General features: G+C 36.5%; 4 protein-coding genes, 2 long non-coding RNA genes and 1 pseudogene across 6 annotated transcripts; all 7 read right to left on the bottom strand.

Moving 5' to 3' along the window:
• Positions 1-13814: 13814 nt before the first annotated feature.
• On the bottom strand, positions 13815-17364 carry LOC146930648 (uncharacterized). Its single transcript, XM_085707583.1, has 2 exons — positions 17314-17364; positions 13815-14162 (listed from the first exon to the last, which is right to left on the bottom strand). Exons 1-2 carry the CDS (start codon positions 17362-17364, stop codon positions 13815-13817), a joined length of 399 nt encoding a protein of 132 aa, XP_085563709.1.
• On the bottom strand, positions 17314-19905 carry LOC146930647 (uncharacterized; annotated as a pseudogene).
• Positions 19906-38481: 18576 nt separating this feature from the next.
• On the bottom strand, positions 38482-40050 carry LOC146930646 (uncharacterized). The gene is made up of 2 exons (XR_015008352.1): positions 39833-40050; positions 38482-38758 (listed from the first exon to the last, which is right to left on the bottom strand). It is a non-coding gene; the product is annotated as an uncharacterized LOC146930646 (long non-coding RNA).
• Positions 40051-40184: 134 nt separating this feature from the next.
• On the bottom strand, positions 40185-41096 carry LOC146930645 (uncharacterized). The gene has a single exon (XM_085708312.1). The coding sequence runs from the start codon at positions 40845-40847 to the stop codon at positions 40206-40208; it is 642 nt and encodes a 213-aa protein (XP_085564438.1). The 5' UTR covers positions 40848-41096; the 3' UTR covers positions 40185-40205.
• A 2692-nt stretch (positions 41097-43788) lies between these two features.
• LOC146930644 (uncharacterized) lies at positions 43789-44343 on the bottom strand. Its single transcript, XM_085707582.1, has 2 exons — positions 44203-44343; positions 43789-44025 (listed from the first exon to the last, which is right to left on the bottom strand). Exons 1-2 carry the CDS (start codon positions 44341-44343, stop codon positions 43789-43791), a joined length of 378 nt encoding a protein of 125 aa, XP_085563708.1.
• A 504-nt stretch (positions 44344-44847) lies between these two features.
• LOC146930643 (uncharacterized) lies at positions 44848-46429 on the bottom strand. The gene is made up of 2 exons (XR_015008351.1): positions 46199-46429; positions 44848-45124 (listed from the first exon to the last, which is right to left on the bottom strand). It is a non-coding gene; the product is annotated as an uncharacterized LOC146930643 (long non-coding RNA).
• A 17762-nt stretch (positions 46430-64191) lies between these two features.
• Positions 64192-67989, bottom strand: LOC146930642 (putative E3 ubiquitin-protein ligase XBAT31). The gene is made up of 8 exons (XM_085702115.1): positions 67625-67989; positions 67345-67404; positions 67136-67207; positions 66916-67037; positions 66663-66803; positions 66452-66559; positions 65644-65896; positions 64192-64936 (listed from the first exon to the last, which is right to left on the bottom strand). Exons 1-8 carry the CDS (start codon positions 67805-67807, stop codon positions 64532-64534), a joined length of 1344 nt encoding a protein of 447 aa, XP_085558241.1. The 5' UTR covers positions 67808-67989; the 3' UTR covers positions 64192-64531.
• Between the last annotated feature and the right edge of the window lie 4100 nt (positions 67990-72089).

Below are 72089 nucleotides of genomic sequence, written 5' to 3'. Positions count from 1 at the left end.
ACATTTATCAGAATTCCCCAACAACCCTTCACCCTTTTTTTTTACAACCTAACATAATTTCCTTTACACAACCCCAACTCTGTGCTTTCATTTTCACAGCTCCAACATTTCATTAGCCAAAACCCAAAATTGAGAAGTAAAACTTAAAACGTATAAGAAAATAAGATTGAGAAAGTCGAATGAAGAGTGTCATGGCCATTATATTTCAATGTCTCCAAATAAGATTGGCTTTGTCGAAATTATATGAATTTTGTGATAATCATGCAAAGACAGAGAGTGGAGCGGAGAGTTTGATTAATGTATTAGAAATTTAAAAGTTGAGTTTTTGCTTAATATGGTTTTTTGGTATGATATTTTTCTTGCTGTTAATATGGTTAGAAAAAAGCTACAATCTAAAGCTATGTGCATTACTGCTACCATAAAAAGAAATTAGAATATATGTTTTCATATTTTGAAAACTATTGAAAGATAGGTTTTACAACAAAGCACATGCGATTAGAAAAAATATTTTGGAGAACAATGAGGAACATGAAAACTAGTCACCAGGAAATTTTTTTTTTTATAATGTTTTATGTAAGGGGATCATTTTCTTAAACCTGGCATAATGCACATAAAATGCTAGGAATGGGGCTACAAGGCAAAACTTGTTTACTATTTAAATTTATTTTAGAATGAATTAGTATGAAGATATAACATTGTTGGAACAAAATGTGTTTAACAATGAACCTTAAAGGGTTTTGATGATAACAAGGTATTAAAAATTGTAAATTGGACTAGCTAATATTTGTTCAAGTGTACAGGACCATAATTATAAAGTTACATCATCATTGGTTCTGAATGAGCAAATAAAGAGCTATGGAAACAACAAAAATTTGAAGCTTGGACGCTCCTGAAGGCAACTTGCTACTGAAGAGAAAAAGCGCTCCTGAAGTCAAGCTGCTCCTGAAGAAATAGCGCTCCTGAAGTAAGCTGCTCCTGAAGAATAGTGCTTCTGAAGACAAGAGGTCCAGAAGCCACATCATCAGAAGCTGCGTCATCAGAAGCTGCAGAAGTCATATCATCAGAAGCTGCATCATCAGAAGCTGCCTCATCAGAAGCCATTTCACCAGAAGCTGAATATCAACTGGATTTGCAAAGAATCAAGAATTGAAGAATTATCAATGCAAAAGCTGTCTATTGGATTCGAAAACACAAACAAAGGATTAGTGGAGTTTGCAACGGTCATTTCAAAGGTGTTTGAAGGCGTGTGTTTGCAATTTGGACGAAAGCGTTGACATTGTACTTTGTACGAATTGTACAACCACGTTCTCCACTACTCTGTTTTGTGTCCGCGCTACAGGACAAGAAAACAGCTCCAGAATACGGTTTCGCCTGCATAGATGTTCCTTTGGATAAGGAATGGATTTCAAATTTGTTCTTCATAGGACAACAGCCAAATCAGGCAAAAGATTATTGGTGAAAGATCAAGCTTCAACAACGACTCTTTGGTGTGCTGGCAATTTCACAACGTCTCTCTCACACCTCTATATAAAGGAGTGAAGACCTAGAGAATTGGTAATGCAAGAACGCTGAACGAAAGACTCACAAGATTTTCACAAGTACCAAACCTCTGCTGAAATTGTTCTGCATTCACTTAGAATTTCTGTGTCTCAAAGTCATATCTTAGAAATTCTTAAGTCCATTGAGTCTGTATCTGATTTGTATTGTGAGCACCTCTGATTGTATATCAAGTGTTCAACCTTAAACAATTTTCTGTGTAATTTTGTTTAGTTAGGAAGTCTCTTGATTGTGTTCTTGAGCAAAGGAAGTCTCTTGATTGTGTTCTTGAGCAAAGGAAGTCTCTTGCTTGTGTGCTTGAGCATTGGAAGTCTCTTGCTTGTGTGCTTGAGCATTTGTAATCAGATATTACTCATAGTGAAATCTCCTTGGAAGTGCAAGGGGGACTGGACTACTTCCGGATTGTGGAAGGAACCAGTATAATTGCTTTGTGTCGTTCTTCTTCTCTCTCTCTCTGTTTTATTCCGCTGCATTTAGATTTTGATTATCACTTCAGAAGCTGTCTCGCTTAGCTTCTGATCAGTGTGTTCAGTTTTTAGGAGAAACGAAGAATTTTTTTAAAACACAATTCAACCCCCCTTCTTGTGTTTTTCTCACCTTCAATTGGTATCTAGAGCCTTGGTCTGTTGTGTAACACTTAACCGTGCAACAATCAAAGATCTGAGAAAAACATGTCTACTCCTACTCCTACTGGTCCTGGTGATACTAGCTATAAACATGTCTCACATGATTATAGTGATAGTAAGAAAACCAGTATTGGAAAAGTTCCAAAGTTCAATGGAGATGCTGAAGAGTTCTCTTGGTGGAAGACCAACTTTTACAGTTACATCATGAGCCTAGATGAAGAATTATGGGATATTCTGGAAGATGGTGTTGGTGATTTAGTCCTTGATGAAGAAGGAGCTGCTGTGGATAGAAAGAAACATACTCCAGAACTGAGGAAACTTTACAAGAAGCATCATATTATCAGAGGAGCTCTTGTCACTGCCATACCCAAAGCAGAATACATGAAGATGAGTGACAAATCCACTGCTAAAGCTATGTTTGCTTCTCTCTGTTCAAATTATGAAGGGAGCAAGAAGGTCAAAGAAGCAAAGGCTCTCCTGCTTGTACATCAGTATGAGTTATTCAAAATGAAGGATGATGAAACTATTGAGGAGATGTACTCAAGGTTTCAAACCTTAGTTTCTGGTCTACAGATTCTAAAGAAGAGCTATGTTGCTTCTGATCATGTAAGCAAGATACTCAGAAGCTTACCTGCCAGATGGAGACCAAAAGTGACTGCCATTGAGGAAGCTAAAGATTTAAACACTTTAAGTGTCGAAGATCTTGTTAGTTCTCTCAAAGTTCATGAGTTAAGTCTTAATGAACATGAGTCTACTAAGAAGAGTAAATCAATAGCTCTTCCATCCAAAGGCAAGTCATCAAAAGCTCTCAAAGTGGTTGAATCTGAAGAGGAAGAACAGTCAAGTTCAGACTCTGAACCAGATGCTGCAGAAATGGCCATGCTCTCAAACAGACTTCAATATCTGGCCAAGAAGAACAGAAAGTTTCTCTCCAGAAGGGGTAACTCCAGAAGCTCAAGGAAAGAAGATCAGAAGGGATGCTTCAACTGTAAGAAGCCAGGTCACTTCATTGCTGAATGCCCTGATCTTCAAAGAGAAAAGTCAAAGGACAAGTCAAAGAGGTCTACATTCAAACCAAGCAAATTCAAGAAGCAGATTAAGCAAAGTTTAATGGCAACCTGGGATGATTTGGGTAGTGAATCTGGATCTGATAAAGAGGAAGCTGATGAAGATGCAAAGGCAGTTGTTGGGTTGGTAGCAACAGCAACTTCAGAAGCTGGGTCAGATTCAGACTCAGAAGATGAAAACGAGGTATATTCCAAAATTCCCAGAGATGAACTTGTTGAGTCACTTAAAGAACTTCTTACACATTTTGAAGTAAGAACCAATGAGTTGAAGGATTTAAAAGAAAAATATGCTGATTTGGTACAACAGCAAAAATCAACTTTATTGGATCTGAAAGCTTCTGAACAATGACTTAGGGGCTTTGACTTCATGTGTAAAACATATGAAGATCAGCTCAGGTTCTTATGTCAGAAGCTACAAGAAAAGTGTAATGAAAAACCTTTAAGTAACCATGAAATTGCTCTTGAAGATTTTATTATATCTGGCATTGACAGAAGCAGAGTGGCTTCTATGATTTATAGCATTTACAAGAACAATGGCAGAGGAATTGGTTTTCCAGAAGTGAAACTGGAGAAAACCAATCTAAAGTCTTGTTGTGAATGCATCAAGGAAGGTCTGAAAACATTCTTTGTACCAGAAGGGGCTGAGTTGGAAACTGTTGTTCAATCAGAACCTGAAGCTTCTAGTTCTAAGGCTAAGATTACTTCAAAGCCAAAGAACTCTAAGTCAAAGGCTATGATCAAATCTGATTCCAAAACTTCAAAGGTTAGGATCCTGAAAAGATCAGAACCTATTCCTCAGAGTCTGGTGAAACCAAAATCTGGGGTTCTGAAGTCTAAGTTTCAGAAGAAGACAGTTACTGCTTCTGAAGTACCAAAACCTAAGGTGATGGTTAATCAGAAGCAACCCAACTCACAGCACAAGGTACAAGAAGTGAAGAGTAAAGCCTTAAGTACTAACCTTCCAGGACCCATAGAACAATGGGTACCTAAATCTAAAAATGTCAATGATGCAGGTATGTCTAAGAGCAGTGCCAAAGCAAAGATCATGGTACCTAGACAGTGGTTGCTCAAGACACATGACAGGAGACAAGTCCATGTTCCTCAGCCTAACAATGAAAGAGGGAGGAAATGTGAAATTTGGAGGCAACCAGTCAGGCAAGATCATAGGTACAGGAACTATTGGTAACTCCTCTACCTCAATTAATAATGTATGGTTGGTAGATGGTCTTGAACATAACCTTTTGAGCATTAGTCAATTTTGTGATAATGGTTATGATGTGCTTTTTGAAAAACCCAACTGTACAGTAATCAACAAGGAAGACAAATCCATTGTGTTCAAAGGAAAGAGAGTTGACAATGTCTATAAAATCAATTTTTCTGAACTGGCTGATCAGAAGGTGATGTGCCTACTATCAGTGAATGATAAGAAATGGATGTGGCACAGAAGGTTGGGACATGCTAACTGGAGGTTAATCTCTAAGCTTAGTAAGTTACAACTTGTGAAAGGGCTACCAGACATTGACTATTATTCAGATGCACTCTGTGGTGCATGTCAGAGAGGGAAAATTGTGAAATCATCTTTTAAAACAAAAGATATTGTTTCAACCTCAAGACCTTTAGAATTACTCCATATTGATTTATTTGGACCAGTAAGTACTGCATCCTTATATGGAAGTAGATATGGATTAGTCATTGTTGATGATTACAGCAGATGGACTTGGGTGAAATTCATAAAGAGTAAAGATGTTGCGTGTGATGTATTCAGTAGCTTCTGCACTCAAATTCAATCTGAAAAAGAATCAAAAATTTTGAAAGTCAGAAGTGATCATGGTGGAGAATTTGAAAATGAGCCATTTGAAGCTTTTTGTGAAAAACATGGAATTTTCCATGAATTCTCTTCTCCTAGAACACCACAACAAAATGGGGTTGTAGAGAGAAAGAATAGAACTTTACAAGAAATGGCCAGAACCATGATTCATGAAAACAATTTACCAAAACATTTTTGGGCAGAAGCAGTGAATACAGCATGCTATGTTCAAAACAGGATCTATATTAGACCTATTTTGGAGAAAACAGCATATGAACTCTTTAAAGGAAGAAAACCCAATATCTCTTACTTTCATCAATTTGGATGTACATGTTACATTCTGAACAACAAGCTCTACCTAAAGAAATTTGATGCCAAGGCCCAAAGAGGAATCTTTTTAGGTTACTCTGAAAGGTCAAAGGCATACAGGGTGTATAATTCAGAAACACTCTGTGTTGAAGAATCTATGCACGTTAAATTTGATGACAAAGAGCTTGAAGATAAAACTTCAAAGCAAGGTGAAAGTTTTGCAGAGATACAGGTTCCTGAAGCTACTCCAGAACCTGATCAGATAGCTGAGTCTGAAGATAGTCCAGAAGCTGAACCCACATCAGAAGCACAAGATGAAGCTGCTTCTGATGAAGCACAAGATGACTCACATCAAGAAGATCCTCCCAGAAACACATTCAAACACAAGTCTTCACATCCTGAAGAGCTAATCATTGGAAACAAAGATAGTCCAAGAAGAACAAGATTACATTTCAGACAAGAAGAGTCAATGATTGGACTAATCTCAATGATTGAACCTACAACAGTTGATGAAGCACTTTCAGATGATGGATGGATCCTAGCTATGCAAGAAGAGTTGAATCAATTTCAAAGAAATGATGTGTGGGATCTGGTACCCAAACCTCAGCACAAGAACATTATTGGAACAAAATGGGTATTCAGAAACAAGCTGAATGAGCAAGGTGAAGTAACAAGAAACAAAGCCAGACTTGTTGCACAAGGGTATAGTCAACAAGAAGGTATTGATTACACTGAAACGTTTGCTCCAGTTGCAAGATTGGAAGCAATCAGGTTACTTCTTTCCTATGCAGTTAATCATGGCATAATATTATATCAGATGGATGTCAAGAGTGCATTTCTCAATGGTGTCATAGAAGAAGAAGTGTATGTTAAGCAACCTCCTGGATTTGAGGATATTAAATATCCTGACCATGTTTTTAAATTGAAGAAATCACTATATGGCTTGAAACAAGCTCCCAGAGCTTGGTATGATAGACTAAGTAATTTCTTAATCAAAAATGATTTTAAGAGAGGACAGGTTGACACTACACTCTTTCAGAAGGACCCTTGGGAAAGATACTCTTGTTGTGCAAATATATGTTGATGATATAATATTTGGTTCTACTAATGCATCTCTTTGCAAGGAATTTTCTGAGTTAATGCAGGATGAATTTGAAATGAGCATGATGGGAGAGCTGAAGTTCTTCCTTGGCATTCAAATCAATCAATGCAAAGATGGAGTCTATGTTCATCAATCAAAGTACACAAAGGAGCTTCTGAAGAAGTTCAAACTTGAAGATTGTAAAGTGATGAACACTCCAATGCATCCTACGTGCAACCTGAGCAAAGAAGATGAAGGAACTAAAGTAGATCAGAAGCTGTATAGAGGTATGATTGGTTCTTTGTTATACCTCACTGCATCTAGGCCAGATATTTTATTCAGTGTATGCTTGTGTGCAAGATTCCAATCAGATCCTAGAGAATCTCATATGACTGCTGTCAAGAGAATCTTCAGGTATTTGAAAGGAACAACCAATCTTGGACTCCTTTATAGGAAATCCTTAGATTATAAGCTAATTGGATTCTGTGATGCTGATTATGCTGGTGATAGGATTGAAAGAAAGTCAACCAGTGGCAATTGTCAATTTCTGGGTGATAATCTTATATCCTGGGCTAGCAAAAGACAAACAACTATTGCTATGTCTACAGCAGAAGCAGAATACATTTCAGCTGCAAGTTGTTGTACACAACTACTTTGGATGAAACATCAGTTGGAAGATTATCAGATAACTGCTAACAGTATTCCCATTTATTGTGATAATACTGCTGCTATTTGTTTGTCTAAAAATCCAATTTTGCATTCAAGAGCGAAGCACATTGAAATCAAACACCATTTTATCAGAGATTATGTTCAAAAAGGAATTTTAGATATACAATTCATTGATACTGAAAATCAATGGGCTGATATATTTACTAAGCCTTTAACTGTTGAAAGATTTGATTTTATAAAGAAAAATTTGAACATGCACTTTGTATCTGATTAAATGCTTGCTTGCTCCTGAATAGGATTTTAGGTTCTGAAGTTAGTTCAGAAGCAGCAGTCCATCAGAAGCTCTTTATTGAGGTTCTGAGGAAAACTCGCTTCTGATGATGACGTCAGCATCTGAAGTCCAGAAGCTGGATTTATTGCTTCTGAATAGTTGAATTAGTGGAAACGTTGGAAGTTACCTTTTAAAAAGTAACTTTTGGCCCACTAACTTGGTAGTTACTCTGTGAACTTCTTACGTGGCCTGTATGTGTTGGTGTATAACTAAAAGGGCAATGATGATTTAAAAGCTTTGAAAGTACTTTTCACGCGCCCCCAATTTTGTCATTAATGTTATGTTTGTTTGTCTCTTTTGAATTGCAATCGTTTTACTTTTAACACTTTGTCAATTCACACACTACTCACTCACAACAAACACATTTGCTCTCAAACCTCTTGCGAAGTAAGCGCATTCTCTCAACCTTAGAACCCTAAAATCTTCATCTTCTTCAAATCTTCGTAAATCATCAAATGGCATCATCAAGCTCAAAAGTTTCAGAATCTACATCAAACAAGCAAAGCGTATCAGAATCTGGGTCCATCTACAAAAAGAAGACTATGGATATTCCATGGGAATCCTTAATAGTTCAAGTAGAGTCACCGGTGGATTTTGCTTCACTCAAGAAGTATGAAGTAAACATGGAAGGTTTGATAGAAACTCAGATGATGTCTGAGTATTTCAAGATGCTAAATGGGCCAACATATGTGAACTTGGTCAAGGACTTTTGGTTAAAAGCTGAAGTGTACAATGAAAAGCCTGCAAAAGTCGTAAGCAAACAAGCGGGGTCAAAGAAAGGGAAAATGGTCATGGATATGAATCCTACATCATTTGATAGCTTAGAAATAAGGTCTGAAGTGATGGGCATTCCTATAACCATCACTGAGGACGTTATAGCTAAAGCTTGTAGGATGCATGCAGAGGGAAGATTCCAAGAAATAGTCAGGAAGGAAGATGTCCTGCTAAAAGGTTACTACAACTCTCTTCTGGGTGGGAAGAAAGATGCCAAGCCTTCAGAGATGGAGATTCACAACAGAATGTTGGTGAAATTCAGTAATGATTGCTTCTTTCAAAGAGCAGGAGGGTCTGACCAACCCAACAACCAACAGAAGCTAGCAATTTATTTCATGACCAATCTTGAAAAGATAAACTTCCCCAGATATGTAATGGATCATCTCTGCTGGGCCATAAACGAAAGCACTACAAGAGGAAGAAAACAAGTACCCTATGGAAGATTGCTTTCTGAAATCTTTCATCAAGGAAGGGTGCTGGAGTTCTTAAAAAGGACAAGGAGTGCTTCTGATAAATGTTTCGAAGTCTCTACTGCTGAAAGGACTATCAGTAGCAGGAGCTTATGCTCTATGAAGTTCATCAAAGAAGCCCCTAAAGATGAAAAGTGGTTAGAGATGACAACTGCTGAAACTGAGATAATCAGGGACTTTCCTCCCATCTTTAAGGAAAGTGACTCTGATTTCCTAGTTCAATCAGTAGCTGAGTACGTCTTGGAGGAAGATGCAAGGTCTCAGGAGGAAGCTGCTCTTGCTAAAGGGAAAGGCAAGAAGGCCAAGGCAGTTGCTGTGTCAGAAGCTGCTGTTTCTGAGGCACCTGAAGGGAAAAGGGCCAGAACTAGTTCTGAATCAGAAGCTGCTCCTACTAAAGGAAAGAAGGCCAGAACTAGTACTGAGTCAGAAGCTGCTAAACCTGTTTTTATCAAGGAAAAAGGAAAGATGCAGAAGGTTGGTGCTGCTTCTATTCCACAGAAGAGGAGAAAAGGTAAGGCAGACTTGGTAATCACTCAAGAGCAGCTGGATGAAGCTCTTGAAGAAATAGAGAAAGAGGAGGCTGATCCCAAGCTGAAGAAGAAGAAGGCTCCCCTTCAACTTGTGAGTCCTATGGTTGAGATGACTCGAATAAGGAAAAGGATGGCAGATGAACGTGCTGCTGATCTTATATCAGAAAGAAAGGATCAAAAAGCTCAATACATTCATCAAAGAGATGAAAAGCTCAAGGCTTTGGGATTGGAGGACTGTGATAGGTTCTACAAAGATAAACTGGCTGAAGTAAGAGCCATTGCTGGTAAACCTACTGAAGACAATGAGAAAGACGATATGATGCTCGTCTTTGAAAATGCTCCAGAAGAGGGAACTTCAGAAGCAGTTTCTCAATCTGCTGATCCACAGAAGATCACTTCTGAAGCTGACCCTGCAGATCAGGTAATCCAGATTCCAGTCACCTCTATCCCCACTTCACCCTCTTCACCATCAGCACCTGAACAAATAGAAGACACTTCTGTCTTAGACAATCTTGCTCTCCACTACTCAGGTGAATTACCCATAGACAAAACTTCAGAAAAGGCCTCTGAAGCAACTCCAGAAGCAGCTGCTTCTGAAAATGTTGTTTCAGAAAACCCCCATCAACAAACACCTGAACCACAAAAACCCACAACACCCCCACAATCACCAATAGCCATCATTGACCCCCAACTCAACAATCAAACAACAACTTCACTACAACAACCACCAACTGAAACTGAATTTCAACCTTTACCTGAACACTCTCCAGAACCAACTCCCATGGATGTTGACATCTCTCAAGTCAATGTTCAAGACTCAACCTCCACCACACACATTGATTCTGACCAGCCTTCGTCTTCAAACACACAAACACACCTTACCTTTCCAATTCCTAACCCCATTCAAGATTTAGAAATCAGTGATTCTGATCTTGAAACCCTTGATCATCCACCCACAAACATCCTGGAATCTGGATATATTAATTCTGAGCTTCTCACAATCTTGAGTCAGATGCATAATCTGGTGGATCAAAGAAGGACAATTGATCTCACAGGTGCATATGAAGACTCCTGGGCATCTCTTCAAAACCGGGCAGCTGGGGTTATTGAAGAAATCAAGGCCAAATGCATCAGAGTCAAGCAAGCTTCAGTCAGAAGGCTAATGGAGCAAGTGAATCAGAGTCTTAGAGTAAGAAGTTCTACACTGCTCCTGGCAAACCAGCCTTTCTTCTTTGAAACGGATTACTTGACCAGAGAAGCAAGGCTGTGTAAGCTTCTGAAGAAACAGATGGCACAGCAGCAGCAAGAAGCTAGAGAAAGGGAACAAGCTCTTCTTCAGAGGCAACAACAACTTGAAGAACTGTTGAAGAAGAAGATTGAAGAAATGGAAGAGATGAAGAAACAACAACAAACCAACCCTTAGTTGCACACCCTTGTGTTTTTCTTTGTTTGTTGTCTGTTTTAAAATTTCTTAGTCCTTGCTTCTGAAACCATCTTGTCTTATTTCTCTTGCTTCTGAATGCTTACTGATTCTGACTGTTTAGCTGCTTCTGACAATTGATATACATGTTCATATATTTTGCTCTGACTTATTTAGTTCACTTTCTTTTATACTCTCTCCTGTTTGAGTTTTTCTCATATCTTTTTGTCTTTTATGCTTAAATTTATTTTAATTTTTTTTTGATAATGACAAAAGGGGGAGTATATGTGACAAGTATTTAAAGGCTCTGAGCCCCATTAATGGCATTTGAAATTTTTGAAAACCTTCTATCATTTTTTTTACCTTATTGGTATAAGCTATGAACGAACGAAGGAGTATCAAAATTCAAGTAAAATTAATTGAACCATTCTTCTTATCTATAAGTTAATTCTTTCAATGATTCAATTTTGTATTTAAGCTCTGATAATATTATTGCGCGAAAAATGAATTTAATTAACCTGGATAGAACTTAGGGGGAGCTTACAAACCTCACCTTAAAGACTATCAGACTCAGGGGGAGTTTGAGCTTACAAACCTCAGATTCTGAGCTTACAAACCTCAGAACCCCAAAGTCAACTTGTTTGTCATCATCAAAAAGGGGGAGATTGTTGGAACAAAATGTGTTTAACAATGAACCTTAAAGGGTTTTGATGATAACAAGGTATTAAAAATTGTAAATTGGACTAGCTAATATTTGTTCAAGTGTACAGGACCATAATTATAAAGTTACATCATCATTGGTTCTGAATGAGCAAATAAAGAGCTATGGAAACAACAAAAATTTGAAGCTTGGACGCTCCTGAAGGCAACTTGCTACTGAAGAGAAAAAGCGCTCCTGAAGTCAAGCTGCTCCTGAAGAAATAGCGCTCCTGAAGTAAGCTGCTCCTGAAGAATAGTGCTTCTGAAGACAAGAGGTCCAGAAGCCACATCATCAGAAGCTGCGTCATCAGAAGCTGCAGAAGTCATATCATCAGAAGCTGCATCATCAGAAGCTGCCTCATCAGAAGCCATTTCACCAGAAGCTGAATATCAACTGGATTTGCAAAGAATCAAGAATTGAAGAATTATCAATGCAAAAGCTGTCTATTGGATTCGAAAACACAAACAAAGGATTAGTGGAGTTTGCAACGGTCATTTCAAAGGTGTTTGAAGGCGTGTGTTTGCAATTTGGACGAAAGCGTTGACATTGTACTTTGTACGAATTGTACAACCACGTTCTCCACTACTCTGTTTTGTGTCCGCGCTACAGGACAAGAAAACAGCTCCAGAATACGGTTTCGCCTGCATAGATGTTCCTTTGGATAAGGAATGGATTTCAAATTTGTTCTTCATAGGACAACAGCCAAATCAGGCAAAAGATTATTGGTGAAAGATCAGGCTTCAACAACGACTCTTTGGTGTGCTGGCAATTTCACAATGTCTCTCTCACACCTCTATATAAAGGAGTGAAGACCTAGAGAATTGGTAATGCAAGAACGCTGAACGAAAGACTCACAAGATTTTCACAAGTACCAAACCTCTGCTGAAATTGTTCTGCATTCACTTAGAATTTCTGTGTCTCAAAGTCATATCTTAGAAATTCTTAAGTCCATTGAGTCTGTATCTGATTTGTATTGTGAGCACCTCTGATTGTATATCAAGTGTTCAACCTTAAACAATTTTCTGTGTAATTTTGTTTAGTTAGGAAGTCTCTTGATTGTGTTCTTGAGCAAAGGAAGTCTCTTGATTGTGTTCTTGAGCAAAGGAAGTCTCTTGCTTGTGTGCTTGAGCATTGGAAGTCTCTTGCTTGTGTGCTTGAGCATTTGTAATCAGATATTACTCATAGTGAAATCTCCTTGGAAGTGCAAGGGGGACTGGACTACTTCCGGATTGTGGAAGGAACCAGTATAATTGCTTTGTGTCGTTCTTCTTCTCTCTCTCTCTGTTTTATTCCGCTGCATTTAGATTCTGATTATCACTTCAGAAGCTGTCTCGCTTAGCTTCTGATCAGTGTGTTCAGTTTTTAGGAGAAACGAAGAATTTTTCTAAAACACAATTCAACCCCCCTTCTTGTGTTTTTCTCACCTTCAAACATGACATTGATTGATTGGATGAAGTGTACATACTCAACCAAACTATATGGATACGATTATATTTACCTAAGTGAATATGCCAAATCATGAAAAATGACCTAAAAATTATGGAACAAATAACGGTTTTTAAAATAGAAGGACCCAAACGGCCAAACCGTTTTTTAACAATGCTTTTAAGCCAAATAAGCTTTATCATTTATGCTTTTGTTTTAACTCTAACTTGTCACTGCCAATGGTCATGGGCCACTCCGATCAACGTCAACCACCACTTCAACCACCATTGACCACAACTATGACCACCTCTGATCTGCAATTTAACCACCTCTAAGTACAATTATGAGCACCACTTTGACCATCACTCATCGTCACTCTGTCCACCTTTGAACACTAATATGACCACCATCGACTAGTGACTACCATTGTGACCACCACCAATTACCGCTCCGACCAAAACTATAGCCACATATTGATCACCGCCGACCACCATTTCAACCACAGTTGATCACCACTAGCAAGGGAGGAGCCACAACAGGGGGCAATGTAGGCCGCGGTCCCCTCAAAATTTCCAATTTTTTTTATACCATGCTTGCTGATACGGAGTAACACTTTAACATGATGATTAGTTTCCAAATATTTCATTGTTTTGCATTTATTAGGTATATTAAGTTTTGTCTAATATAAACAAGGCAGTGCGATGAACATCTACTTTTGTATGAGCACGATTTTGTTATGCATTTATCAATATTCAATCATAAATGTCATGTTCCTTCAAAACAAATCATAAATGTCATGGGTTTTTATATAATTATTTTTTTTTTTTTTTTTTTTGATAAACTAGGAGAAAGGGCAAGCATCAAGAGGCCTCGTCGACATCCCAACTAGGTTGGCACCCCGAGAGACCTCCATCCTATACCGCCTAACTCAAAATATTATTAAAAAAAGGGGGAAAATACAAAAGGAGGGGGGACCAAACCAAAACCCTCCAAGGAAAAAAATATATACAATCAACAGAAAAAAAAACAGCCAAACTACAAAAACCAACTAGGGGAATCTATAATTTGGTAAGCCACATCTATCTCGAAAGAAGTCATATTTGAGATCAGCAGGAAGTGCATCTAACCAAATCTCTCCTACCATGGAATGTCCCATATTAGCTAGCTTGTCAGCACAACAGTTCCCTTCACGGAATATGTGAGATGAAATAACCTGAATCCCCAACTGTCTAGCGTTGTGCCATCTGTTACGTAACTTAATCGGCACCAAAAGAGGATTCGAAAAAATCAAAATAGCACTAGATGAGTCACTTTCAACCCATATATGCCTCCATCCCTTGCTGGCCGCAAATTCAATGGCAATAATAATGGCAAGGACCTCCGCATAAAACACAGACTGAGGAAATTATTTTTATTTAGAAATGTTATAAAAAATTGTATATACTCATAGTTTATTTTTTTCATCAAAATAAAAGTTATTAGCTTCTTTTAAAGTTATGTAAACAAGGTGGATTCTTCCTTTTTCAATCAGATTTTTTTTTCATACACAGGACACACACATATAATTTTATCCGTAGAAACATTGAACTTTTATTATAACAATTTCAATATTGGCGGTGTTGCAAGCGACACTACATAGCATTTTAATATGAAAAGTGATATTTATACAACTATTTTTTAACAATTTTTTGGAGAACCCTCGTCCATTTTTTTGCATGTCTTATCCAAAAAAATAATTGTTCAACTCTCAATATCTAATGATGCACGTAATGGAAAAGATGTTTTATATTAGAGATGGGTTTCTTCTATTAGCAAAAAGAATAGAAGAGATGAACTTCTTCAGCTTACTAAAACAACCAACCAAAGTGTGATTAGTTTGCAATAGAATCTAACTGTGGTTCTAGATTAGTTTTACTTCCCATTAAAAGTATATCCTACAAGTTAACATCATTTCTATAAAAATTTAAAAAAAGATCCAACAAATTTTGGTGCTGAATATTTGAAGAAAAATAAATATAATTAACAAAAAATGTTACTAAATTTAAAAATAATTTAAATAAATTTACTTGCAATAAAAGTTTAAACTCTATTCTATATAACTTCAAATGTTTGGATAATATAATATGGATATATATGGTCAGCGACACCCTCTATCTAACTTATGTAATGTACTGTAGTGTACAAGAAAATTACCCTTTTTACCGCAGCGCAGAGCACAAAACGAAGAGAAAATGACGACTCCTGGAATAGAATCTGACATCAAAGGTACCCTATTCTGGTGAAAATATTGAAAAGCAAATATATGACTCAACAGGTCAGGTACACTTTTGACTAACCATAATTCACTTCTAGAATTTTCACCTCAAGTCATACAATTACTAATTATTATTCATAAATTTTCCTCTCTGATTTTCAAATGGTGGGTCTGTTTTTTTCTTATAATTGTTATGATTGTGGGGTTGCAATTTCATCGTCATATCGTTTTCTCTGATGATCATATGTATATTTTATTATTTAACTTCTTCATGTTCGATTGATTTTATCTTGGTTGAATACTGGCCTGCCCACTGGGTTGACAGCCACTGAATGCAAGGATTGAGATGGCAACAAAAATGAAACCTACTCACTCTGTCTCATGTTAAATTGTGATGTGATGATATTTACTTGAGATGAGATAAAGGAATGATATTTTCTGGATTAATCAAGTAAAATGGTAAATATAAATATTTAGAATTTTGTTTTTTAATCCTTATAAAATAAAATAACATTTTTTATTTATTTTTGTGACATTTTTCTTTAGCATTTTAGGGATGGAAATTTTTTACATGAACTAAAAATACTGATAGAAAATTCTACATAAACTAAAAAATGTAGACGGAAAATTTTACTCGAATTAAAAGTACGATTTTATTTTGTCAAAAAAAAGTACGATTTTATTTTGTAGGGGTTAAAAATAAAATTCTGAATATTTATAGGGATCATTTACTTAATTAAACCATATTTTTTAAACATGTTTTTACCAAGTTTTCAACATCATTTAACAACAATTTGTTGGAGAATCCATAGGTCACATGAGAAAGGTATATGTATTACATTTCTAATATACACAACATTTTACTCATTCTCCTTAAAAACTAAAAAAAAACACTTTACTCATTCTCAAGTAATATGAGACTTAACCACTTACATTTGACACTCAACAACCTTTTAAGTGTTCAAGTGACATGAAACTTCTACCTTTTAAGTGCAAGTCACCTACCTCACTAGTTTGATATACACTCACACTTAAAATCCAACGATCTTCTACCGAGTTTAACAAAGTCTCTGGTACCACTTGTTAAAAAATATAAGGGGACCCGAGAAATAACAGACACATTAAAACTTACAATGTAAAAACTTTCTACATATAATTATTAAAAAGCAACTTTATTTATAGTAAAATGTAAATATCTTCAAACCACATATTCGTCATCGTATTTAGACACACAGGCCAGTAAAAAGTAACATAGCCTTTTCGCTTTTTTAATGATTTATTTTGGGTTCAGTTCTGAACTTCTGATATATATTTCTGCAGCCACCAACGAGCATGTTTCCGCCTCCGTAGCAGTTTCTGAGAGAGTCATGTGAATTACTGATACAATTGAAAAAGAATATACTGTACATCTATTTTCGTCTATTTGAGTTTGTCTTTTATTGCATAAGAACAATGCATTATGCATAGTAGCTGCTATTTTTTCTTGAAAATTTATATATGACATTGACACATCCATGCACCTCCTTGTGAAAATTTGTGATATAATAGATTTTATTTTTGGTTACAAATGATATAATAGATATGATACGTTGATGATAATTAAAAAATAAAGATAAGCAAATAAATAAGATTTCCAATAAATTCCTTCAAAAAAGATGTCCAATAAATGTATAGAAATAAAGGTGTTGAAATATATTTTTTATTCTAATAAATTTAGAGTGAGTGATGATGTCTTCGCACAAAGTAGATAAGACTTTGCTTGAACAATGTTTTAAAAAACAGTTTAAATGCTTTTTAGCTATTAAAGAAGTTTTCTGGATGAGTCGTATATTAAGTCCCAAAAACTTTTAAACTTAAAAAACACTGCTACCCCGTCCCTAAATATATGACCCTTTTAGGGAAAAACATGGAAATTAAGAAAATTGGGTATTGTATTAATTTTGTTGACAATTACTATTGTTTTATAAGTTTACCCTTTAGGAGCATGTAACATAGATAATTAATGCACTTTAAAATTTGAAAGAGGTCTTATAAAAAGAGACAAAGAAGAAATGAAAAAATGTCTTATAATTAAAACGAAGATTGTATAATCTATTGAAATTTACCTTATTTCAAGAATACTAGCAAGACTTGAATTCAGGGCTTCTGATTTCAAGACCTGTACATTGCTCTAAAGAAAATTTTACCCTATACTCCTACATTTATACTCACACTCATACATTTTCCATAAACTACCTATTTTACCCTTTATACAATTAAAACATTTCAGTTGTTTTTTCATTTGTCACCTAACCTTTCCAAGTTTTCCGGTTTCCTCGGCCTTTTGACGAGAATCATCGTCCATAAAATAGACTCGAAGTTTTCAGGTTTCTTGGGATTTCATCAAGTTCCTCACGTTCATCGCGATCGGAATTCGAGTATCGTTTGTTGTTTGCAATTATTGTAATCAGAACTCTTGTTTACGATTATCGTTTGTTGGTTACATCCATGGTTGTCAAAATCAATATTCCACTAAAGATCGTTAGGGTATAGAAAGAGTGTAGATCGTAGGATCGTAAGATCCCACCAAATAGACAAAATTATAAAAGAAACTAAGAAAAATAAACTTTCATAAAAAAAAAATCATTAATCATCATTCTCTTTGTCTTAAACATCACAACTTTGATCAAAAAAGAAAGCATCATCCTAAAACTTCAATCTCTTAAACATCATGAAAAAAAACCTAATTCAACAAGTCATTCAAAACATTCTGATCAAGCGCAATATCTTTCATAACATCTTCATCTCTAAGTCCTTCAAATTCTTCATCAAGATTGTGGATCTCCAAGTCATTTTCAACAGTGGCAGCTCCATTATCTCCTTCATATTGGGTTCCTCCCTCCAAATCTTCACCTTCTATTGTAAGATCCCAAATTTCATTTCGAAGTGAACATTCTTCATTGTTCACAATCCACTCATCATCGGAATCAATGTCATCAAGGCTATATTCAACAACCTTTCTATCTTTCTTCTTCTTTGCCAATTTAGAATTAGTCATCACAAACACAACATCATTCATGGTCTTTTGTTTTAGCCTATTTCTTCTCTTTGTATGCACCTAATAACATCTAAATACATTAGTATATAGCAATTTGATATATTATTATAACAATTTAAATTTGAAAGAAACTTGCCATCTCAAAAGCATTCCAATTTCTTTCACATCCGGATGAGCTACAAGTCAAGCTTTGCACACAAATTGCAAATTTTTCAAGTTTCGGATGCCCACCATTGTGCCGAAGTTTTTGTTTTAAGAGCAGCCATTGCTATTGGACTACCAAATTATTTTGCCTTCCTCATAATATCTTCAAGTTTATCTTACTAATTTCTTGAACATCTTCAACCATCATTTCCAAACAATCGTATAGTCAACGTTTCACTTCAAAATCAGCTTTAAAATCAACATTGTAATCTAACTGAGGATTCAGGTAATAACCAACATCATGCAAAGGCCTATGCAACTGTCTATCCCACCTCTCATCAATGATATCCCATAGAGGCTTTTAACTAAAAAATGAAGAGAAAAAAATTAGAAGTGTAGAATTATAGAGGTGCATAATTGCAGAATTATAGAGTTGTAGAGTTACAAAATTATAGAGTTGCAGAATTACAGTTGTAGAGTAGATTTACCTTCTTTGGACCCCATTGAAGTTGGTTTGAATTTTCTCTTCCATTGCTTCATAAATCCATCCCATTGCTGGTTGTTCATCCGAATCCACTAACGGAGACTTTAATTAGTGGAAAAGCACCTTTACAACAAGTACCAATGTCTTTCCAAAACTCTATCCATCACCACTTCTTCAATTTGCTTTCCTTCCTTCCTCTGTTTTTGCAAATTTAAAAGATATCCATTCATTAGAGGTGAACATCCTAACCAACGCCCCTTTGTTTTCATTTAAACACCCTAAAGTTAAATACGATGTTGCAAATCGAGTAACCGCTGGTCTCACTAAATCTTTTCCCTTGGTGAAATGTTGTAATAAAGAAATTAGGGAAGATTTAGAGTAAATATATTGAGTGAGCTTTTTACCCTTGGAAATGGTATCACGATGAATTGTTTTTGTTTTTTTCAAGATCATCAAACATCAAATCGATATAGTGCGCTGCACATGGTGTTCAATAGAGTTTCTTTCTTTTTTTCATTAACATTTCCCCAACAACTATATAATTTTCTGCATTGTCGGTTACAACCCGAACTACGTTTTCTTCTCCTACTTCCTCTACTATTTGATAAAGCATGATAAAAAAAATTATCAGCAGTTTTTGTAATGTGTGAAGCATCTATGGACTTTAAAAATACAGTACCTTTGGGGCTATTCACTAAGAAGTTCAATATTGTCCTTCTTCTAATGTCGGTCCACCCATCACTCATGATAGTGCATCTTGTCTTCTTCCAAATAATCTTGTGTTCTTCCATGGCATTTAATGTCTCCTCCTTTTTTTGTTTTAGATACTTTGTTGGAATTTCATGATAGGACAGTGGTTTGAATCCTAGACCATGTCTGGAAACCTTTTCCAACATTCTGCTGAACTCTTCACTCTTCGCTTCGTTAAATGCAATGACATTATTGTAGAAAAAGGAAGCAATTTCTAAACAAGCTTCTTCCCTCAAACTCTTTTTGAAGATGATGTTGATGGTGGCCTGACTGCTCACTCTTGTCTTCTTGAAAAGATTTGCAGCTGTAGCATTCCTATCATCGTCCAATGGCCTTTTTCCTCTTACGTTTTCACCATTTGTATCATCTACTTCTAATTTTTTTAGTAGATTGGTTTGCAAGGTTTTTACAATCTCCCACATTTGTACTTTCACTTCATCAGGTACAGAAGGAAAATCGAAAGATATCATACACAACGGAAGAAGAAGAAGAAGAAGAAGAAGAAGAAGAAGAAGAAGAATTTCGATTTTCTTTCCTTGGATCATTACGAAATTCAAACATGAATCAGTGATTCGATTGTTACCTCGAAGTTTGGAATCTGAACGTTGGAAACTGGAAACTGGAATCTCGATCACAGCCAAGCAAGCAGTAAGCAGGAAAGCCTCTAGCAAGTCCACACGAACAGTGCTCCTCCAAAACTCGGTGCTAGCCAATGAATGGGAAGTGCAGAGAATAAGGGTTGCTCCAAAAACGTGTAACCAAAAACTTCAGCACTAGAGTTCTATTTATAGAACTTCTAGTGTGCTCTGCAAGTCAGAAGTCATTATTGGGCTTCCGTAAGCCCAACAACAAGTTTAGTAATTTTGCTAACTAATTAGTGTTATTTACTAAACGCACCCCTTATATAAGTCATACTTATATATTTCTCTTTTGACTGTTCTTTGTGTGTGACCCTTTAGATTCTAGTCACGTTGGCAATAATATTAAATCTAACATTTAATATTATAAACAATGAGCGGTATCTAGCAACACATCATTGCTACCCAAGTGACAAGAATGTCAAGTGATCTGACGAAACCTTTCCATGATAATACTCATGTGTACAATTACTCCTTTGTCTCGATATCTTTATTGATCCCAAGGCATATATATTGTCACCCTTGTATAGATCAATATTTATATTTCTTGATTCCGAAATATACTGAATAACGAACAAGTCCAATATCTTATATTGACTTAGTTCGGCATGGCCATGCAGTTTTACAGTCATATTTCATCAAGAGGCCTAAAGATATATCTCCCGTTTATGAGGAGGGACAAATCCCATCTAGGACACTCATGTCCCTCAGCATGCTTCATCAAGTACCCATCAACCAACGTTATGGTTATCCTTTTATAGACATCTAGGATCCTGAAATGCTCACATCTTTTTGGGGAAGGAGACTATGTGCTTCAGTTGGTGGATATGGTTAAGTTTACCTCTTCAAAATGGTTTTTATGAAAACGTTATGGTCATACTTGTTCCTTTTATGAGTTGGATCATGAACCCATTATGTGTTGGCATCGTTAGTGTCATATGGTAGATTTGTCTAGGGTTGGTTGATTGAGAGGTTATGTTCCTAGTCTTCCTCTTGTTCGGTTGTGGTTGGGTGTTTATGTAAGGATTTTAGATGGTTGTGATTAAAAAATAACACATGTACATCCCCTTATTCTATTATTTGATGTCTTCTCTCTCTTCATCATGTCTCAGCTGCCTCACCATCGTCGCCGTTTAACTTACCCATGTCGTCATCTCTCTCAAGCTTGTACCTCGCCGTCTCTCTAGATGTATGTCGTCTCTCTCACTCTCGCATCTCTCTAACACCCGAGATTTGGTGACCGCAACAACAACGACGATGCTAAAGGAACAACAAGAAGTTGCGGTGAAACTAGATCTTCGATCTCATTTTATTCGTTTGAAGGTGCGGTGGCCAGAACATAAGAGAGTAGGCGGCGAGGCGGTGACATCATATCACAGTTTCACGTTCTTCGTCCGCTTTGTTTTAGTTTTGTTTTATTAGATTTTTGTTTTTTCTGAATAAAATTGCGTTAAAATAAAATAAAATAAAAACAAGAGAGTGACGGTCTTTCAAATTGGCAGATGAAAATAAATGGGTTACAGAAATTGGTAGAGCTAGATGAAAACAAAACAACCAATAAAGCTATATGAAAATTGCAGATGACAGTTTTGTTACATAGTGTGGATCCACATGGCAGATGACAGTTTAGAAAGATGGGTTAGAGAAAAATAATAGAATAAGGGGATCCACGTGTTTTGTTTTTTAATCATAACCATCTAAAGTTAATCTAAGGGTTAATAATTATTCTCATCATTCTCAGATACATAATGCATTCTCATATATATATATATATATATATATATATATATATATATATATATATATATATATATATATATATAATATTTGCCACTCAAAAAAAAACTTCATCCATTTCATATTGACTTGAGTTATTTGAAATTGGTGTTTAATATATTAAAAACCTAAAATAAAAAATAACATGTAAGTACAACAAGTAAAATGTTTCATACTAAATTAAAATATTTTCCATCCAAAAAGCAAGTTTAAAATGAAAATATGCTTTAAAAAGTATAATAAATTTTATTGGTTTCTTGACCAATAAATTTTTTTATTGTCTTAAATGCACTTTTGATCATCTTATTTTCAAAAATAAATTAAAGTTTTGGACCCTTTAATTAAAAAAAACTTGATTTATTTATCCCGATATTTAATATTTTTTCTAAATTTGTGTCCATCATCTCATTATTAGGTCATTTTTTATTCAGTTATGTTATTTGCACATATTTTTTTAGACAAAAATACGACACAACCGTATTTATACAATTTTTTCCCTTTCATTTCCTTCTTCCATGTGAATCTTCCCCCTCTCTTTTTCTATCTCCGCCTCCGCCGACCACCACCTCTACTCTCTCTCTCTCTTTCTCGGCCATCGTCTGTCCCTCTCTCTCGCCGACGTTTCTCTCTACTTACCGTACCCTCCCTCATCTGCCAACAACACTGTACTCCTCAATCACAGGCCAACACCACCATTGTCCTCATCCTTTCTCCACCACATTGTCCTCACCATAACACTACCATCATCACTCACCACCACCACCCTTCCAAATCTGAAAAGCAACCCCACCACATATGCTTCTTCTCTGATCCAACCCACCACATCACCACCATAGAAAAGATTAGGTAGTGGTGATGGACGATTCGTATCCACTTGAATCTTCTTCTCCGTTCACACACGACAATGACCACACACCACCACCTCAACCTTCTCCGTTAAGAGCACCATTGCCATCCTTGTCCTTCGCCGGTGTGTGTACGTGTGTGTGTGTGTGTGTGTGTGTGTGTGTGAGAGAGTGTGTCACGATGACAGAAGAGGGAAGATGGCGATGTTAAAAGATTTATAGCTAAAAAGACAACTTTATCCTTGCATTTTAGTTGTTAGTACGAATTCGCCATCGTGTTGTATTTGTGTCAAAAAATTTGTGTTTGTTTAACATTTCTTTTTTTTATTATGTGTCGATGACGTATCTATTTATCATATGGAAGCATTTATTAGGACACGCTGAATCTCATGCTAACAAAAATTTGTCTAATATGCATTGTCACCCATAAATGAATATGTCAAATTATAAAAAATAAAAAAATGAAACAAAAATGAGATGAGAGACTAAAATTTTGAAAAAAAAAGGGTTAAATATGAGGAACAAAAACCTGATTTTTAAAATAGGATGACCAAAATTTCATTTTTTTTTGAAATAAGGGGACCGAAAAAGTGTATTTAAGCTTATTATTATTATTATTATTATTATTATTATTATTAATATTATTATTATTATTATTATTATTATTATTATTATTATTATTATTATTATTATTATTATTATTATTATTATTATTATTATTATTATTATTATTAAAAGGCCTCTAGTTTTTTTGGTTAATGATTTTTTAAACTCTGTTTTATGTTTGAAAGTGTTGGCATGGGATCTTGGTTACAGGTCTATCATCATGGAATCTGACTCTCAGACAGCTTTGGATCGTATTGTTGATACTAAACAAAGGGATTTTCATCCTCATGCAACTTTGCTTTCTCTCATTAGGAAGCTTTCTTCTCTTCCATGGGTGGTCTCATTTAGTCATACTTTGAGAGAAGGGAACGAATATGCTGACTGGTTGGCTAAATTTGGTGCAACTAATTGATAGGCGTTTGGCAAGTGCACCAAATACTATCGAAGTAGTAAAATATCGATCCCACGAGGACTGTTTTTAATCTCAATAATTCAACTACGTTGTATTTTAGGATGTGTAAAAGTTGTTTTAATTTGCCACTAGGCAGTAGATTGGTTTGATTGCATAAAAGTAATTGCTGAAAATAAAATTGGTTTTTAAGAATAAAAGAGAGGTGAGTTTAGGTCTTTCGAATCATCGATGTTCCCCTAATTGTTATGTTGCACCTATTCGTATGAATGATCTTCTAATCTCACGATAGTTAACAAAATAGTCCTAATCAATCCCTTGAGTTAGAACCCTCTTCTCAAACTACAGCCCCCAATCCCTTAGGTGGTCTAATAATCTTTGAAGGTTTAAAGCACGTTAACCTAATATCACTAATAAACGATTATCCATTCCTAGACTAACCATGTTTATTAGAACAATTCAATAGGTCTAAGTTGAAAGCTATGGTCAGTAGTCATTCGTTCTCACAAAATCATATTTATATTTGATCAGGATATAAAAAGCATTAAGAACACTTGAATTGAATAAAAACTAGAATATCATTCACAATAAATAGAGTTTCACAACATAATATCTCAATTAGGGTTACAACGAATCATCTCAGACCTAACCTCTAATGGATTTAGCTACTCATAATAGTGTTTACAAATAACATAATCATTAGAGGTAATAAAACATACACAAAGTGGTTGAAGGATGAAGAAATCGTCCTCCGGGTCTTCCTTGCAGTTGCAAAATCGCACTTTGCTCTCTAGAATTCGTAACCCTTGTTTTTGGAATAAACTTCAGCATAAATAGGCACAGAATATCGCCCAAATCGTGTCACGTTTTAAGTAAATCGTGACATGTTTTCACCTTGTAGAGCAAGAAAACAAATTAGGGTTTCTCCAAATCGTGCCACGTTTTCAAATGTCGAACCAAACCTTTCTGAAGCTTCTCAAATCGTGTCACGTTGCATCCAAATCGTGACACGTTTTCATTCTTTGCTTTTTCTTCAGTTTTTCTGCTCTTTTGCTGCATAAGTCTCCTTGTGAACTCCATTTTTGTGCTAAAATACATCTAAAATTACGTAATGACAAGATGTCATCACAACCCCAAACTTAAACCATTCCTTGTCCTCAAGGAATTTACTTGCAAAGCTGACAATCGACAGTAAAATAACAATTACCTGATCAAGCAGTAGTACCCAAAAGTTCAACACCTTACTAGCTAAAGATGAGCTAGTTTGACTTGTACGGATCCACCAATTCACAACTCCACGCAACTAATTGAAAAGGGTTCATACACAGTCGACATGCAATCTACATATTACCATACGCTTGAAAAGTTTATAAACGTCAATCAAAATCAATGTCAATGCACGCTTTGAGGTCTTTAAGGGTTATAACGGGGCTTAGGTGAAGGTGGGATAATATTTGGATAAGTAGGCTACACAAAATTTGAGTTAGGCACTCATACGTAAATTAAAGCACAAAATTCAATCCTTCATTCATTCACCTTATAGAACAACAATTAATGCAAAGGTACTAGAGAATATTTATAACATTAGGGACAATCGAGTTTGAAGTTACTCGGATATTCAAAGTTTGGTCCCTTTTTCATCATTCATTTTCATTCATTTTTTTTTCTTTTTTTTTTTCATACACCAATTTTTGAGTATATTTTTGCATTTTGCATGACAATTCTTTTTCTTTTTGTTCTCTTATTCTCTAGTTCTCTTATTCTCTAGTACCCCCACCCCAAACTTAATTGGTTGCAAATTCCAATAGCAACCCCAAACTTAATTATTAGCAACATTCTACAATGCCTAACTCAGAAAAGCAATAAGGGACAAGTCCTAAAAGTCTCTAAGTTTTTAATGTAGTTTGTCACCGAACAACAAGTTCTAATCCTACCGGCTCAAAGTGGCTAAGAAGAGGATAAAACATAACAATTATAATCAGGGTAGGCTTCAAAAGGCTCACAGGACCAAGCACTTTTGCCTCAGTGTGCTAATGACAAAGATCAATCAACAGTAGAGAAACAATGCAAGTTCTAGAAATGTAAATGCATGGAATATTCTAATATATATGTAAATTGAAAAACAAAATTTGGCAATGAACCTTATGGCTGAGATTTCTGGGAGTTGTGACTACCTATCTTTACTGCCGTACACTTCGCCTTTGAAAACCAAGTCACTCCTCCTTTTGAACTTTTGGAATACCACTTGAACAAACATTTGTTACTAAAGTGGAAAAAGTCAAGTAAACAAGCAAATTCATCAATAATAAACAAGTGCAGGAATAATTACATAAACGGGGGGTGAAACCGAGTTAAACTTAACCAAAAGCAAATAAAATTGTTCGAACATAATAGTTAAAGTTACAAAACCAAAGTGCTGAAATAAAAACAGAAAAATAATAAAAGGTGGGCCATCAGTAGCCCACTCAATCCTGCATCTGGTCCTCAGGAATCCAAGTGTTGGGGTTCTCCTCCTCATAGGTGTCTTCCCCAAAGTGATATTTAGACTGGGAGCCATCAGCAGCAAATTCAGCTCTGATCTCCTGCTCTCTAGCCTGAGCTCGACCTCTGGTGACATCAAAGTAATGGTCCATAGCCTCCTCGGACCCATCAAAACTCTCAAAAGAGCCTGTCATCTTCCTTCTGTTGAGGCAGACCGCCTCAGTGAACTCCTGACCAAACCTCGGACGGTTACAGTACTCCTGATCTGACACCTCATTCATCCAGTTGGCATGGCCGAACATGTAGTGCAGCATCATATAGGATGAATGGGTGCATAGGTACCCAGCTGACTGCTCCCTTCTCCATGAACAAACTGAGGTGGAGGTGGCTGTGCCTGGGGCTGTGGCTGTGGTTGTGGCTGTGGCTGCCCTTCTGCTGCCATAAGATCCTGCATGCGCTCCTGGTAGTCCTTCATAAACCCCTCCATGTATGTGTCGGTAATAGGCTTCATCATTGGAGCATCCAAATCATTGGCAAAAAGATCACAGTCGGCTTCCTCACAAAGCCAGCAAATAAGGCTTAGATGAGGCAAAGCCTTCTTGTTACCTGTAGCAATATCAGCAATATTATTGGCGATCAACTCACCAACATTAATAGGAGCACCATCCTTAATAGCCGCGATCGTGTGGACTCGCACCAATAGATTTTCAGAAGAACATGAGGTGCCCTCTAGTGTTTGCACCACAAATGATGCCCAAGCTTTAGAGACCGGCTTGAAGTCAGACTTCAACAGCATCCGCTTCCCTCCTTTCCAAGTAGCCCCCTCTACACACATCTGCAATAGCAATTCTTCCCAAGCTTCATCATTCCAATTACCACAAGTTTCCCTTCTCCTCTTCACATCACATTGCTCCGGTGGAACAATCTTCAGAAAGTTATTGATTGCCTCAGGTGAGAAGTCAATGTCTTTCCCACATACATAAGACCCATACCTTCTCCCGGAGAACCGAGCATTAGCATAAAACTCGAGGGCCAATGTCTTGTTAGCTTGCTCGAAAATCATCCCATTTAAACCATGCCAATCCCAAGCAGTTAGGGCTTGCTCAAACTCAGGATTCTTCAACAATTTTGGGAGCAAGAAGGCCCTTTCTAGAATCACTCTGTAATGCTTGATATCTTTGAAGCGGTCACGGGCTTGTGAGTTTAAAAAGCGGTGGTTCACGGATGGTGGTGGTGGTTCATTGGTAGACTTAGGTTTGACCGGTTTCTTTCTAGGGTTGTCGGTTTTGGATTTCTTGGTGGCTTTTTGGGTGGATGCTTGGCCCTTGTTGCGTGTCTCGACCATGGTTATGGTTAGGGTTTGGATTGAAGGTTAGGTTTGTGGAAAGTGAATATTATGGTTAGGGTTAGGGTGGAGATGATGGAGATGATGGATTTGGGTTGTTTGTGGTTGATGATGAAGGTTTATGGTGATGGTTTGGTGGTTGGAAGATGAAAAGATCAAGATTTGTGGTAGAAAAGGGTTAGAAATTTGTAGGTTAGGGTTCTGGGAAAATTTTGGCAAAGTTTGGCTACTTTTGGAAGTGAATGGAATGAAAATCGTGTTGGTTATATTTATAGGCTGGGAAAATCGTGTCACGTTTGGCCAAAAACGTGTCACGATTGGGTTTTGTAACGGTCAGAATTTGAAAACCACCAAAATCGTGTCACGTTTGGGTAAAACGTGTCACGATTGCCCATTTTTGAAAAATTTCTTGCCCAGAAATCGTGTCACGTTTTGGCCAACGTGTCAAGATTTCCAATTGTCGAAATGCACCACTTTTGAGACTTAGAAAAAATTTTGGGTGGTAAAATCGTGTCACGATTTCAGTATCGTGTCACGTTTTAAGCAATGTCGAATGACACCCAATTTTAACTTAGAAAAATTCTGAAGAGCTTCAGAGGGCAGGCAAATCGTGTCACGTTTTGCCCAAAACGTGTCACGATTTGCACAGTACTGGTCATGAAATTTTTTTTCTTCATCTGTCTGTTTCAGCTAAAATCTTTTTGTATTTTTGAATATTTGAAAACAATAAAAAGAAATAAGAAATACTACCTGAAATCTAAATGTGGGTTGCCTCCCACCAAGCGCTTCTTTACCGTCACTAGCTTGACTTCTGATGACCCCTAAGGATCATTCAATATAAGTCCTACCCTTGCTTTCGGTAGGTCGCTCTTGTTTTTTACCATGCTTCCTCAGCTCCATTGCTTCATCAGTAGAAGTGTTCCTTACCAACCTCTTATCATAATACCTTCTAGCTCTCTCTATTGTGTCTGAGAAGATGGAAAGCATACACCATTGATAGGTCGCAGGCCCATTATGCATTCCAAAGGGCATTTTTCTGTAAGCAAATATACCAAATTGACCATTGGAAGTAGACTTTTCTTTTCCTTTATTCAAAGTTCCCGATCCCCCATACTTGTCATCCAGTATTTCTTCAGGTGGTGGTGGTTGCATCTGTTCTTTACTTGCTTCAAATGGCTTGACACAATCATTCACCTCAAGATCTTCATCAGGCTCACAACTCTCTATAGAATTTACAATTGCTCTTTCAAGAGGTTGTGGTGGTTGAGGTTCATGAGAGTTGTCTTCTACTATTTCTTCAACAACATCAATTCGGTAACACTTGGGATTTTCCTCTTGGTGTTTCATTGCTTCAAAGATATTGAACACTGCTTGCTCGTTATGGAACCTCAACATTAGCTCTCCCATCTCAACATCAATTAAGGCACGACCCGTTGCAAGGAAGGGTCTTCCTAAAATTAGTGGCATATCTTCATCTTTAGCCATATCCAAGATCACAAAGTCTGCTGGAAATACAAGATCATTCACCTTCACTAACACATCTTCAAGCACACCAAAAGGATAAGAGATTGACCGATCAGCTAAAGTAATGGTCATTCTTGTTGGCTTTGGCTCTTCACATCCAAGCTTCTTCATCATTGAAAGGGGCATCAAGTTGATACTTGCCCCTAAATCACATAAAGCTCTTCCGACGTTTACCGGTCCAATAGAACAAGGGATAGTAAAAGCACCAGGATCTTTTAGTTTAGGTGGTAGCTTCTTTTGGAGAATGGCGCTACAATTCTCGGAAAGAGAAATGTTTTCATCGTCTTTAGGCTTTCTTCTTCCTGTTAGCAAGTCTTTCATGAACTTGGCATACAAAGGCATTTGATCAAGAGCTTCACCAGGGGCGACAGCACCCCCCAGCTAGCCTGGGCTAGTGCCCGGGCTCTGCTTCTACCTTGTTTGCAGTTTCATAGTTATGGTACAAGGTTATGGTTTAACTGCTGGCTATAGAAAGGGCAAAGTGTAAGTATCTTTCAAGGTTATGGTATAGAAAGGGCAAAGTGTAAGTATCTTTCAAGGTTATGGTTTAACTGAATCCTCTGGAATTGGAGCTTCTACTGAGTATTTGGAAGAGAGTCGTAAGTATGGTACGGCGGGGTTAGTGTCTGCTTCCACGGAGGCTATGATTGTTTACATCGTGTATGTTTCTTTAAACTCTCTTTTTACTCATATTAATTATTTATTTAATTTTTAAACTTTTTTTATCTTTCTTAATCTCTAATCTGTGCTGTTCTTATTGTTATTGCTGATTTTTTGTACTGTGATTTTTTATTCATGCTGATCAAGATTGGATTCTGTTTACTGGGTTTTGTTTAATTCTCAAATGGGTTATTAAATTTCAAACCTTTTTGGATTTTTCTTTGATCTAATGTATTTTTGTTTTAGACTGTGATTTTTTTCTATAGGAAGAGTATTGGTTTTCTTTGATCTTTTGGTAGAAAATGTTTCTGTTTTTTCAAGAATGGTTCTGAATTGTTGATGAGTGATGGCATAGAATCCCTTTTGGTGTGTTTGGCTTGTTTTGCATTTTGTTTGGTTCTAATTGGAACCATCCTCTGCCACAAAAAACACACTTCCAAATTTGTTTCCCTTTATTTGATTTTTATATTTGATTTGGATTAATATTGGTGAGAAAAATAAGTCAATTGAAATTATGCCATTTAAGGACTCTTTGTGTACTTACTGTGTTTACATTTAGATTTCTCACAAAGATCACATATTTGGGAATGTGCTGATTTTTAATTGTTAAAGTATTGATGATTCGCAATTTTACACTAAATCATCAAGAAAGTGTGAATATTGGCTGCTATAGTTATCATTGTACACTCGATGAAGAATAGCAATGAGCTGGGGAACCGATTTAGAGAAGATCAATCCAATCTAACTGTGTTAGCTTTTGGACCTTCTTACCAGGTATTATTTAGTTTTGTTGTCTTAAATGAAATAATTAGAGAGGAAGTTGAAAACTAACTGGTTTGGAAAAGATAATAGAGTCTCGTCGTAGATGAATATGATTTGTGTGGACTGTGGAGAACATGTATAGAAGTAGCATAAGGTGGTTAGACCGAATGGAATATAGTCCAATAATCCGAGGTAAAATTTGTGATAAAATTTTCGCCCAGGCTCTATATAAATCCTGGCTTCGCCACTGAGCTTCACTGAAAGGAATATTCACCTGAAGTTGTGAGATAAGTTGCATGAACTTCTTGAATTGTCCTTCCTCCTTCTTTTTCTTCTTCTCTAGATGAGGGTAGGGAAGCTTCACATATGATGGAATAATTTGTGGCTTATCTCTATGTTTTAAGATTTGGCTCTTTGACTTCCTCAAGATTGAGTCTTCATCTATCAATTTCTCACTTTTATCTCCCTCTATTTTTTTCTTCTTTTCATTTTCAACTACTCCTTGATCATTCTCTTTTTCAACTACACCATTTTCAATTTCTTTTTTCAACTTCGTCATCTTCTTCCACCTCTACTACTACTTCATCAACTTTCTTTGGAGCTTTTGGAACTAAAGGTGTCAAAACCTTTTTGCTCCTCAATTCTATAGCATTACAAGACTCGTTCTTAGGATTTTCTTTAGTATTACCTGAGAATCCGCCTTTGTTCTGATCAGCCAATTGCTTAGCTAATTGCCCAAGTTGAGTTTCAAGCATCTTCCTGGAGGCTTCGTTGTTCTTTCTTTCAGCCTCTTGACTCTTCTTCATCTCCTCAAAGTTGCCTTGAGTCATCTTCATAAAGTTCATCATAGTTTCCTCAAGAGCTGAAGGCTTTCTTTGTTGTTGTGGAGGAGTAAGCATTTGAGAGTTCAAAGCATTGTTATTTGAGTAGCTCAAGTTGGGATGCTTGTTGATGCCCGGAGTGTAGTATTGATTTTGCCTTTGATAGCCTCCCATGTAGTTGGCCTCCTCACTAGATCCTTCGGGAACACATTCACCATTAGGATGTTCTTCACCACATAAGTCGCACTTGATTGCAGCCACTTGTTGTTGCTTATGAGCCAAAGTAAACCCTTGAAACTCCTTAGTTAGAGCTTCGATTTGCTTGTTCATGGCTGCTTGATTAGCTAGAATTGTTGTTTGTTCACTCACCCCAAACACTCCTCTTTCTTTTTCGCTTCAGCCCGATACTCATTTCCAGCCATGTTTTCTATTAGAGATTGGACTTCATGATCGGTTTTGCTCTTCAGACTACCTCCCGCGGAAGCATCTAAGAACATTCTAGTGTTTGGTGTCACCCCCTCAGTGAAAATTTGGAGGTATTGTTTCTCGGTGAACTCGTGGTTTGGACATCTTTTAAGAAGCAAGTTGAATCGCTCCCAAGTTTCATATAGTGATTCATTCTCCCCTTGCTTGAAGTTAGAGATCTCCATCTTCTTTTCCCAATACTTAGACATAGGGAAATATTTCTCGAGGAACTTAAGCTCTAGCTCCTCCCAAGTTTGAACAGTCCCATTGGGTATTGTTAACAACCAATCCTTCGCTCTTCCCGTCAAGGTGAAAGGAAACAGCCTTAGTTTCTTTTGTGCATCGGTCACAGTGGTTGGTTGTACACAAAACTCACATGTTTCAGCAAAGCAGCTTAAGTGTTCATGTGGGCTCATGGTTTCGGTGCCATCGAATTGTCTGTCTCTCAAACCGTTGAGAACAGTAGTCTTGATGTCAAAAGCAACTGGGTTAGCTGGTTGAAAAGTGTGGGTCAGTTGACCACGATGAGTGGCTAACCCATAGTCTCCTAGCTTTGGTCTTGGTGCAGGTTCTCCCATGATAGCAGATCTAGGAGAAGAGATTGTTTCAGATTCAGTAAAGATTGGCTCCGGTATCTATTCTCGAACACCCGGTGGAACGGAATGAGACAACCTTTGCAACCGGACAGCTTTCCGAAGTGCTCTAGCAGTTCTTTCAATTTCCGGATCGTACTCTAAGTCGTCAGAGCTCTGTTTACCTCGCATAAACAGCAAAATACCTTAGTAGCGCTGCACGATAAAGAGTAATCAAATGAATACTGAAACAGAAAATTTTAAAATAAAAACAGAAATTTAAATTGCAGAAATCCTAAATTATAACGTAATTGCCTTGTTGAAATAAATCAACAGTCCCCGGCAACGGCGCGAAAAACTTGATAGGCGTTTGGAAAGTGCACCAAATACTATCGAAGTAGTAAAATATCGATCCCACGAGGACTGTTTTTAATCTCAATAATTCAACTACGTTGTATTTTAGGATGTGTAAAAGTTGTTTTAATTTGCCACTAGACACTAGATTGGTTTGATTGCATAAAAGTAATTGCTGAAAATAAAATTGGTTTTTAAGAATAAAAGAGAGGTGAGTTTAGGTCTTTCGAATCATCGATGTTCCCCTAATTGTTATGTTGCACCTATTCGTATGAATGAGCTTCTAATCTCACGATAGTTAACAAAATAGTCCTAATCAATCCCTTGAGTTGGAACCCTCTTCTCAAACTACAGCCCCTAATCCCTTAGGTGGTCTAATAATCTTTGAAGGTTTAAAGCACGTTAACCTAATATCACTAATAAACGATTATCCATTCCTAGACTAACCATGTTTATTAGAACAATTCAATAGGTCTAAGTCGAAAGCTATGGTTAGTAGTCATTCGTTCTCACAAAATTATATTTATATTTGATCAGGATATAAAAAGCATTAAGAACACTTGAATTGAATAAAAACTAGAATATCATTCACAATAAATAGAGTTTCACAACATAATATCTCAATTAGGGTTACAACGAATCATCTCAGACCTAACCTCTAATGGATTTAGCTACTCATAATAGTGTTTACAAATAACATAATCATTAGAGGTAATAAAACATACACAAAGTGGTTGAAGGATGAAGAAATCGTCCTCCGGGTCTTCCTTGCAGTTGCAAAATCGCACTTTGCTCTCTAGAATTCGTAACCCTTGTTTTTGGAATAGACTTCAGCATAAATAGGCACAGAATATCGCCCAAATCGTGTCACGTTTTAAGTAAATCGTGATACGTTTTCACCTTGTAGAGCAAGAAAACAAATTAGGGTTTCTCCAAATCGTGGCACGTTTTACCAATCGTGCCACGTTTTCAAATGTCGAACCAAACCTTTCTGAAGCTTCTCAAATCGTGTCACGTTGCATCCAAATCGTGACACGTTTTCATTCTTTGCTTTTTCTTCAGTTTTTCTGCTCTTTTGCTGCATAAGTCTCCTTGTGAACTCCATTTTTGTGCTAAAATACATCTAAAATTACGTAATGACAAGATGTCATCACTAATACCGACTCCTTAAAGATGTGGACTTCTCCTCCTCCTCAATTGGACATCATCATGCTTACGGATACCTCTGGGGTATTTAGGCAGCGGATTGGCTAGTTTGTTTTTCTTGTCTTTTAATTTCCTCTTCATCAAAAAAAAAATGTTTGAAAGTGTTGGACCGACCCGTATTTTTTTAAGGATATCATATATGTTTATATATATCTCGTTCTTACTTGTTATCTTCTATAACCTATACACATTTGAAACACTAGTGCATAAAAGGGATTTAACATCAATATTTTTGGACCATGAACATTAGTATTTTGATGTCAAAATACCATTTATCTTTATATTGGCGATCACATTAAAAATATTTCGTATTTTGTATAATTTTAGAATAAATAATTTGTTTATTTCATTTTAAAATGTATTATTTATTTTTATTTATGTAATTTCAACAATATTATTTTGCCGGCCTACTATTTTTAGAATAAATATTATTAAATTATGCGAACATATTATTTGCGATGAAAGTTAGTATATAGATAAACATTTTTTAAAAATATATGCATTACCTTAAAAATGTTTTTTACACTGAAGTATCATTTCCTTAAAAAAAAAATGAAGTATCATTTTTCATGTTAATAGTTCGGATTCGAGACCCTTTAAAAAAAATTGGATTAGAGACAAAAAGCTACAAATGAAAATGTAGGATTCTTTCTTTATTTTTTATTTTGTAAGAAGAATAAAACCATAGCCTCCCTTATTATTTGTTATAATTGTGTAATGTAATATTTGAAAATTTGTTTTCTATGTCTTGGAATTACAACACACTCGGAATATAACTTGGTATCTCAAGTTTACAACGGTCATTTAATACATGTGCATCAATCATTTGTGTTAAACTCGATGGTTTCAAAATCTGACTGCTCCAAAATGGCTAGAGAATGACATGAGAAAATCTAACATTTTTTTTGCTTGCTATTGGCAACACATGACATTCTCGTCATTTGGTAACAAACCAAATGACGTGTTGTTAGATATCACTCACTGTTTATAATACTAAATAAGTGATTTAATATTATTCTTAACGTTATGAGAATCTACATGGTCACACATATAAGAACAAATATACGGGAGAATAAATAAATGGATGAGATTCATTTATAATTTGGTCAATTGTAAGGTACACACAGTGTGTGTAAGTGAATCACAATGCGGTACGACTTACGTAACTGAAATCTAGTGGATTGTAAGGTATTATGTGTGCAAGTGGTTCTATAAACGAAACACTTGGCTAAATTGTTTTAATGCACTTCTAAAACAAAGTTACTAAACCCTTGCCGCACTAGGATTCTTGAACCCACATTCTCTCTCCTTTCGATCAATTAGCAACTAGCATTGTTGATGGAAGAGTTAGGTTCATGTGGACTGAATAGATGAATTGTCAATCATGGAGTGCTCTTGCTCATTTCCTACGAAGGTTCTGCACTTCAAGAGGTAATATATCAATCCCTGGTCATAATTATTCGTAACGATACGTAGAAAGAAAAAATCTTAATTTTTATCCGATATGGTTAATCCGTTTTGAATGATACTTCCCAGTTTGGTGGGAAAGATGTATACCATGTAAAAGGTTTTCCTGTCAAAGATGAATGAACCAGTGGAGTTTGCGGAAATCATTATTATTTCACTCATAAGACTACATAGTGAGTCTTATGATCGATTTTCCATCTTCCAGAAAAAAAAGGTAGCAAAATCATGACCTTTATAAGATCTGGTCAAGGACACTATTCTATGCACCCACTCAGAATAAGACTTCTTATACACATGCTTATTCATGAGTTTCAACGGTATCCAAAAATACTTCTTGATAGCATCGTATGTCTATGAGGTTGAGATCCGCGCGATAACCGCTTCCATGAGATCTTTCCTCGGTTTTAGTAGGTTGACGTCACACATTTTCTAGGGATTTTTGAAAATCTTGTTGGTTCTAAACTTGAGGTGAAGAGTTCCCCCTGTTTCTTTCTTGGTTTATTTCAACAATGTTTTTCATATGAGTCCTAGTACCATCAAAACATTATACTGGCAAGGTGGATTCATAATCATGTTTGCTCGACGACATAATCACTAGTTGTTCTTGGTAAATATGAACCCACTCAGGATAGAACAAGTACATCCGAACCTAACAAGATTGTTGTTGGATTAGTCAATCCAAGTGGGAAATATCCTCATTGTTATTGATTCAAGTAACCAACAACTGGTATATGCGATCATGCTACCAGTATACCAATTTGTCTCAGTGCTTCAAATCGCCTCCTTGTCGTATGTACTTATCCAAATTGAAGATTAACCCGATTAAATGCATCATTCACCATTGGTTTTCCTTAGGGTTACCCTTGGCAAAAGAATTAGTCATGGAATTCAAAGGAATGGATAATGCTTATTGTTTTTTTATTTATTAAAAAAACTCAGTATTCGGCCCAAGAACCGACTAATTTGAGAGGTCCTATCCAACCGTCCATTTATGGAGGGTTAGTTTAAAGATAGAGCATAGCTCTATAAGGACTTAACCCACCATAATTGACACCAGGGGAATGTAGTATGAGACCTTCAGATGAGCACACTCCAAGTTCCCAATCCAACACCGCTAGGCCAACCCCAAGAGGGTTGGTTCCTATTGTATATGACTCGATTGAACCTAACATTGCCACGATCGACTGAATTTGGATCGCAACACTTGACTGACATTGGTTCCCTTGTATTCCATGAATAATGGATGTGACAAATTCGTCACCGGAATGGGATCGTTTGGCCTCCAATTCCCTGAAATGTTAAACCTTAATTTGAACTAGGTGTTTAACGATGTTAGCAAGTTGTCTCGTATCCCCATATCAATATGTTGCCATATAAATTATTTTAGTAATAACCACTGGTTGTTTATCTGGATCAACCTAAGCATTTCCAGAATGAATAGGAAGAGCCACTGATTTTGGCATTCACAGATTTGTAGTGAAACATTATGTTTATGTTGAAGATGGTCGTTGATCCATGTTCAGGGGCGATGCTATGTATGAGTATGTGGTAGCTTTGGCTACCCCAAAGTATATTTTTTATTTGAATAAGTTAGTACATTTGATAATTAGTGTTGTTTTTGGATTCCCAAACTCTTGTATTTCGGTTTTCCAAATTCTATTTTCTACCGAAGTTGTTACAAGGTTGAGTCACGACCAGGTCGCTCTCTTTAAGACGTTTCGTGGCACTGCCCAAAATTGTGCAAGACAGACTATCAACCATGCCGCCTCCAGGATAAAACAAGTCCAGCTACAACTGTGCGGTTAACTACTGCACTGTAGAAAACCGTTCGATAATTACACCTTCGATATGTGATAAGTGTTTAAAAGTGATATATTTCATATAGGAGTTTAGGCATTTTAGTGACTTGTTTTGCAAGATTCTCTATGGAAAACTCCAATTATTGTGTAAATATGTCATTTATGCTTTTGAGCCTTATTCTACCCTTTTTGTGCAGGAAAATACAAGCAAGGAGCAAGAAACGTCAAAGTTCAATGTCCTACGCTATTAGCGTGTCCTACGCTATTAGCGTGAGAAGAAATGGCCAAGGTCAGAGAGATACGCCATTAGCGTACCTGGGGCGTAGGTTTTGGAGAACTCTTGAAGAGTACGCTAATAGCGTATTCTGAGCTATTAGCGTACAAGCTCCAGAGAGCTACGCTATTGGCGCACCTGGAGCGTAGCTAGTCAAGAAGAACTACGCTATTGGCGTAATATACGCTATTAGCGTAAATACTCTAGAGAGCTACGCTATTGGCGTGGCTGGAGCGTAGCAGCAGGGCAAGGCCAACGTGGCACTCTCCTATTGGCCAGAAAATAGGCCGCCTTACCACGCTATTAGCGTGAGTTGCGCTATTAGCGCAGGTGTAAAAATGCAGGCCCATTTAAATAGCATTCTTCCCTCTCTCTAATATATTGACTATTCCATTGAAACATTTTATACATTTTCTAGAGAGAGGTTAGAGCTATTTCATAGAGAGAAACACAAAGCAAGTGATTAAGGAGTAGATTCAACCCTAGATTCATTGAGACATCAAGGATCTTGGCATGGAATCTTCATCTTTCCTTCCTTCCTTGCATTAGTTTACATGTCTATATGTAACTATCACCTTCTTTGTAGTATTGAGGTAACTATCAAGCTATTATGTAATCTTTTGATCTTTTAATATATAAGGTTCTAGCTTAATGATTCAATATTGTTGTTATTCTTGCTTTTAATGCTTTCAAAGAGATTCAAGATGATTTGGACACAAACCCTTGAATCTAGAACTAGAATAACAATCTATCTTATGTTATATCACTCTTGACAAGTTTGTAAACCTTTGATAATTACTTTTAATCAAGCTTTTAATGCTTTCGGATACTTAATCAGGCTGGACACGGTCGATTAAGTCATCCGATCGACTTTGTTATCGTTTAAGGAATTTGGACACGAATGTTTAAACGCTAACTTGGAAATAACGATGTCGCTTTGTGTAACACCCCGTTTTCCCAACTTAAAAATTTCATTAAAATTATCAGAGTTCATCAACATAACGGAGCATCACATACATCAATACCTCATTTAACAACAATATAATAATGGGAAAATACTATTTATTTAAGCAACCTGTCTTTATAAAATTCAATAATCAAATGCAGCGGAAATTTAGTTCGCAACGTCACATAAAATCTTGGCATATAAGGCCACAACTTGACATCTCAAATAGTCTTCATAAAATGTTCAACATTTATTAAACAAAATACGTAACAAGGAAAACAATCATCAGACACCCCCATCCCGTTACGTATCAGAGCATCCTAGACGACACGAAGTGAGGAGTCTACTCACGAACACAGCTAGTCTTTATTACCTGCACATTACCCACGGTCGAGGCAACATATACGCAGAAGGGGTGAGATTTCACATTCATTAAAAACAATTAATAATTCATAAAAGATAACCAACAACATATATCTAACATTAATATCATCATTTAGCCATCATTTAACGAGGTTAAGTAATCCACAACTTCATAGTTATTCGAAGGTAACATATTCATCTTAATTCACTCCATTTACATCATTATAAATAATGGGACAGCAACAACAGCATCAAAATGGCAACATCATCACAATATTCATCATTCATTTTTAGTTATGATGACTCTACAATGCAACAACAACATCAACAACAACTTAGACAACAACAACATGCATGTGGTACCACCAGGGCATTAAGCCCCCATCGCTAAGGTCATATTTGGACCGTCGGGCATTAAGCCCCCATCGCTAAGGTCATAAAAACCTGTCAGGCATTAAGCCCCCATCGCCGACTATGCAACAACTCGACTCTAAATGCAACAATCTCATTTTTAATGTTAATTTAATTAGCAATTGATCCACATCAGTTCATTACATCAAAACAGCATCACTGGAACATCGTGTTTAGCAACATCATCTATAATATAAACATCAGGAACTAATTCATCAAAGATACGGGCGAAAGGACACAATTTCGCACAACATCAGGTCTGTACTGCACTAACTCGCAGTTGCGAGCTAAACAACTCGCAGTGGCGAGTTCAACGGGGCAACTCGCAGTTGCGTACAACATTGCTCGCAGTGGCGAGCTAAAAGGGTTACTCGCAGGTGCGAGTAGGAACGCTCGCAGTTGCGAGCGATGACAGAACAGGGTTCTGTCGGAGCTCTGCAACACATCTCAGCACTCGAATTCTCACTACCCAGCCCTCTAATTCATCACCAATCAGCATCTAAACGTGTTCTATGACTAATTAACATCTGTCTACATCAAACTACATCAAAATTCACCTAATTCTTCCACTTTTAATGATTTTTTGACCTAATCCCAATCCCTTAAACCTACAACAATTGATCACTTCTATGAATTAAAACTTGTTAATAATGAGAGTTAGTCTCACCCTTACCTTAGATTATGATTCTGAAATCCAACAGCCGCGTTCTTCGTTCTTTAGGGTTCTCTCTGGTTTTCTCTTCTTTCTCTCTTCTTTCCTCTGTTGTACGCGTTCTAATTTTCTCTCCCAATTACAGACTTTTATTCTTTCCCTAATTGCTCTTCTCACCACAACTTACTCTTTCCCCTAGTAATTTAATTATTTCTACTAATAACAATATTTCTCCCCCACTTAAGAAAATACTTATATTATTAACATATCTTCTACCAATATATATATATACATATATATAATAATTCACATAATATTCTAAATAAAAGCCATAAATCACTTAAATATTAATTATGAAAAAGTGGGCGTTACAACTCTCCCCCACTTAGAATATTTACGTCCTCGTAAACGTACCTTGTTCAAACAACTCTGGGTAAGATTCCCGCATCTTACTCTCCAACTCCCAAGTCAAACTTTCACCGGCTGCTCCTTCCCAAACAACCTTCACAAGAGGTATCTCCTTGCCTCTAAGCCTCTTCACTTCTCTATCCTCTATTCTCACCGGTAGGGTCTCGATTGTAAGGTTATCCCTTACCTGCACATCATCTCTTGGAATCACATGGGATGGATCCGGCACATACTTCCGAAGTTGCGATACATGAAACACATCATGCAAGTTCGAAAGATGTGGTGGCAAACCCACCCTATAAGCAACCATTCCGACCCTTTCTGAAATCTGATACGGGCCAATAAACCTCGGAGTCAACTTCTTTGACTTCAATGCACGTCCAACACCCGTCACCGGAGTGACTCTCAAAAACACATGGTCTCCTTCTTGAAACTCAAGATCCTTCCTGCGCTTATCATGATAACTTTTCTGTCTATCCTGTGATTCTTTCATCTTTTCTCTGATTAACTTCACCTTCTCAGTAGTCTGTTGGACAATCTCTGGTCCCAATACCACACTCTCACCGGATTCAAACCAACACAACGGAGTTCTGCATCTCCGACCATACAATGCTTCGAAGGGTGCCATTCCAATACTAGCGTGGTAACTGTTGTTGTACGTGAATTCTATCAGGGGTAGATAACTATCCCAAGTTCCACCTTGCTCAAGCACACAAACTCTCAACAAATCTTCCAGCGACTGAATTGTCCTTTCCGATTGTCCATCCGTCTGCGGGTGGTATGCTGAACTTAACTTCAAATTAGTGCCCAAGGCCTCATGCAAACTCTTCCAGAACCTCGATGTAAACCTCGGATCTCTATCCGACACAATGCTTGATGGGACACCATGTAACTTCACGACATCTCTAACATAAATCTCTGCTAGCTGGGACACAGGAAAAGTAATATTAATCAGAATGAAATGAGCCGACTTCGTCAATCTATCTACGATCACCCAAATTGCATCATTCCCTTTGTTGGTATTCGGCAAACTCGTCACAAAATCCATGGATATACTATCCCATTTCCATTCCGGAATCTCTAGCGGTGTCAATAACCCAGCAGGTTTCTGATGCTCAACTTTTGACTTCTGACAGGTCAAACATGCATACACAAATTGTGCCACGTCGCGCTTCAAACCTGACCACCAAAACATTTTCTTCAAATCTTGATACCTTTTAGCAGCTCCTGGATGAATACTCAAACTGCTTCTATGGCCTTCTTCAAGGATCATCTTCTTCATCTCATCATTATCAGGAATACAAATTCTTCCTCGAAATCTCAACACTCCTTGGCCATCAACCTTAAAGTCACTGTCTACAGCAGGATCGGTTGCGACCATTAAATCCACCAACTTCACATCTACTTTCTGCGCCTCTCTGATACTATCCAGAAATTCATTGTTGATCTTTAACATCCCCAATTTCACACTCCTTGGCGACATCTCGCAAACCAAACTCAAGTCTCTGAACTGTTCAAGCAATTCCATCTCTTTAACCATCAGTGCCGACAAGTGTAAAGTCTTCCTACTCAAGGCATCTGCAACAACATTAGCTTTACCCGGATGATAATTCAAACTAAAGTCATAATCTTTCAACAATTCGAGCCACCTTCGCTGTCTCATATTCAATTCCTTCTGATCAAACAAATACTTCAAGCTCTTGTGATCACTAAACACCTCAAATCTCGAACCATACAAGTAATGTCTCCAAATCTTAAGTGCAAATACAACTGCAGCTAATTCAAGGTCATGAGTAGGGTAGTTTCGTTCATGAGTCCTCAACTGTCTTGATGCATACGCAACCACCCTACCATCTTGCATAAGTACACCTCCCAAACCCAACTTGGACGCATCACAATACACTACAAAAGGTTCATCAGGTTTCGGCAAGATCAAAATCGGAGCCGTCGTCAAATGCCTCTTCAATTCGTTAAAACTGTTCTCGCAATGAATATCCCACACAAAGGTTTTACCTTTACACGTCAACTGCGTTAACGGAAGTGCTAACTTAGAAAATCCTTCAATAAATCGTCGGTAGTAACCCGCTAAACCCAAAAAGCTTCTAATCTCTGTAACTGACTTCGGAGTCTCCCATTGTGATACCGCTTCAACTTTAGATGGATCAACTGCAATACCACTACCAGAAACAACATGGCCAAGAAAACTTACTTCCTTCAACCAGAACTCGCACTTAGACAATTTAGCATACAACTTCTTTTCTTTCAGCACTTGCAAGACAATCTTCAAATGCTCAGCATGTTCTTCCTCCGTCTTAGAATAAATCAGAATATCATCAATGAACACAACCACGAAGCGATCCAAAAATGCATGAAAAATGCGATTCATATACTCCATAAATACACCAGGTGCATTACTAACACCAAAAGGCATCACCTTATATTCATAATGTCCATATCGCGTCCTAAAAGCCGTCTTCTGCATATCTTCATCTCTTACTTTAATCTGGTGATAACCCGACCTCAAGTCAATCTTGCTGAACACACGTGCACCCACTAACTGATCCATCAAGTCATCAATTCTTGGAAGTGGATATCTATTCTTTATAGTTACTTTGTTCAACTGTCGATAATCAATACACAACCTCATACTACCATCTTTCTTCTTAACCAGTAACACTGGAGCTCCCCAAGGTGAAACACTTGGTCTAATAAACTTCTTGTCGAGTAGATCTTCGAACTGTTTCTTCAACTCAGCCAGCTCAGAAGCTGACATACGGTAAGGTGCCATAGACACAGGCTTCGTTCCTGGAACAAGATCAATAGAAAATTCAACTTCTCTTTCCGGTGGCACATCAGAAATTTCATCAGGAAAAACTTCAGGGAAATCGCACACTACTTGTAATTTATCGATCACTGCTTGATTCTCCAAAGATAAGGATGCCATCAAAGAAAACATTAGGATTCCATCGCGTTCTAGCTGCTTCAGCTGCTTAGTAGACAAAAACTCCGCGCCACTTTCCTCTTCAGCAGAAGAGAAACGCACCGACTTACTAAAACAATTAATGAGAACATGGTTGTACTCTAACCAGTTCATACCAAGAATCACATCCATTCCACTCAAAGGTAGACATACTAAATCAATCTCAAAATCACGATCAAACATAGACAGGGGACAACGTAAACAGACGAGAGAAGTGGTCACCGAACCCTTAGCTGGAGTTTCGACAACCATTTCTCCATTCATATCAGACATAGCAAGGCCCATCTTAGAAACACAATCAAATGCAACAAAACAATGTGTAGCACCAGTATCAATAATAGCAACTAAAGGAGTATCATTAATGTAGCAAGTACCTCTGATCAAACGATCCTCATTCTCAGTTTGAGTACCAGTCAAAGCAAAAACCTTACCCCTAGCCGGGGCCTTCTTCGGTTCAGTACACTGAGCAGAAATATGTCCTTTCCCACCGCAATTGAAACAAATAGTGTCATCGTGCTTGCATTCTGCAACTGTATGCCCTTTGACACCACAACGGTAGCACCCTCTCGTCTCAGTAGCACCACAAGCATTACTCTTGTGACCCCTTTCCTCCACATTTGTAACAAACAATCTCAGCAAGAGTCTCATTCTTCTTAGGCTTCCTCTCATCATTCACCTTATGCTTACCCTTATCAGCTGGAGTACTATAAGGCTTCCCACGATTCTGTTGCTGCTTACCCCTTCTCTCACTCATAATCTTATAATGAGCCTTTGAATCATCTTCATAGGTTCTGCACCTGCTCACCAACGCAGAAAAGTCACGGATCTGTTGGTAACCAATGGCTCGCTTAATATCAGGACGCAAACCATTCTCAAACTTGATACATTTAGAAAACTCAGCATTGTCTCCAGTATAGTGTGGATAGAACTGAGCCAGCTCCACAAACTTTGCCGCATACTCTGTCACCGACATGTTTCCTTGCTTCAGCTCAAGGAACTCGACCTCTTTCCTTCCACGAACATCTTCAGGAAAATATCTGTTTAGGAACTCTCCCTTAAACACAGCCCAAATAATAGCCGCACCACCTTGCTCTAATTCAGGTAAAAGACTCACCCACCAGTCATCAGCCTCCTCAGATAGCATATGCGTACCAAAACGCACCTTCTGATCATCAGTACATTGCATAACCCTGAACACCCTCTCAATCTCCTTGAGCCATGCCTGTGTACCTTCCTTTGAAAGTGGGAGGATGATTTCTCAGAAAAGCCTCCAACATCCTTACATCAGCATTAACACCAACACCAGCATTTGGTTGTTGTCCTACAGCTTGGGCTACAGCTTCCAAAGCAGCAGCAATCGCAGCATCATTTCTTCCAGCCATTCTAGTCCTCTTATAACAGATAAGGTTTGCAGCCTCCAGATCTACTCTTCTTTACTGCACAACACACAACGTTTAGAATAACATAATAATGGTATTCCAATTGCTAAAATAACACAACTTGACTCACTACTTGGCCGGACGGACCGACCTGCTCTGATACCAATTGTAACACCCCGTTTTCCCAACTTAAAAATTTCATTAAAATTATCAGAGTTCATCAACATAACGGAGCATCACATACATCAATACCTCATTTAACAACAATATAATAATGGGAAAATACTATTTATTTAAGCAACCTGTCTTTATAAAATTCAATAATCAAATGCAGCGGAAATTTAGTTCGCAACGTCACATAAAATCTTGGCATATAAGGCCACAACTTGACATCTCAAATAGTCTTCATAAAATGTTCAACATTTATTAAACAAAATACGTAACAAGGAAAACAATCATCAGACACCCCCATCCCGTTACGTATCAGAGCATCCTAGACGACACGAAGTGAGGAGTCTACTCACGAACACAGCTAGTCTTTATTACCTGCACATTACCCACGGTCGAGGCAACATATACGCAGAAGGGGTGAGATTTCACATTCATTAAAAACAATTAATAATTCATAAAAGATAACCAACAGCATATATCTAACATTAATATCATCATTTAGCCATCATTTAACGAGGTTAAGTAATCCACAACTTCATAGTTATTCGAAGGTAACATATTCATCTTAATTCACTCCATTTACATCATTATAAATAATGGGACAGCAACAACAGCATCAAAATGGCAACATCATCACAATATTCATCATTCATTTTTAGTTATGATGACTCTACAATGCAACAACAACATCAACAACAACTTAGACAACAACAACATGCATGTGGTACCACCAGGGCATTAAGCCCCCATCGCTAAGGTCATATTTGGACCGTCGGGCATTAAGCCCCCATCGCTAAGGTCATAAAAACCTGTCAGGCATTAAGCCCCCATCGCCGACTATGCAACAACTCGACTCTAAATGCAACAATCTCATTTTTAATGTTAATTTAATTAGCAATTGATCCACATCAGTTCATTACATCAAAACAGCATCACTGGAACATCGTGTTTAGCAACATCATCTATAATATAAACATCAGGAACTAATTCATCAAAGATACGGGCGAAAGGACACAATTTCGCACAACATCAGGTCTGTACTGCACTAACTCGCAGTTGCGAGCTAAACAACTCGCAGTGGCGAGTTCAACGGGGCAACTCGCAGTTGCGTACAACATTGCTCGCAGTGGCGAGCTAAAAGGGTTACTCGCAGGTGCGAGTAGGAACGCTCGCAGTTGCGAGCGATGACAGAACAGGGTTCTGTCGGAGCTCTGCAACACATCTCAGCACTCAAATTCTCACTACCCAGCCCTCTAATTCATCACCAATCAGCATCTAAACGTGTTCTATGACTAATTAACATCTGTCTACATCAAACTACATCAAAATTCACCTAATTCTTCCACTTTTAATGATTTTTTGACCTAATCCCAATCCCTTAAACCTACAACAATTGATCACTTCTATGAATTAAAACTTGTTAATAATGAGAGTTAGTCTCACCCTTACCTTAGATTATGATTCTGAAATCCAACAGCCGCGTTCTTCGTTCTTTAGGGTTCTCTCTGGTTTTCTCTTCTTTCTCTCTTCTTTCCTCTGTTGTACGCGTTCTAATTTTCTCTCCCAATTACAGACTTTTATTCTTTCCCTAATTGCTCTTCTCACCACAACTTACTCTTTCCCCTAGTAATTTAATTATTTCTACTAATAACAATATTTCTCCCCCACTTAAGAAAATACTTATATTATTAACATATCTTCTACCAATATATATATATATACATATATATAATAATTCACATAATATTCTAAATAAAAGCCATAAATCACTTAAATATTAATTATGAAAAAGTGGGCGTTACACTTTGGACACGAAGGATATTGTAGAAATGATTGTAATAATATTGGTTATAAAGCTAGAGTCTGTTAATCGATCGAGAGATTGCTGCTGTTATGCTTGCTCGTTATCTTATACCGCAAGCGAAATAGTTCGATCCCCTCTCGTTTTTACTTTAGTGTCAAATATGGATATAGTGTCACAAACAAACAAATTATATCCAAACCCTTAATGTGAACGATTGTGTAAATGCTTATGATTAAACGTAACTCCCTGTGGAAACGATCCTATATATACTCACGTGTACATAGTTATATGACGTGTAGGAAAAATCTTACATCAAAAATGGCGCCGTTGCCGGGGAGTAGCGTATTTTTATATTATAAGTATGGAAACAATTTTGTCATGTTAAGTCAATTTTGCACAAAATTCTTTCATGCATATACTTATACACACATATCATTCATTATTTTTATGCTAACCACTTGGTATAGTCTTGGTGAACTTTGTTTATGAGAGGTACCGTTGCTCACGAAGACCTACAATTTGATCCAGAAATTGAGAAAACTGCTAGGTTACTTAGAAAGCAAGCAAAGGAAGCTAGGAGATTAGCCAGGCTGGCTCAGCCGGAATCTTTACTTTTTATTCCTTCTCCGTCAGGTTCGGTGCATACTATTTCACTTAGTGATTCTCCACATTCTTCACCACATTCATCTCCGAAGAGTGAACCAGAAGTGGTCATGGCTCAAGACAATGATAATGATGCTCTACCTATGTGGATTAGTCCGAGGAGGCTAGCTAATCTTGGCAATCGTAATGCCAAATCAATTGAGCTGAAGTCGGGGTTGATAAACTTGATAACTCATAACCAGTTTACCGGTATGGATCATGAGGATCCATATAAACATCTTACCAATTTCTATGTTACCGCCGGTACACTTGGTATGAAGGAATATGAGGAAGAGGGTGTGTTTGTGCAATTGTTTCCTCATTCTTTGATCGGGAAGGCTAAGGAGTGGTATCTTGATCAACCGACTTCTTTGATGGAAAATTGGGGTGAGCTAGAGAAAGCATTTCAAGAAAGGTTCTATCCGGAGGATAGGCATCTTGAGGCTAAAACTTCAATTACAACTTTTGCTCAAGGCCAAAGTGAGACTCTTTGTGAAGCTTGGGAGCGCTATAAATCATTGCTAAGGAATTGTCCAAAGCATGGTTTTGATAGCCAAATGCAACTATATCTTTTTCGTCAAGGGCTACAAGACATGTCCAAGACGATGCTAGATGCAAGTGCTGGAGGTTCTATTGCTTTGAAAAACCCAGCTGAAGCTGTCAAAATCATTAATCAAATGGCTCTCAACACAAGAAAATCCTCTCACAACCGGAATCCTAATCAAAGGAAAGTCGGTATTCTGGAACTAGAAGCAAATGATGCGGTCTTAGCTCAAAATAAGCTCCTCACTCAACAAATAGAAGCTATGCAAAAGGAGATGAGAGCTATGCCTAAACAAATTCTTGAATCTCTCAAGCAAGAAGGAGGAACCGCTCAAGTCAATACTTGTGGACTTTGTACGGGGGATCATCCAACCGGCTATTGTCCCGAACCCGGTTCTTTTGAAGAGGAAGAGGTCAACTATGTGGGAAACCAACAAAGGCCTAACCAACCACAACAAGCCGGAACCTCACAACAAAATCCGGGTACTTCCAACTTCCAAGGAAGGTATCCGGCCAACCAAAACCAACAAAGACCTTGGAGAACACCGTACAACAATAACTACCAATATCCTCAATCAAATTTCTACCAACAACCTTTCCCCCAATTCCAACAACCCTTCAATAATCAATACCAATTTCCACCACCAAATAACCCCCAACAACCTAACAATTCCCAAAGCACCGAGGAGGTCTTGAAACAATTCATGCAAGTGTCCATGGCTAACCAGAAAAACACCGACGCGTCGATCAAAGGCCTTGAGACACAAGTTGGTCAGTTAGCACAACAAATGGCTCAAGGTCCTCCGCAATTGGGAGCTTTCACCGCTAATACTCAACCAAATCCTAAGGAGCACCACAAGGCATAGCAGTCAAAAGCTATAGCTACAAGGAGTGGGAGAGTAGTAGGTAAAGGGGTAGGTGATGATATTGTTGTTGAAGAGAAGGAAGATGAAGTTGTTAACAAGGAGGATATAGAGAAGTTCGAGGAGGATAGTGTAGAGATAGAGGAGGAAGTGTATATAAAGAATAAAGAAGCATTAGTTGAAAAAGAAAAAAATCAAAAAAGAGATCTAGAGTTACAAGAGGAGATGGAGAGGAAGAATAAAGATGTGGGGAAAGATAAAGGGAAGAAACAAGTAGTTGAGAAGCAAGTGGTGGCTCAACGCTTACCATACCCACATGCTCCATCGAAGAAAGACAAAGAGCGGCAATACGCAAGGTTTCTTGAACTCTTCAAGAAGTTGCAAATTGATATACCATTCTCAGAAGCCTTGGAGCAAATGCCGGTCTATGCGAAGTTCATGAAAGATATCCTTTCCAAGAAAAGAAGAATCAACGATGAAGAGACGATCCAAATCGATGCCAATTGTAGTGCTATTATTCAAAGAACAATGCCAAAGAAAGAGCAAGATCCGGGAAGAGTCACTCTACCGGTAGCTATTGGCACAACACATGTGGGTAAAGCACTACTTGATCTTGGATCAAGCATCAATCTCATGCCTTTGTCCGTTGCCAAAAGAGTTGGTGACCTTTGTATAAAGCGGACTAGGATGATGTTGCAATTGGCCGACAAATCCTTTGCAAAACCATTAGGTATGGCCGAAGATGTTCTTGTAAAAGTGGACAAATTTATTTTTCCGGCTGATTTTGTGGTTATGGATGTCGAAGAAGATGAGGATGTGCCTATCTTAATGGGAAGGAATTTCATGCAAACGGCTCCGATGATGATTGATCTTGATGATAATATCATGAAGGTCAAGGTAAATGATGAAGAGGTTACCTTCAACATCCGAGAAGCTTTGAAGTACTCGAAAGACAAGGGTGCGTGTTTCAAAATGGATGCAACCGAAGAAGTTATCTTGACTACTCGGAAGCAAATGCACAATAGAACACCCCTTGAGAGTGCTTTGGTGGACGCACTCAATGCTATTGATGAAGACGAAGCAAGTGCCATTGAAGAGTGTTTGAAGGAGCTAGATTCCTTGAAGGAGGTTCTTCCTAATCAAGCCATACTTGAAGATTTGAAAGAAGAATCCAAGGAAGAAGCCAAAGTTGATGACACCAAGGTAGAATTAAATGTTTTGCCATCTAATTTGAAATATGTTTTTCTTGAGAAAGATGGTACAAAACCGGTGATCATTAGTAGCTCCTTGTCCATCGATGAAGAAACAAAGTTGGTAGAGGTTCTCAAGTCCAACAAAGAAGCAATAGGGTGGAAGTTATCCGACTTGAAAGGGATAAGTCCATCTTATTGTATGCACAAGATTATGATGGAAGAAAACTTCAAGCCGGTAGCACAACCGCAATGCCGCTTAAATCCAAATATGAAAGAGGTGGTGCGAAAGGAAGTAGTGAAGTTGCTTGAAGCCGGCATGATCTATCCTATCTCGGATAGTGCTTGGGTAAGCCCGGTTCAAGTAGTTCCCAAGAAAGGAGGAATGACGGTGATCACTAATGATAAAGATGAGTTGATCCCAACTAGAACCGTCTCCGGATGGAGGATGTGTATAGATTATAGAAGACTCAATCAAGCAACAAGGAAGGATCACTTTCCCTTGCCCTTCATGGATCAAATGCTTGAAAGACTCTCCGGTCAATCCTTTTATTGCTTCCTAGATGGTTACTCCGGTTACAATCAAATCGCCATGAATCCAGATGATCACGAGAAGACGGCTTTCACTTGCCCCTTTGGTATTTTTGCTTATCGAAGAATGCCATTTGGCTTGTGTAATGCACCCGCAACTTTTCAACGGTGTGTTCAAGCAATCTTCTCCAAACTTATTGGAAAATGCATGGAGGTGTTCATGGATGATTTCTCGGTTTTCGGTTCGTCATTTGATACGTGTTTGAATAGCTTGGATACCGTGCTGAAGCGGTGTATTGAAACTAGCTTGGTGCTCAATTGGGAGAAATGTCACTTCATGGTTACCGAGGGTATTGTCCTTGGTCATAAGATTTCTGCTAAGGGTATTGAGGTAGACCAAGCAAAGGTCGATGTCATAGGAAAGCTTCCTCCACCGGTAAATGTCAAAGGTGTGCGGAGTTTTCTTGGTCATGCCGGTTTCTACCGGAGATTCATCAAAGACTTCTCAAAGATTGCAAAGCCTATGAGCAACTTGCTCAACAAAGATAAGTCTTTTGTTTTTGATAATGAATGTCTTGATGCATTTGAATCTTTAAAAGAAAAGTTGACCACCGCACCAATAATCATTGCTCCTAATTGGGATTTAAATTTTGAATTAATGTGTGATGCAAGTGATTATGCTGTTGGTGCGGTCTTGGGTCAACGTAAGGATAAAATTTTTCATGCTATTCACTATGCAAGTAAGGTTTTAAATGAGGCACAAATCAATTATGCCACAACTGAAAAAGAGTTACTTGCAATAGTTTATGCAATGGAGAAATTTCGTTCTTACTTTGTAGGTTCCAAAATTGTTGTTTATACTGACCATGCAGCTATCAAGTATCTCCTTACTAAGTCCGACTCAAAGCCAAGGCTCATCCGTTGGATGTTGTTGCTTCAAGAGTTTGACTTAGAGATCAAGGATAAGAAAGGCACGGAGAATCTTGTAGCTGATCACCTTTCAAGGTTGACAAACAATGAGGTAACCAAGAATGAACCGGAGGTTCGTGAAGAATTTCCAGATGAACGGTTGCTAGCAATCAATGTGAGACCGTGGTTTGCCGACATGGTGAACTACAAAGCAACCGGGTTCATTCCGGAAGATTTTGAATGGCAACAACGCAAGAAGTTCCTTCATGATGCTAACCACTTTGTGTGGGATGAGCCTTATTTGTTCAAAATTGGAGCGGACAATCTCTTGCGTAGGTGTGTGGATGATGAAGAGGTAAAGAAGATCCTATGGCAATGTCATAATTCGCCCTATGGAGGTCACTTCAACGGGGAGAGAACAGCCGCAAAGGTACTTCAATCCGGGTTCTATTGGCCAACTCTTTTCAAAGATGCCAATTTACATTGCAAGTATTGTGATGAATGCCAAAGAACCGGATCAATGTCAAAAAGAAATGAGATGCCTCTACAACTCATCCTTGAAGTGGAAGTGTTTGATTGTTGGGGTATAGATTTTGTTGGCCCTTTTCCTTCATCATATTCAAATGAGTACATCTTGGTAGCTGTTGATTATGTTTCAAAGTGGGTGGAAGCCGTAGCATCGCCTAAAGCTGATAGCAAGACGGTAGTGAAGTTCCTAAAAAAGAATATTTTCACCCGGTTTGGTACACCAAGAGTTCTCATTAGTGATGGAGGGTCACACTTTTGCAACACCCAACTTGCCAAGGCCCTTGATCATTATGGAGTCAAGCACAAAGTAGCATCACCCTATCATCCGCAAACGAATGGACAAGCCGAAGTTTCTAACCGGGAGGTCAAACGCATACTTGAGAAGACGGTCTCTACATCTCGGAAGGATTGGTCGGCTAAACTTGATGAAGCTTTGTGGGCATATAGGACTGCATACAAGTCTCCTATAGGCCTCACTCCTTTCCAAATGGTCTATGGCAAATCTTGTCACTTACCGGTCGAGCTCGAACATAAAGCCTTTTGGGCGTTGAAGTTCCTAAACTTTGATCAAGAGAAGGCCGGTGAAAGAAGAAAAGTTCAAATGCATGAGCTTGAAGAATTGCGAAATCAAGCTTATGAATCTTCAAAGCTCTACAAAGAAAGGACCAAGAAGTATCATGACAAAAGGATCATTCTGAGACAATTCATGCCGGGGCAAATGGTATTACTTTTTAATTCAAGACTGAGATTGTTTCCGGGCAAATTGAAGTCTAAGTGGTCCGGACCTTTCATGGTTAAAGAGGTCAAACCGTATGGAGCTGTTGAACTTGAGGACCCAGTCACCAAAGCCAACTGGACTGTTAATGGGCAAAGGCTTAAGCCCTACTTCGGTGGTGAAATTGATCGGTGTTTGACGACGATTTCACTAATCGAGCCATGATTTCTTCAAAATGCGTGAAGCTAAGGACGTAAAACAAGCTCTTGCTGGGAGGTACACCCAGTTTTGTAAGTATTTTTATGTTTTTTTTTTGCATATAAGAGTAGTACATATACATTTACAAGCAGAAATGAAAGACTTTGAAAAACTGATCCTGAAGCCTCACGCCAATAGCGAAATTTGCGCTATTAGCGTGAGAGCTCCAGAGAGCCACGCTATTAGCGTGAGTTTGGCGTGGGAGAAAAAAATTTTTGTGGGCCCAGGGGATTAACTCCCCATAACTTCCCACAACCCCTCTTTTTCCCCTTTTACGGTTTCACTCCTTCATTTTCTCACTCTCTCACACAAAACAACTTCTCTCTCACATATAACCCTAATTCACAAACAAGGTTTCAATTGGTTTCAAGCATCCATTTTTGCATCTTTTCTTCTTGCATTTGTGTTGCTTCTCTCTGCATTAACAAGGTTTGATCTTCTCTTCCTCTCTTTGTTCTTGAATTTAAAAAAATCCATGTTTTTGACATGATTAGAGATGGTCAGGTTAGGGTTAGAGTTGTGATTTGTGAATAGAGATTGTTCTTCATTGATAATAGTTGGAAAAGGAACAATAATCATAACCCACATGCAACAAACATTCATCTTTTGATTTTGACCCATTTTGTAAATTTGAAAAATAAGGGTTTTGAATGATTTGTGTACCAATGTTGTGATTCTGATTCCTTTTCATGATTCTATTGTGTTTTAGAGACATAGGATGAAACCTAGGGTTGAAATTTGCTGGTTGGTGTTGTGAAATTGCAGGAACAAAGATTTTGAAAATTTGAAAATTGCAGGTACGAAGAACTACGCTAATAGCGAAATATACGCTAATAGCGCAACTTTTCCAGAAAAATTTCGCTAATAGCGTACCCTACGCTAATAGCGAAAGTTTCCCAGAAAAATTTCGCTATTAGCGTGGCTGGCGCTAATAGCGTAGATCTTCATACTTGCCCAGATTTTCAAAATTTTTGATGTTTTTAAATAACCAATTCTGCTTTGTGCTAATATTTTCTATGCAATATGTTAGTGTTTCCTGGTTTTGTTGCAGATGGCACCGAAAAATGTTGAAAAAACTACCGGGACCAAACGTCCAAGAGGCAAAGGTGCCTCTACCTCTGCTGCACCTGCAATCCCAAACCGTTTCCCCACCCCTGCCCACTCTGCCAGGTTTAAGAAGATGGCACAGTACAAAACCTGGCACGAGAAAACCTTTGACATTCACCCTAGTGGTGAGCATGCTGATATGCTCCACATTTTCACTGGTCGCAAATGGACCAAACTCCTTGTGCCCGCAACCGAGATTAACACCGACCTAATCAAGGAGTTCTATTGTAATGTTGTCCCTGATGCCTCACCCGCTACCTTTGCTGAGACTTTCTCTTGGACTTCTTATGTCCGAGGAAAGCAAATCCCATTTGATAGGGATGCAATCAATGATTTCCTTGAAAATGCCCTAAACCTTGAGCCATCTGAGGACCCCACAATGCCCACCTTGTGTACCTATGCTAAGAGAAACGCTCAAGGCAATTGGAAATTTCAGCAAATTGAGCGTGATATCATGAACAAGGGTAGGTGCTTTGTAAAGAATGACAAGGGAGAAATTAGGCATGCACTTACCAAGGAGATGACCGCTACTGCCCGCTTAGTTTTCCAATTCCTTGTGCACAATGCCCTTCCTAGAGCCCATACATCTGATGCCCCAAAAGCCGTTCTACCACTCATCTGGTGCATATTGAAAGAAGTGCCTGTTGATATTGCTCGCATCATAGCCAATGAGATGAAGGCTGTGGCTTTGAAAGTTGCCACAGGTGCTAAGAAGGTGGCATTGTTCTACCCGGGTTTGATTATGGGATTGCTTAAGGCTTATGGAGTGCCCATTTCTGGACCCCATGATGAAGATATTGAAGGGGCCATTACTGACACTCATATTCGCACCTGGGAGAAATCAGAGCAGAGGGCAGCCCAATACCATTTCTCTGATGATGAAGGTGGCCCATCTGAGGGTGCTGGTTCTTTTGACTTTTCAGGTTTGCAGACCTTTATGCTGGAGCAGCAGATGCATAACCAGTACGTGAGGGACCAGAACAGCTTCTTAATGGATCAGAATGAGGCAATTTGGAGGAGCAACATGGGCATACACCAGGACCTTTACAATGCTCACATGCATCCGGGAAATGCTGAGTACCCGGTTATGACTCCTGAGCAGTACCAGGCTTATGTTCATTGGCCTGAGGGCAGGCCAAATCCTTATGTGGGGGTGGCTGATGCTGTTGATGATGAGGCGACACCTGATGATGCTGGAGTTGTGGGTGATGATGATGTGTACCAGGATCTTGATATGGATGATGCTGGAGAGGATGATCAGTGATCTGGGTTTTTAGTGATGTTTTTCTTTCTGCTTTCTAACTCTATGTTTTTATTTCATGTTGGAACAGTTGTTTAATTGGTTGTATTTTGTACTCTTCAAGCACTGTGGTTTTAGTGCTTGATTTGTTACTTTGTTACTTTATATTTGGTTTAATAACTTAGCTTTTTGGTTTAATAATTTATGCTTTGGATGAAATTTTTGTTTACATCTTGCTTGTGTCTCTCAAAAGAAAATTGCTCATGAACAATAAATTTTAAAGTGCTCCATGGAGCCATGTTTGAGCAAAAGCAGGTGAGTGATAATGATATTACTTGTGATAAAGCGTAAGGCCAAGGTATTGGTTTCCTGTTATTCTAGGTTTTTAATAAGAATTTGAAACTTGTACTTTGCACAAAATATATATCATGTAAGTCTTTTCGTAAACATAAATATCTTTGAACCACTTAGTACTTAACCTAAATGTGAGGTAGCTTCAATCTGTTGTATATATGCTGGAGACCGATAATCATCGTCTAACTTGTTTTAGTTATGTTAAATCTGATAATTATTTTGAATTGTTTGAAAGCATGGAAAGGATCAAGGCACTTTTTGAATTGAGAGTAACCTACTTGACCACATAAAGCCTACCTGTGAGAAGAGCGAGTATCCGATACCCCAATCTGAGCCAAATGAATCAAGTCCTCAAACATGAACTGTCAATATTCATAAGCACAATGCTTGTTGAATTTGCCTGAAATTTTTCAAAAATCCAGTTCATGGTTGAATCTTATAGGACTTTGATAATTTTACTTTGTTGAACCCTTAACCTTTTTGTACTTTGTCCCTTGCCTTAGGATAGGGGAACATTCAATTAGAGTTTTGTTGTATTCAAGTTGGGGAGGAAAAGGAGGCATTATATGTTAAGTTATGGTGAAGTTGTAAAATAACCTGACAACATTGAATTAAAGAAAAAAATTGTACATTTGAAAAAGAAAAGAAAAAAGAAAGAGAAAAATCAAAAAGAGAATAAGTTGTCAAGGTTATAAGTTTGATTGTTAATCACCAAAGGTTTTAATTCTTGGTAGGGAAGTATATGGATTTCAAGTTGTGATACAAAAAAATGTTCCTCTTTGATAGGCTTTCTGATCAATTGCCCCACATATGACATTTCTTTTGTAGCCCGGCCAAGTTATAACCCTTGCAAGACCTTTTGATCCATGCTTTTATGCTTTTTGAGACGATATTTGGATGGACACCTAACTTAAATAGGATGTTAGCACGATTGTTGGATGTGTGTTCATTACCTCATTCATTGTTATCATTATATTGCATTTACTTTCAAAGAAGTGTGTTAGGTGTGGTTCATAGATAGATATGTTTATGTTTTGAAGTTTATGATGTATAGTTTGTGCTTAGGACATTTTTCGCATTCTTAGTTTGAACCTAGAGTAGCGGAGGACCTCATGCTTATCCACGCGATCATATTTGAATCACCATTTGTTTATTTTTGTTTTGAATTTTTTTGACACCATGTTGAAAACCTTGTCCAAAGCCTTGTTAGTTTCCTTTTCAATTGATTTGTTTGAGGACAAACAAAAAGCCAAGTTGGGGAGAGTTTGATAAGTGTTTAAAAGTGATATATTTCATATAGGAGTTTAGGCATTTTAGTGACTTGTTTTGCAAGATTCTCTATGGAAAACTCCAATTATTGTGTAAATATGTCATTTATGCTTTTGAGCCTTATTCTACCCTTTTTGTGCAGGAAAATACAAGCAAGGAGCAAGAAACGTCAAAGTTCAATGTCCTACGCTATTAGCGTGTCCTACGCTATTAGCGTGAGAAGAAATGGCCAAGGTCAGAGAGATACGCCATTAGCGTACCTGGGGCGTAGGTTTTGGAGAACTCTTGAAGAGTACGCTAATAGCGTATTCTGAGCTATTAGCGTACAAGCTCCAGAGAGCTACGCTATTGGCGCACCTGGAGCGTAGCTAGTCAAGAAGAACTACGCTATTGGCGTAATATACGCTATTAGCGTAAATACTCCAGAGAGCTACGCTATTGGCGTGGCTGGAGCGTAGCAGCAGGGCAAGGCCAACGTGGCACTCTCCTATTGGCCAGAAAATAGGCCGCCTTACCACGCTATTAGCGTGAGTTGCGCTATTAGCGCAGGTGTAAAAATGCAGGCCCATTTAAATAGCATTCTTCCCTCTCTCTAGTATATTGACTATTCCATTGAAACATTTTATACATTTTCTAGAGAGAGGTTAGAGCTATTTCATAGAGAGAAACACAAAGCAAGTGATTAAGGAGTAGATTCAACCCTAGATTCATTGAGACATCAAGGATCTTGGCATGGAATCTTCATCTTTCCTTCCTTCCTTGCATTAGTTTACATGTCTATATGTAACTATCACCTTCTTTGTAGTATTGAGGTAACTATCAAGCTATTATGTAATCTTTTGATCTTTTAATATATAAGGTTCTAGCTTAATGATTCAATATTGTTGTTATTCTTGCTTTTAATGCTTTCAAAGAGATTCAAGATGATTTGGACACAAACCCTTGAATCTAGAACTAGAATAACAATCTATCTTATGTTATATCACTCTTGACAAGTTTGTAAACCTTTGATAATTACTTTTAATCAAGCTTTTAATGCTTTCGGATACTTAATCAGGCTGGACACGGTCGATTAAGTCATCCGATCGACTTTGTTATCGTTTAAGGAATTTGGACACGAATGTTTAAACGCTAACTTGGAAATAACGATGTCGCTTTGGACACGAAGGATATTGTAGAAATGATTGTAATAATATTGGTTATAAAGCTAGAGTCTGTTAATCGATCGAGAGATTGCTGCTGTTATGCTTGCTCGTTATCTTATACCGCAAGCGAAATAGTTCGATCCCCTCTCGTTTTTACTTTAGTGTCAAATATGGATATAGTGTCACAAACAAACAAATTATATCCAAACCCTTAATGTGAACGATTGTGTAAATGCTTATGATTAAACGTAACTCCCTGTGGAAACGATCCTATATATACTCACGTGTACATAGTTATATGACGTGTAGGAAAAATCTTACATCAATATGGTACTAAGATCATTCTTTTAATACTGAAACCAATATGGTATTGTAATCACTCTATTATGGTGTTGAGACCACTCAAATATGGTGTTACCACCATTCTAATTTTTAACATCTCCAAATATGGTGCTACGACCATTCTAACATCTAACTTCTCCATGAATTGAAGAAGAATATATATGTTTAAGATCATTCTTATTATACCGAAAAGGGACTATGATTTTAAAATATTATTTATTCTAAAAAGACATTGAAGAGACTATGCTCTTAAGACCATTCTTGATTCCGAAGGGACAATATACCGAAAAGGGACTATATGGTCTTAAGAACACTCTTAATTCCGAAGGGACAGAAAGGAGTAGAAAAAAGGAGAAGGACTTGTAAACACAAGTCGAAGGAGGGAGAAGAGAGGAAAGAAACAGGAAGCATCAACTGTGAATTTCGGTGTGTGGAATGCACTGTGTGAGCTCTCTATTTATAGAGAAAATTCACAACTAATAAGTGAGAAACTTTGGGAACAAGTAATTCACATATTAGATCTAGTACAAAAATATCTCAATTGAGTACCAAAATATATTATATTGAGTACAAAAATACATTATATTATGTACCAAAATATATTTCAGATTAAGTATTAAAATATATTAGATTCTCTACCCAAATATTCCATTAGATTCTCTACCCAAATATTCCAGATTGTATTCCAAAATATTTTAGATTGCGTTCCAAAATATTTTAGCAAAACTTGGGGACTAAGAAATCACTTTCTAATAATGATTAAATTAATTATTTAAGTATTAAAATATATTAGATTCTCTACCCAAATATTCCATTAGATTCTCTACCCAAATATTCCAGATTGTATTCCAAAATATTTTAGATTGCGTTCCAAAATATTTTAGCAAAACTTAGGGACTAAGAAAGCACTTTCTAATAATGATTAAATTAATTATTTAATTTATCATTTCAAAATAATAAAATATATATGATAAAATATATATCAATATATATATATTTTTCTCTAGTGCTTACTTCGTTCACATAACTATGTACTCCTATTAAGAGATACACCCCCACTATATAAACCTACTAATGTGTGTGTTTCATCCGATGTGAGACTTTCACTTTTTTCAATTCACACAACATTAGTTCTACCCAACATGGGAATTTGTGTTTAATCTTTTTACTCAATTTCCACACATGTTCCAACAATTAGCTACCCAAAAAGTATGATTTCACTACCACAAATTATTTTACTTGTCAAAAACTAATAGAAATAAGAAAGTTAATGATATTCACTTGTATGATAGATGTACTTCATTCTATTTTGTCACTTCAAATCTCTTGAAAATTTAAAAAAAAACTTTGTTAACAATAAAAATTGTCAACAAAAATATTTGGCCCCCTCGTAGAAAAATGGCTAGCTTCGCCGTTGTCCTTGTTGTTGAGACTTCCACTAGAACACAGGCTTATACGCCAAACATAGTCGTGGCCAGACGAACCCAAAATTTTCAGTGGTATTGGTCAAGTTGTGTTTCATTGGACATGGAAAATTTGTTGTCGAATTAAAAAGTTAGTCAAGTGATCGACTAATAACTCTCAATTGTAATTTTAGTTGCACTACAACGATTACGTTAAGGAATAAACTTTATCCCTGACCTACATATTCTTTAACTAAAAGTGCATTTAAACTTTTTTTTTAATGTCATGTGGGTAAATCACACTTAGAACCTTATACTGTTTCCGCGCACAGTTAACCAGAAGTCTTTGAAGAACAAATAGGGCAAGAACAAGAAATCTAACCCTGATGCCGTGTACACCATTTTCCATCCCTTGGTCAATTCCTTACTCTCAAAGAGGAGCTACTACTTAATCAAAAAAATAAAATAAAGAGGAGCTACTATTGAAAATAGAAAGAACCAAGTTGCCTTTAATTTACGGCCCTATGAATTTCCATTAATATTGACAGAAACAATTACAAACCACCACCTAATTCTTTATTCGTGGAATCATCATTGGCTGCACCATTACTTCTTCTCGATCCAACAGTTCAAGGCTGAAAACGTTGAGACATGCAGGGCAAAGGCATTTGTTTTGGCTTGTTTCAGGATACGTGTTTTCAATTCATGCGTACCACTAGGCCCTAGCTGATTCTTAATCAAGATCAAGCTTTGACTGTGGCATATCCCACACATGGGTTAACAGACCCTATTTTAATGTGACTAGATATCTCATGTGGTTTCTCATGTTCAAATATCAGATCTCTCATCATATGTGTTTGAGTTTATAGTGGTGATATTTTTTATTTTTTTAAAATAAACGATATTCATTCATTCAAAATGATAGAGTATATCAATACAATATAAATTCGCTAAAAATAAAAATGGTGAATCTACGAATAAACTCACAACATCCATGTTAATAACATAAAACGACAAAGTACAAAAGCCTACTAATATGACTATATTCAAGTATCCAGAATACCTATGTTTTCGGACCTACAACGTTGACGACACCAAAATCATTGATTGAATCTTCACTGGATCAAAGCTGATCTAACAATCTGAACCGAACAAACACCTGAACAAGATGGGAAAGACAAACAACACGCACAAAGACGACGAACAAAACAGTGTCACATTAACACGACAAAATCATGAAAGAAAAAAAAAATTAAATAGATGTGAAAATCACCAATTTAAATAAAAGGGAAAGGAAAAACAATTTAGAGTGGTGGTTTGAGGTCAAAAACTGCCCTAAACCACCCCTCTTTGCTAGGGAATAATGTGACAGCTAGTGTCTGATGATTTCTGAACGAGATTAATTTGTCTCAAATTTTAATAGATTTTTGTCTTAGTTTATAATAGTGATTGTCACTTTGTCTATAGATAAAAAAAAAAAAAAAATATGCCCGCAAGTTTATTATTTCCTCTGAGAGGTGTTTGATTCATGGATTCAAAAATTATTTCACAAATAACACTTATCCGAGAATATAAGATTCCGGGAGCCCCTGATATGGACCCTTTTGTTTAGGGTGCAGCCATGGTCCTTGCAAAGTGACCGGCAATAGTGGGTTTCTAAGCTTCGTTTCCGGTTTGTGTGGTGGGGTACAAAGAATCTATACCTACTATCTGCCGTACGAAAATTCATTTTAATTTGTACATCCTCTTTCCATGTTTATTTTTAATACTATTCCCATGTCAGATCTCTAACATACAATCGAAATAAGCAAAGACATGTGCAGATATTGTCACCAAAATGCCAGACGATATGAAATACCCTGTAAATGAAGAATTGTGCAATTTGGCAAGTTTCTATAGCATTGGGTTTGTTTTTTTATTTCAAAAACAACCTTTTTAAGAGCCCATGGATAGAAAATTAGAGATTTATGGGTTGCAGACCAATCAAGATTTATAGAAGGTGATGAGATTGCATTTTTATTTTCAAAACCAGAAAAAAAATATTGAGCCAGAACCATATATTCTTTCTAATTAGTATAATATACTGTATTTAACCAAACATGTTTGTAGATATAACTTGTTATTTTTCTCGCCTTACATACTATGGTCAGATCCACCCTCTCCAAATCAATAGTTTAGTTACATTACATCAGGGTAATTATAAAAAAAAAAGGTTTATCCCATTTTTTGAACAACAAGTTTCCGGTGATTATACAATATTTAGGTGAGATCTACTATGGTTAAGGTGACTAGTAAGATCTAAATATGTAAACAAACTGTGGCAACTCCTTGCTGTTTCCCTGAACGTTTAAATAGATAAGAATGAACCAAGGAATCAAGGTGATTATTATAAAATAAAATAAACATTTAAAGCAAAGAATTGCAGCTAGTACCACCACAAGTATAGATTATTTTTTTTCAGGAAAGAGATCTATTGGGCATGTAATCAACCAACTAATTTATGGTTTTCTTGTTTGAGATTGTTACAATTGTTAGAAAAAACATGATTATTGCTTGAAACGAGGAAGAAAAGTTGCCTATACATTTTAAATTGTCCAAAACCTCAGATTTATTTGTGATTCGAAGAGCAATTTCTGGAACTGTAGAAAAAGTAATGAATTTTGTATAGATACGATGGAAACCTGTCAACAAAGAAGAAGAAGATGAAAACCGGACCCACAAAGTTGGTACCCTTTATAGACGATAATTTACTAAGGTCCATCTATGGTCCTTTTAAATTGAGGACCATATTAGGGGCTCCCTAAGATTCCTAGGTGTTTATTTTTTTTTTTTCCTAAAAAGTGTTTGCCATATAATTTGACATTCTTAAAAAAACATAGAAGATATATTTTATTTTAAAAAAATCTTTATATATAATTTTTCATGAAAATCCACTTTCCTACATTCTCACGTGAGAATAAATCCTTGAAAATTATAGAAACTATGAGAAGTTAATTTATTCCAGAAAATTCTATACACATCAATATTTTTTTTTTCAAAAAAAAATATTTTTTTCTCAACCTTGTAACAAATATCGATATAGTTTTTTTTTTTCAAGGAAAAAAAAAATAAAACACCCTTGCTATATAGCCATGTATTGCTGGGAATATCATTCATAGACTTGAAACAAACACCCTTGCTCTTGAAAATGAAAATAAAAGTATATAATGAAGATGAGTTGAATTATTTATCGTACATTGCACGTTCCCATTCTGATTCATGTGAATCGGAAAGCACTTTGTTTTGGACACAAATGGGAAGGTTACGAGATTTATAATTACTTAAGCTTGTTTGTTTATGTGGCCAGGGTCCATGTGGTCATGAATTAGTCATTCTTTAAGATTTATTTATTTTTGGCTGATATTCTTTTTTTCATTACTAACTTTAAGATATATATCTTGTCAAAAAAAACTTTAAGATATATAAACTTTAAGATATATATTCTTGTGTACAATTTAAAAGGCAATGCAAATATCTAGATCAGAGTGCGCAATATTATTATTTTTTATTAATGCATCATTTTTGTTTGAAATTACATATATATTTAAGAAAAAGTCAGCAACAAAAGTTCAAATATACTTTTTAACACAAAACTGTTGTGCAATGCATTAAAAATAGTTGAATCGAAAAAGTTAAATAGTTCAATTTCTAATGCATTGAGTTCATTAATTTTTATAAAAATTTACTATAACACTAAAGTACGTCATATTTCATGAAGAAACAAGTTAAATGATAAGTTAGTAGTACTATTTTTAGCAATGATAAGTCACAAATATAACTCTTTAGCTTATTTTATTATATTTGTTAATGATATATTTAAGTATAACTTAAGTATTTTTAGTCTTAACCCTCAAGTTTCAAAGAATAGCCTTCTGATAATCCAAAACTTAAAGTATTTTTAGTCTTAACCCTCAAGTTTCAAAGAATAGACTTCTGATAATCCAAAATTTTGCCAAAAGATAAATAAAATCTAACAAAAGATTATTTCAGTTAGTTATCGAATTCAAGTTCTTCCGAAACATCATTCTTAATGGACACCACTTGGGCTCAACAATGGTTAAAATAAGAGTAATGATATTTTGACATCCATTTGATGACAACTTTGTTGACAACCTTGTTTTTCTCACTTCTTATTGGTCAAAAACAATGGAGAAAGAAAAAGGAAGAGAGATGATAACAACATCATGTGAGTATGAGAGAGAAAGTTGTCCAAAAGTTGTCAAAAAGTGGTTGTCAAAATATCATTTCTCTTAAAATAAATGTCACTAATGTATGGTACAACTTACCATAATACATTTTTTGGGTAGTGCCTATAAAGTGTCATTTTCCTTATGAAATTATTAGAACAGACACAAGACTACCATATAGTCACTAGTCATTATTCACAGATTTTGTAACAATGATGCTAATTCTGCTTTGTCAACTAGTTATCCATAACCTAGTGAGGCCCCAGTGACCCTGACACATAAACTTGTCTGGATTCTGTTATATTAATCGTAAGGTTCCTTCAGTACGGGTTGGTAGTGCACAAATTATTATATCGATGTAGACATCATCACATGACAACCAATAATAGGCCATGCCTTTCCCTTTCTTATTTTATTGCTCATTTTGTTGTTACATTCAGAAGCAAATAATAATAATACACAATACATTTTCTTTATGGTCTTTTAGACCTTAACTAATGAGAAAAAAGAATTTTCTCAAATTTAATGGATGCAGTATACTCTCATTGACATTACAATTTACAACATGTCATGATGATGCACACTTTGCTTAGTTCTCAATATTGCATATTGAACTCTTCCTTTTTTTACTTTCATTTTACCTTGCTTATCAAGCATAGTTGCATATTGCAATTATCATTCACTCATCAGCAAAAACACAACAGGTGTCGACATCATTGTGGCTTATCATCAACCCATTCATTTTCGGAAGCAATCATCCCGGAACTACGGCCGCTCATTTTTCCGAATGAATTTACATTGGACAATCCCTTGAAACTGCTGCTGCTACCCTCGTTCATGTTACGAAATTTCCTTGATTTGCTTGGCTTGAAACAAGTGGTATCAGCGCCGTCTAGATCCATGTCTTCGTGAGTTTCTACCTTGATAACCATCAGTTTAGATATGGCGCTTCGACAGAATGGACAGATGGGTGGGGTGGGATGCGAAGTTGAAGTGTTGGCCTTGTTGTGACAGCAGAGTGTTAGTGTGCATTGTGCACACATCTGGTGGCCACAGTCTTGGACTTCAATTATACACACCTGCTCAAAGCAGATGCAGCATAATTCCGTCTCGCTAACCTGAAAATTACATTAGATCTCGCAATAAGTATATAGTGTGGTTGAAGAAAAAAAAGTGAAGATTTTTATTTCTCGCTGGTGTGTTACAGCAATGCAAATGTAAAGGGAAAACATAGATTACAAGTCAGAGAGGCGGATTTCAAACTTGCCCCAAAAGTGAATGTATAATGGACTATAAACTTGACTAGAATTTGAAATACAATAAATTCTGACATTTTTTAATCAGTATCGTAGAGTTGTTTCATTTGTTCAAGAGAAGTTTCAATAGTTCAGAGCCTGTTTGACATGATGATGATCGCTTGATGGGCCGCTACACGCATTGGTAACTTCTAACCTACAGATGGTAAAGAGATGATAGTTTTCTAAGGTAGCTCGTTGAGATGGCAGACAACCCCGAGCTCTAAGCCTAAAAGGTAAGTGGGCTTGACTAAGTCGTTACCCGGCTGGGACAGCAGAGCCAAAGACAAATAGCTCAGAGTTTATGCATAATTCGACAGGTTTAACTGATCAAAATTAGAAGGACAAAAACTTAAAAGTATAAACTTTTGATTTGCTGCATATTCCGAAAAATATCCAAATAATTAGACTTCCTGCTATAAATTTAATAAGTTTGTAGGAACTATATTGCCATAATTCAATTCAACTGCACCTATAAGCAAAGTAGTAAATTCAAATGGTTGGTAAGAAATCAAAGGGTGTCCAATTACCTCAGAGATGTTGTCATCCATTCGATCAGAGTGTGGAGATGGAAGAGAGTAAGGACTGCCTTTCAATATGTTTTTCTCCCTTTCCCTGTTCGCGTCCAATAATGCCTGCTCTAATAAAACTTTAGCCTCTGGATTAAGTTCACTGATTATCTTCAATGATGATGGCCATACAAGAGGCTGTGCAGATGAAAGATTTAGCAATGCTGCACATGCTCCATGTTTGTACTTCAAAGCAACCACATATGGTATCCGCCTGCATAAAACACACACAGTTTGAAGGAAATTTAAGAAATTTTCAGACTTGAAAGTTGAATAAAACAGGTATAGTTTATATTGTAAGAATTTCTCGACTTATGAATCATAACAATGTTTCTTGGGATAAGGTGAATCCTAAATTGAAAAATAGCAAACAAGAGCACAATAGGAAAGGCCTACCGAAACAAGTGATTATATTTTTCAAATTATAGGTTTTCCTTAGAGACTTCCTTACATTTTACTACTACAACTAATGCCAAATAATAGGTTTACATATTTGTATGATCTATCAATTGTGGGATTTGGATTTTGTGCAGTAACTACATCACGCAGTTTCAACCTCAACAGTTCAATCTCAAGTTAACAGTCGAGATCTTTTTAAACGAAGTTTGTTATTGTGTAATCTGAACTGTATCATCTCAAGTTAACGGTTGAGATCAAAAACTGTGTATAACAGCGTGCTTTTTCCTTCATAGGAAATCCAAATCCATTGATCATCATTGGTGAGATCTTATCAAGTGGTAAGAATTCATATTGAGAAACTAGAATGTACCCAGATGCATCACGTTGGAGACGATCCGCACCCCATGCTAATAATTCGCGGATGCAATCGAGAGATCCTCCTTTAGCTGCTAAATGAAGAGGAGTACTCCCAGGACATCTGCAAATATAGCAACATATTAATCCACAAAACAAAATGATTCAACACATAGAGCAAATCCAAGCTTATCAGACTCATCGTTAAAACACTGAAAAATAATTACCCATATCTGCTAGTTGAAGCACAAACAAGAGCTCCACTACACAACAGAATGTGCACACATTCAGGCCGTCTTTGACGAGCTGCCAGATGCAATGGTGTAGCACCTCTACCGTCTCTAATATTCACAAACCGTGCAAACCCCCTGCAATATAATTGTATTCTTGCCATTGTTAAATGTTTTAAAATCATCAAAATACATCACCGATATGAACCAATTAGGAAAGAAATTAATGACAAAACCGAAAAGGACTAACCAAGAAGCAGCCACGGGACTAGATTGAGCAGCAGAAAGTATTGCCTTAAGGCAAGAAGAATGACCATAGTAAGCAGCATAATGCAAGCAAGTTCTTCCATGACACACATCAAACATTAAAACCTGATAATTTTTCATAATTATTAGTTTTAATAAAATAATTAAATAAATATAATAAAATTCATAAAATTGAAATAAACATGGAGGGAAATGTAACATACATTAGCACCAGCTTCAAGCAACTTTTCCACACATTCAATCTTTCCATGCATTGCTGCCAACATAAGTGGGGTCTGAATTGTTCCAAAAAAATACAATTAAAGATAAGTAAAAAACAAACACAAAAAGATAAAAGATTCTCCACACACATTCAATTCTTTCCATTAAAATCCAAATTCAAATCAAAATCCAAATAACATTAACAAATCACCTGCTTTTGTCGATTCAACACATCTGGATTCGCAGATCCATCTAAAAGCTTAGATAAAACCTGCAAATTCCCAAAAAAAAAAAATCAAATTTTGAAAACAAAAAAAAAAAAAAATTTCAAAACCCAATTGGGGAACTTGGGCTCAAATGGTTAATAAGTCCATCTAAGACGTTTCGTAATAATTTTTGGTCAGACTTTACTTATCATCTGACTGAACTCCGAATTATCAGATGGACGGAGGATTAACACGAAAAAAGAATGTAAAGGGAAAAGATTGAACCTGGATCTGACCATTGGCAGCAGCAATATGAAGAGGGGAATGATGATCATAAACAGTAGTACGATTGAGAAGAGAAGGGTGAGTCTGTAAAAGAGTAGAAACAGTTTTCAGGTCACCATGTTGAACAGCACGAAAGAGTCCATGTTCATGACTACCTCTACAACTAAGACCACTTTGACCCATCCTTCTCCACGTTTTCAAATCAAAGTTTCCACATTTATTATCATTTGATTGAGTTGTTCTTGTTTGAGAGAGAGAGAGAGAGAGAGAGAGAGAGAGAGAGAGAGAAGAAGGGAGGGAGGGACAGTGTCACATAGGTAGCTGAATGTGTCAGTAAATGAATGAGCAGTTATTCAGACTAACTTGGCTGTGGCATGGCATCAATCAGATTCTTTGTAGTTGTACTCCTCCATTATCCCCCAAGTTTTTTTATTTTTTATACTGAGTCTGATCTACCTTTTTGTTGCAGTAAATTACTGTGGTAAAAATATTGTCTCATGTAGAAGATTTATAGTGTTTGATTTTAAAAGAATTCAATTCAAACTTCAAAGTACACTTTCTATGTTAAGACTTTCACACTTCACATCACATTTTTAGGTATGTTTGAGTTTTTGTTGATAAAAATTGATTGTTAAAGAATTGATTTTAATTACAAGTGAGTATTTTTTTTAGGGGTCTAACTACAAGTGAGTTGAAAATATAATGATTTGTGTTTGAATATTTTTGAGTAAAAGTCAGTTGAACATTATATTTGTGTGTAAAAATCAATGATAAATTAAAAAAATTTGGGAAATGCTAACCATTGCCCTTGGGGCATTGGTTAAAGTACTAAAATAAGTAAGTTTGCATCGAAAAGTGGTGTAATCACAAAGTTTCCATTAATGGAATCATTAACCATTGCCCTTAGGGCACTAGTTAGCAGGACCCAAAAAATTTAAACTCAAACTTTAAATAGAATTAAAGGTCTTATAATGAGTGCTCTCGGGCCCTCTTTAAATATTCTAAACTAAATCATTATTCTTTTAAAAAAATCAAATATTTATATTTTCAATTGCATTCATTTTCATAAATACTTAATACTTACTCCTTTCGGTCACATTTATAAGCAAAAAAAATGATTATTTAGATACATTGAATAATTAATGTATCCGGTCACATTTATGAGTTAGATACATTAATTATTAAATGTACTTAAAAAGTTGATTTTTACTTATAAATGTGACCGAAGAAGTATGTTTTTAAGGAGTGCATCAAGGACATTCTTTAACATTTCGCTAGTATTAATTCTATTAAAAAACAATCGTGTTCGAATCAATTTTATCGCCTTAAAAGTGGACCAAAACATACATTTAATCAATTATAGTTTGATTATTTAAAACATTTGAATTTTAATTATGATTATTTTAAAGTCATACATATGAATTTATAATTGGTTTTGATTTGTTGACGGAAGAAAACCTTTTACCTAACTCAAAACTTGGATATTGATTGAAATTGTTATCTTTAATTAGAAGTTCAAAATCCTTAATATCTTCATGGTTGTTTGGGCTTGTGAGATTGTAACGTGCGCAATGTTAATTTAACAAATAAGAGAAAAAAACATACTATATTTTTTTTACAGAAAAGAAAAAACATTTAAAAACAAATATAATTGTTTTTTGTGTGTAAATTGGATTTTATCACATAATAAATACATTTTTGTGTAAAGAATATAAATTTCTTTTTTAATGCTGCTATTTATTTATTTTTTGTCGAAATAACTTTAATTCAATTATTAAATGAGTGTTTTTTTTCAATGTAAACTTTTATAATTATACCCTCAAATCAATGAGTGTCTCTCTTTAGTAAAATGAATGTCACTTTAGAAAAAAATATTTTAAAATAAATGTTAAGTTCACTTTTTAATGTAAATTTTTACAATTATACCCACTAATTAATGTTGTGCACTACTTTCAAAATAATATAGTTCTACTTTTATGGAAACACAACAATAGTTATTAAAGGTAATTTAGTGAAAGAGTTATTTCTTTTGATTTTTTTTTTTTTACATTTGTTAACATGTGTACGTAAAATTTTTAAAAGACATTTATTTTAAAAACAGATGGAATAACTTATGAAAAGACATTTTTTTTACCTCAAATGTGACATTTGTTTTACCATCCATCCATTGAATCAAATCAGATGTTTTTGGACAAGTAATCAAGTTATTAGAAATCCACCCTATAAGATTAATAATCGGGGAATCTAAAGTTCAAACTTCGACCCTGCATGTTACATGCAACGTTGACATAAAAAGCATACTTTCTAAAATAAACAAAAACAATGTTGACACAAGAAAAAAATTAATGCACTAATGCAAATATTTACCGGTATTCATCTTCAAACCTAAAGTTAAAACACACTCATTATCAACAAACAAAAAAGTTAAAAAAAACGCTCGTTAAAGTTGAATGGTAAATCTATAGTTGAATGGTAATTCTATTTTATTGATTTGTGTAAGGGTAGTACTAGTACTACATTATGTTAACACGTCAAAAGGGAGACCTATTTGAGCTCGAGTTTCCAATTAGGCAATGTGGACTTACCAATTTGACTGCAACTTTGGTCCTTTTACTTATTTTTCTATTGCTGTCGTAGGAAAGTTGATCGTGAAGTGAGGGGCTATATATTCTGGTCAAAACAGTAACCTCTCTTCATGGATCGTGACTATGTCTGCTGTAGACAAAGTCAGTTTAATTTTTACTATTAAATTAATACTCCTTTTGCCCAAATCAAGATCAAGAAGAAAACATTTCTTTATTTATTCCATTTTATTGGTTCACAAAAAGATTTTATACTGCTCATATATATACTGCTGTTATTCTTACTATACACATATTGACCATGGTGGCGTGCAATTAATTGTGGAAGTGAATTCCTTCGTTCCAATCAATTTTTTTTCTTCATAGGATGGTTGATAATCGAATTGTTGACCGTTTGCTCAAGGAGTCTGAATACTTTACGACTTTGATCAATATATTTGGGCCGGCCTAAGGGCCAAGCAAGCCACCAAAGCAAGGGTTTTAGGGCTCAAGATTTTGGGTTAAAAAAAAACCTCAAAATAAGTCAATTTAGTTATAAATATATAATACGAGATAATAATGATTAATATTTATCTAGCTTAGTTGATCAATTTTAATACGACATACTAGGTGGATTCTAGGGTGAGGGATCAATTAAGTCCCTCACCGGTGAAGCACCAAAATATCATCGTTAGATTGAATCAACGGTCAAGATTATTTGAAAGTAAAATTAAGAACATTCATTCCTTTCCACACAAAATTTTTACAAGAGAAATGATATTTGAACATCCATTTTTTAACAACTTTTGTGACAACCCTCTCTCTCATACTCTCATTGTATTTTTATTCCCTCTCTTCCTTTTTCTCTCTCTATTATTATTGTCCAATCAAAAGAGAGAAAAAAAGTTGTCACTAAAAGTTGTTAAAAATTGGATGTCAAAATATCATTGCTCTTTTTACAATATCTCTATCCTCTCCAACTTTTTTCCATCCATTCTCTGCAACTTGAGAAGATGCATCTAATGTGTTGCTTTGTTTTCTGGGCAAGACCAAACAAGTAACCATTATTTTTCATCAAATCAATGAAATAGGTATACATTAAAAAACAATAACACACTATAATCGAATTGATGGTGGAACAAAATCAATCCAAGTAAAAATTCTCCAGATGTGTAATCGTCAACATTCATTCAATCAAATAAATTGCTTCTCTGGTCAGTGGTAATGGAAATGGGAATTTAATTCAAACGGTTGGTCAAATCTAAACCTCTATTCTACCTTTGTTATTAAACCCAATCCAAAAACAAAAACATCCATAATTTTCATTCAATTGCACCACCATGGTCTGGCCAATTTTCATCACCGGGTCCATTTTACTTTCAGCGCCATCTTGTACATATTTGTGATGTATTGAAAAAGATGTAAATGGAAAAGAAATAAGGATAGGGTTGTGTGTGGAAAGGAATAGATGTTCTCAATTTTACTTTTAAATAATCTTGACCATTGATTTAATCTAATGATGTTTTTTTGGTGCTTCACCGGTGAGGGGCTTAATTGAGCCCTCACCCTAGAATGCACCGACATACTAATGATTAATATTTATCTAGCTTAGTTGGTCAATTTTAAGGTCTCAAATTCTTTTGGACCAAAGTTCTTAGATTCAACAACATTTGATTTATTATGCTTTTAATAAGCATTGTGTTATTTTTCTTAATTCTAAAATACTTCATTATAAAAAATTTGCTTTAGACCTCTTGACATGTTAGGCCGGCCCTGAATATCTTGTTGATTTATACTGCATTCTATCGCATGTTCCTTAACATATTATTTTCAAAGTATTAGTGTAATTACAACTTTGATCTATGAAGTTAGCATTATGCATAATTTTGGTCCATCTAACTTTG

The sequence above is a fragment of the Medicago sativa genome, chromosome 4 (assembly GCF_051527215.1).
Source record: "Medicago sativa cultivar Bolivia chromosome 4, Bolivia_mono, whole genome shotgun sequence".
Classification (NCBI taxonomy): Eukaryota; Viridiplantae; Streptophyta; class Magnoliopsida; order Fabales; family Fabaceae; genus Medicago; species Medicago sativa.
This window is presented reverse-complemented; position numbering and strand designations above follow the sequence as displayed.

Coding starts and splice junctions, on each gene's coding strand:
- LOC146930642 (XM_085702115.1), bottom strand. CDS start 67,807: ATGGGTCAAAGTGGTCTTAGTTGTAGAGGTAGTCATGAACATGGACTC. Junction 67,405..67,624: donor CTGCCAATGGTCAGATCCAG/GTTCAATCTTTT, acceptor GGGAATTTGCAG/GTTTTATCTAAGCTTTTAGA. Junction 66,804..66,915: donor AGTCCCGTGGCTGCTTCTTG/GTTAGTCCTTTT, acceptor ATTATATTGCAG/GGGGTTTGCACGGTTTGTGA.
- LOC146930644 (XM_085707582.1), bottom strand. CDS start 44,343: ATGCTATCTGAGGAGGCTGATGACTGGTGGGTGAGTCTTTTACCTGAA. Junction 44,026..44,202: donor ATGTTCGTGGAAGGAAAGAG/GTCGAGTTCCTT, acceptor GGTTACCAACAG/ATCCGTGACTTTTCTGCGTT.
- LOC146930645 (XM_085708312.1), bottom strand. CDS start 40,847: ATGGCACCCTTCGAAGCATTGTATGGTCGGAGATGCAGAACTCCGTTG.
- LOC146930648 (XM_085707583.1), bottom strand. CDS start 17,364: ATGGACGATGATTCTCGTCAAAAGGCCGAGGAAACCGGAAAACTTGGA. Junction 14,163..17,313: donor AAACCGGAAAACTTGGAAAG/GTTAGGTGACAA, acceptor TAATTTCCTCAG/TCTGTGTTTTATGCGGAGGT.